The sequence below is a fragment of the Lissotriton helveticus genome, chromosome 1_1 (assembly GCF_964261635.1).
Source record: "Lissotriton helveticus chromosome 1_1, aLisHel1.1, whole genome shotgun sequence".
Lineage (NCBI taxonomy): Eukaryota > Metazoa > Chordata > Amphibia > Caudata > Salamandridae > Lissotriton > Lissotriton helveticus.
This window is the reverse complement of record NC_136057.1, coordinates 1,865,788,655-1,865,860,743: the sequence shown is the minus strand read 5'-3', so window position 1 is coordinate 1,865,860,743 and position 72,089 is coordinate 1,865,788,655. Positions and strand designations below refer to the sequence as shown.

General features: G+C 44.6%; 7 non-coding genes across 7 annotated transcripts; all 7 read left to right on the top strand.

Annotated features, from left to right (window-relative positions):
* The first annotated feature begins 19,474 nt into the window (after positions 1-19,474).
* On the top strand, positions 19,475-19,589 carry LOC144780324 (U5 spliceosomal RNA). Its single transcript, XR_013600737.1, has one exon. It is a non-coding gene; the product is annotated as a U5 spliceosomal RNA (small nuclear RNA).
* Positions 19,590-28,089: 8,500 nt separating this feature from the next.
* LOC144780291 (U5 spliceosomal RNA) lies at positions 28,090-28,204 on the top strand. Its single transcript, XR_013600734.1, has one exon. It is a non-coding gene; the product is annotated as a U5 spliceosomal RNA (small nuclear RNA).
* An 8,344-nt stretch (positions 28,205-36,548) lies between these two features.
* Positions 36,549-36,663, top strand: LOC144780191 (U5 spliceosomal RNA). The gene has a single exon (XR_013600726.1). It is a non-coding gene; the product is annotated as a U5 spliceosomal RNA (small nuclear RNA).
* An 8,356-nt stretch (positions 36,664-45,019) lies between these two features.
* Positions 45,020-45,134, top strand: LOC144780169 (U5 spliceosomal RNA). Its single transcript, XR_013600724.1, has one exon. It is a non-coding gene; the product is annotated as a U5 spliceosomal RNA (small nuclear RNA).
* Positions 45,135-53,629: 8,495 nt separating this feature from the next.
* On the top strand, positions 53,630-53,744 carry LOC144780247 (U5 spliceosomal RNA). Its single transcript, XR_013600730.1, has one exon. It is a non-coding gene; the product is annotated as a U5 spliceosomal RNA (small nuclear RNA).
* Positions 53,745-62,777: 9,033 nt separating this feature from the next.
* On the top strand, positions 62,778-62,892 carry LOC144780258 (U5 spliceosomal RNA). Its single transcript, XR_013600731.1, has one exon. It is a non-coding gene; the product is annotated as a U5 spliceosomal RNA (small nuclear RNA).
* An 8,979-nt stretch (positions 62,893-71,871) lies between these two features.
* On the top strand, positions 71,872-71,986 carry LOC144780346 (U5 spliceosomal RNA). The gene has a single exon (XR_013600739.1). It is a non-coding gene; the product is annotated as a U5 spliceosomal RNA (small nuclear RNA).
* Positions 71,987-72,089: the final 103 nt, after the last annotated feature.

The following is a 72,089-nucleotide window of genomic DNA, read 5'->3' as shown; positions in this document are numbered from 1 at the left end:
AGGAAATAGGTGCACAAAGATATACCATAGTTTTTGGCCACTTTTGTGATGTAAAGAGGGCATAAAATCTTAGTAAACATACCTCTCAGTTTAAGAATCACTGTCCACTCCATTATCACGGGTGGAGCATTTTATTTCTTTAAGCTGAACTATCTATATATAAAACTTTACTTTCTCAAGAGCTTCACTGTGCAAATTTCAGCCAAATCCATATTGACAAGCACAACTTATCGTCTAATACAACTCTGTGGATAAGATGACAATCTACTCATATTTGCCTGATAAAGTCTAGGATTGACACCTGTGCGTTCGGTGCAGTCACAATAACCTCTTCTGTACAAAATCTTCAGATTACCATGTGGTTTGTCAGACCCCCTCCCTCTTAAATATAGGGCTGCTTCAGCCTTCACGGGGAAATGCTGGTTTTAGGCATGCTTCATTTTCACAATAGGAGTTGGGATCCTAAAATCCACCAGCTTCAGATGCTGACAAAAGGACATCTAGTCCCACAGAAATAGAGTCTGTGAAAGTATGAGTCTTATGTGGCATCTATAACCTTAGCTTTAGGATGCCCCATTCCCTCAAAGTACCAAAGTAAACTGAACAAGCAATAAAATGCTTTTGAGCCTTCTACACAAGGTACTCTGGATTCCGGGTTCCCTACTTGGAACACAACATGTACTCAATCCGTTAAACAATCTTTCACGCTTACTTGTAGAATGAGTCAAAATCATAATGAATATCTCTTCAATTAATGTTGTTCTAAGGGGGATCCTGGTGATTCATCAGTAGTGATCACCAGGACCACTTTTCACCTTAACTGTATTGCATCATTATTTAGATCACAATTCAGGAAACTGTGACCCCTCACATGGCATTGACACCAGAAAGATCCTGGGGAGGTTTCTGATGGGAACTGAATGTTGCCTGCATGGTTAAAGGGTGTGTTTCTCTGCCCCGAGTGAATGACTGCATGTATCTGGTACTCTAATTTGGCATTTGTTTGGCCCTGGCATCACATTAATCTAGTGTGCGTGCAGAGGCCTAGGCCTGTCTCTGATATAGGAAGGTCTTGGACTTGTCCTATGACCTGGAGGTGTGCACCACACGTGTCCTCATTTGGTACCAGGCAACCTATTTAATATATATCACAATAATTATTTAGAAATCAAATAATAATGCACAACATGCGCTACTCTTAAGCACACAGACAAAGCATTCAAAAAATAGGTTGCCTGCCCCGGCCCTGTCCTGATGAAGACCCCGAAGCAAGGGTACAACTAAATCCTGCGATATTTAGAGGGTCGAAACGTCGACAACCGTCCTTTTTCCGTCAACTTCACCCCAGTCTTGATACACATTGTTGTGTTATGTGGAGTATGATTTTGATTAAGTGATGCTTTGAACCCAATGTTGGTCTATATTCTATTTGACACATGAATTGCCGTTGTGCCATTTGTTTGTTTTTACAGTCACTATTCCCTATCCACACCATCCTCACCTTATCACTTCCCTTTTCCCTTGGGGCACTGCATAGTTTATGAATGCTTATACAATGACATGATATTTAATATATCCCTACATTGTGATTAAATACAGTGCAGGCTCATCTCTTGTCTACTGTCGTAAAAATAATTTGTATGTTTATTAATTGTTTGCTACTTTGATGGGACCCCCTACTCTCAGTACTGCCACTACCCAGGTCCCAGTGACTCATTTTGGGTGAACCCTGTTGCCATACTCTTACTCTGCTATGCCAGCAGGAAGCCTACTCTTAGGTTTGAGTCAGGAGATGTGCCTCTTAGCAGGCATTCTCGCACACCTACAGTGAAATTGTCTCCACGCCTTGCCTGCTCTGATTGAATACATATGCACGTTGCTCAATTAGCAGATTGATAAATATTAACACTCAAGTGCTTCACGAAAACGGACCGACTCATGAGCTGTGTCACGCTTCTTTCTTTTCAAGCCAGATTGCACGGAGTTGGCTTGCTGCCCCATGAGTACCAGTACTCTCTTTGAGACAAGAAAAAGTTCCGGTACTCAGAGGCAGAACATTTAGAAGTGCCGGTACTCAGTACCGGTGACTATCGGCCCATTTAAAGCACTGGTCAGAGAGCATTTACTAACTTGTTTTATTTGGGAAACGCCAGTGATATAATTATTTTTGGTGTCAGTGAGCGGAGCGCCGGGGGCTAATTTGTTTAATAATGCTGCCGGCTGTCAGTGACACGTGTGCCTCAGTGGCGTAGTGCTACTGATGAAGCAAAGCTTCGCATATTTTGCGGCTTGCCGAAGTCAAGAACCTCGTTTATGTGTAATAAGGTAACAAAACGTATGTTTTACTAACATTTATTTTGTTTAGGCAAAAGTTCCCGAAGCTTGCCTATGTGTATTTCTAATGAATTTAATCCGTGTCCTCTAATATGGCCGCCGCTTGTATTTTAGTTACTGCGCATGCGTCAGCCACACTCACGTGTCCTGACGCGTCTGCAGAAGTGGAGGGAAAGTTATGCGCATGCGTAATTCATAGCTGTGCTTATCATGTGGTACTGCTCGTGCCACTGCTCTTGTGCCCGTATCAATGTAGCTAACATTTAGATGCAATAAGTTTATTTCTTGATGATGAGTTAAAAGTACAAACCCTGTGATGTGTTTTCATAATGACATTATTATGTATTAATTTGTTTTCGCTTACTTTTCATGTACCGCGGGAAATGGGGGTCTGAGTGAGAGGAGAGCCATATTGGAGGTCCCTTCTGCGCCTGTGCGACATTCGGCAGCACGAGGGACCTTGACAGATGGAACACCGCCAGTTGGCAGTGATGGGCAAGATGCTCCTGAGAAAGTCACCTCTGCCCTGCGAGAACAGCGAATGTGGCTTATTATATGATACAATGTAAATGTATTGCTGCTTGTCGTGTAGTCTCTCATGGGAACCCCTAGCTCAATAGGCGGTACCAGAAAATGTTAATGTGGCATACAAATAGACTGTTTTGATTGGTGTGTTACCCAAATCCTACCTTAGGACCAATCCAAATTGAGGGATTTTGACACTTTGCAACATTGGGGGGTGGTACACTGTCCCAAACTGTATATCTACCCTGGGTTCACCTAGTGAACCGTCCGACTTGTCTGGTTTAGCTGACCTGTCACTGACCCAACGCACTCAATAGGTGACTGAAGATACAGAGCGCTGCGAAGCACTCTGTCCGAATTTGACCATAGACTGAGGTTCTACTGAACCTTAAGTGCTGGCGAAGCACTTTGCTGGGAGTTCGCTGACCCAATCGGGGTCTTGATCGATAGCTGCAGAGCGGGTGGAGCGCAGGCGTTGCTTCCGAACTGTGGGTTCCGGTCCTGTCCTGAAGAGGGTCCTGTCCTGAGGGTTTGCTGTCCTGTCCTGAGGGTCCTGTCCTGATTCCTATTCCGAGGGTATCCTGTCCTGTCCTGGGTGTTCATTCTGCACCTGCTGTCCTTTGAGGGTTATCCTTCCTTGAGGGTTTCCTGTCCTTAACTGACCCGTGGCCAGGGTTTGGTTTCCACACCTTTCTAGGTAAATATTGCTCTGAACCTCTTGAAATTCTTGCACCTTCTGAATTTCTAACTTTTGCTTTAATAAAGTTCAACATTGCATATGTGATATTTTCCATGCCTTTCTGCAACTATTGAAAGTCATTTATATTTCCATAAGTTTATTCCTATGTCTTCTCATTTGTTAGAAATTATATTTTGCATAGCAGTGTGTCATTTCCTGATATGGTCTAGAACTTCGTTGCCTAGATTGTTCAAAGGCCCCTTCACCTTAAGTGAAGCGTGTTATTCATTATAAGCTCTCCTATAGTCACCCACACTTAGGGTATCCCTGTTTAGATAATACTGACTTGCATAGTATCTTTTCTCGTTACATTTTATTAGTACCTTGATGATTACTCTGTCATTATTTCTTTATGCATATATAATTTACGTTATCTTGGTTATTGATTGCCTTGTTTTATTGTACCTCATGCAAGAAAATAATGAACTTTAGATAAACATTTTAAAACTTCCAGTTGTCCGTGGTCATTTAAACAGTATTTGAATGTTATTGGTTGGATTTGTATTTTGCTGCCTTTCCTTTACAGCTAGCTCCCTGATTCATTGTGGTCATTAGGCACCCGCATCGGTGGATGGTAAGTCGGGTGCACCGAAAATTGGTAGCAGGGAACACACACACATCAACCTGGTAGAGCTCGTGAAGTCACCCGATCGATGTATATGGTGATTTGAAAAGTATATGGGCCCTGAAGCCGGAAACGGCGAAAACTATTGGTCGGGTGGCCTCGCGCGCTCTATCAGTTTTCTGGTAGCTAGAGGATTGTTAGGGACTAGTTGAGAGTAAGGCAGGGATTAGTTGGACTAGTTGAGTCGGAAGCTGCTATTATATTGATGCTGCTAGAAGAGCGGCTGTTCTAAGAGACCTGATCATTCTCTTGTGAATACGCTGCTGAAACTCATGAATTTTTGCATTTTTATTATTCTTGTTCTTATATTGTTATATGTACTAATCCATGCATTTGTCAATCGTTTAGTTATATGTTGTCCGAACTCCCCGGGGAATTGAAAGGGCAAGTGGTGAATAGAATCCATTGTCCTGAGGTCACAGGTTCGAGGAAAGTTAGGTGCAGGTTAGGATAACCGGGAAGCACTAACTAGGGTTTTCTGAATACATGTGTGAATAAATGACAGTAACGGGGTTCATTGGCAAAATTCCCATAGTGGCGTAACCTAGTAAGGGTCACATCGGAAGAGTAGCAGGTTCCTCGGAGCTAGCGTGAAAGCAGAGGGGTCCGCTGAGAAACCTTAAACTCGGAATATATCCCGGAAAGAAGTGGATGAGTTTGGGGGAATAACAGGTTCACCGATGCTAGAGTGAAGGGTAGGCGGAAGAGATCTGCCCGCAGCGAGTGAAAAGTAAATGGAAGTAGTTTACTTGCAGTAAAACAATTCTTTCTCTGTCTAGACACTTGAACACTGTGGCGAATGTGTATTTGTTGTAAAATAACCAAGCACTGAGCACTTTAAAAGAAAGAAAGTTTCCGTTACCTTGTGAAGGGAGGGAGTCAGTCGCGAAGCGCCTCTGACGTCACTCTGTGCCGCGCTGGGATTGGTAGAAGCAGCGGGCGGGTAGCGGAGCTGGAATTGTAAAGGAGGGGTGAGCGCCGGAGCGTGGGAACTGTCTCACGAAGGGGCCGCGCACCCATTGGCGGAGCTTATTTAGTGTCGCGCACCCATTGGTTGCACGAATTTCTGAAGCGCGTTCTGATTGGAGGTAGTTTGTAAACAAAGTTTAGCGCAGAAGTCGTATGTGGCACTCGCAGACTACAGGAACTCGACCTGATCCAAGGCACCTAGGGTTTGAAAGGGATCAGTGGAAGACTAATAGATACGATATTATGTACGGAACTAAGAGAAAAATGTCCCTTGTAAGTAAGGTGAAAAATTATTTCAAAACGGACAAACCGATAAAATCTAGAGAAGGTGTTCTTGTCCCAGCACCCAATACTCCTGCCTCATTCATGATGTTTGACCGAGGGTACAATACCTGTGTGTGGTTGGAGAATTGGGTGAAGTACACAAAAGATGACGGAGTATTGGCTTTTCCGTTAGATGGTACTTTCAATGGTAGGATCTTATTTAATTTAAGAACCCGAATGAATGAACTGCATCCCAGACCGAGACTAACGCAGTATGAGGCATTAGAGGAATGGGAGATTGAGGCTTTTGAAAGAGAAAGACCCCGAATGGACAAGGGTTTGACCAAGTGGTACCCCAGGCAGAAACAGGAATCCAGGGATAAAAGGATGAAACAGTGGAGGCAGAGCATGATTGTTGAGGGTCTGTTTCCCATGATGCCGGCATGTCATAACATTGGAGCGGGTGAGAAAAGTACTGAAAAATGTAAGCATTGGGGGGCCCTGGGGGATTCAGATGATGAACTAATAGATGACATCTGTACCAGAAGTCCGCCACCTTACAATGAGGGAACCCGACCTTCCAGTGTAGGAGATGTTCCCCGACGCCACTTCCTAAAGGAAGAAGACAGGTCCCGGGGACTGGGAGGGGGTGGTCAAGTATTGCCCTATCCTGAAAAACCCGAACCGACGGAAACAAGGGATATATATCCCAAAGTGCCCGCAAGCCAGGAAGAAAAATATTCACGTACGAAAATCTTTTTTCCCAGACCCTTGTATGAAAGCGAAGAGAAACCATCGAATTCAGGACTGCCTTTTGTTCAACCTCCATATGGGGAAGAGCGCAGGTCCTTTAATACTGGAACTTTATTCCCGAAACCTAATTATGGGGGAGGACCAAGTGAAACGCATCCTACTGCCCCGAGTTTTACTCCTCCGTTGACCCCACAGATATTACATGACACAACTTTAAGAAGGGTACTAGTGGAAAAGGAGCAAGAGGCTCTAGCTAGACAAAGGACAGAAATAATTCAGAAAATTTCCCAGTTAAATACCAGTCCTGAGGCATTGACTATTCCCGTAACTAATGGACCGGTGGTCCCGTTATACGGAAATGGTCAGGGAAATCCGATTACTCCAGTTATGACCCCAGTCATGGCAACCCCGAGACAGGAACCGATCATCATAGATGATCAGTCCAGTGAGTGCGAGTCTGAAGTTGCGTTCTTGGAATTGCCAAACAAACAGACTGGAAAGGGAATACAGCAGAGGCATAACCCTTTTAATACAAAGGAAATTAAATTAGAGACAGCAACAGGTACTAGGAATGTCTCTCTGGTAACTCCGGATGAAATTGAGAGTTGGAGTCGTGAATTAGAGAAGCAGACTCCGCAAACAAAACCTTTAGACCTCTACAAGCTGAGGGTCGAAATAGAAGAATTAATGGCAGGAAATGTGGGGTTGGATCGATTGAATACCTACTCTGAAGAAGAATTGTCGTTCATATGTAAAAGCTTTACAAGGAACACCAGAGTGCTCCACGAAAAACTGACCGAAACAGCAGTTAGTATGGGGGTAGATATCTCAAAATCCAAGCCCTTACAGAAACCGTACAGAGCAGACTTCTCAGACAAAGATATAGAACACCTGAATGTGGCAGGGAAGAAGTTGCAGATTAAAGAATTAATGGGGGTACTGCAGAAATGGGGAGATGTGGAAAGATGGAGAAGCAGGTGGGCGAAAAAGAGAGAAGAGGTTCGCTCCCGACAAGTGACTCCTGAGTTTGCTTTAAGGGAGGTAGAAAAACCTGAGCAGTTATGCCCCATGCGCGAAGTTCCAGGAGGGAAATATGTGCATGTCCCCTGGTCTAGGCAGGATATTGTGTCCTTCACGAATGATTTTCCAAAATTACGAGAGAAGCCAGTTGACTGGTACAGGCAGGTGGAAAGGTTCGTGAAGGTACAGAAATGTCTGTGGAAAGACCTGGATGGGTTTTTCGACATTGTGGTTCCAGTAGATTTATGGACCCAGTGTAAAATAAACATAGACTGGCCGAGTGAGGAGTACCCCAGAAACAAGGAAACTGGAGAGCCATCAAAGGATGTCATGCGAAAATATGAGCAGGTAATTCAGCATTTGAAAGAAAAGGTGCCCGCAAAGGAAACTGATTGGACAAAAATAGATAGAACAACACAGGAAAGGGACGAGACAGTGCACTCCTTCTATGAGAGGTTATTGCAGGTATTTAAAACATACAGCGGTATTGATAACATCGACCTGAAGGATATGACGCACTTTATTTACAGGTTTGTAAATGGTTTAAGACCTGAAATTTGTCAGTGGATAAAAGATAATAAAATCTGTTGGCATACTAAGAAAATGGATGAGGTCCTGCGGTACGCTAAGTACTGCGAGGACGAGATGGCAGAGAAGAAAAAGGCCCTTAAGGAAAAGGTGATGTGGGCTCAGGTGAAGCTCGCAGAACAGCAGGAAAAACAATTGAGTAACATGGTTAAAAATGCTGAGAACAAAGGTCCTGGGGGAGGGGGTGGAGGAAAGCCCCGGCCCAAATTTAGCAGGGAAGAGGCTATGAAGAAATTTCCCTGCCATCAGTGCGGCGAAATTGGACACTGGCGAAACGAGTGTCCTCAATTAGTCGATGTTAATGAAAAAACTCCTGATTTAACTCCACAGACGCAGAAAGAAAGACCAAGAAAGACTCAACCCCAGGTAAAAACAGTTCAGGTGCCTCGAGCACCCAAGCAGGTATACAGGGGAAGACAGGCAGAAGATGAAGAGATAGAGGTTTGGGAAAGCGGGGAGAACAGAAATACAGCAACTTCGCAGTATCTGCTGAATGATACCTTCCTTTGTAATGATCAGGACTGACGGGGCCTGAGAGGGGAGGACGAGGAGTGCGTACTTGGCGCTTCCTTGTCGGTAGACCAGTCTGGACCATATATTGAAGGAAAGGTTGACGGAAATGATGTCACCTTTCTGTTGGACACTGGCGCTACCCGTTCTACTGTAAGAACAGTGGACGTTCCAAACCTACCCCTCTCGGGAGAAAATATCCAAGTAGTGGGTGTATCTAATCAATTGATTAGTACTCCTGTTACCGAACCAATGGAGATTTCAATTGGAAATTTTAAACAGATGCATAGATTTGTCGTCTGTGACACCAGTCCAGTGAATCTACTGGGTCGTGATTTGCTGTGCAAAATGAACTGTACCATCTTTTGCACACCAAAAGGTGTTGAAATACAGACCCCAGATGAAGATGGCATTTATAAATTATTGTTACTTAGACCTGACTCAGAAATTAAAAGATTGACCCTGCAGGACTTGCCCCAAGAACTCCAGGAAGCCGTAAAGCCAGAGGTGTGGGATTTTACTGGAAAAGATGTGGGGTTGATGAAAGATGTGGACCCCATACAAATAGCCATCAAGGACAACGCAGTATATCCTAACACTAGGCCTTACCGAATGAATGCCGAAGTGAAAGCAGGTGTCACTCTGGAAATACAAAAATTATTAGAAGGAAACATCATACAGGAAGTGATGAGCAGCCCATGCAACTCACCGATTATGGGCATCAAAAAGCCTAGTGGCAAGTATAGGGTAGTGCAGGACCTGAGAAAGGTTAACAAAATTGTAGTTCCTTGCTGCCCTATTGTCCCGAACCCTGCAGTGATATTGTACCAGATTCCTTGGGATGCTGAATGGTTCACTGTGATTGATTTATGTCATGCATTCTTTTCGATACCCCTGCACCCCGACAGCAAATTTCTTTTCTCATTTGCCTTCGAGGGTCACGTGTATTGTTGGAACCGGGTCCCTCAAGGGTATACAGAGAGCCCCTCTATCTTTAATCAGATCTTGAAAAAATGTCTAGAGACTTTGATCTTACCTGGGAACTCTGTGTTAGTGCAGTACATAGACGACCTTCTACTGGCGTCTAAAAGTCACAGGGACTGTGTAGTTGACACCATTGCCCTCCTAAATCATCTGTGTGAGAAAGGGCATAAAGTGGCCCCTGACAAACTACAGTTCTGTGCGAAATCAGTGAAATATCTAGGGCACCAGATAGAAAAGGGTGTCAGAAAAGTCACATCAGAAAGAGTGAGAATAATTCAAAAGATGCAGTTGCCCCGTACTCAAAAAGATGTCAGAATGTTCCTGGGGGTATTAGGGTACTGCAGACAGTGGATTCTGGGATTTGCAGCCTTAGCCAGGCCCTTGATAAAAATGACCACGAGAGGAATGCCAGATGTTGTAGAGTGGGACGATGAAAGTCTAATGGCTTTCACAAGACTGAAAAACTGTCTGTGTACAGCCCCTGCGTTGGGAATGCCAGATTATTCCAAAGAGTTTACCCTTTTCTGTGACACTCGCGATAATTGCGCATTGTCAGTCCTGACTCAAGAACATGGCACGACCAGAAGGCCTGTGGCTTATTTCTCTGCCACTTTGGACCCAGTAGCTGCTGGGTTACCAGGCTGTCTGAAAGCAGTAGCTGCTACCTGTGCAAGTTTGGAACAGAGTGAGTCCATTGTCATGGGACATCCTGTGACCGTGTATGTTTCACATGGAGTGGTAATTCTATTGACCAGAACTAAAACACAGTATCTCACCCATAGTCGGCTGACTAAATACGAGAGGATTCTTGTGGGTGCAGCAAATGTAAGCATTGTTAGGTGCGGTATTCTGAACCCTGCCACCTTACTCCCCGACCCCTTGGAAATAGAAGGTGGGGATGATGATGAACATGATTGTATTGACCTGACAGAGTTCAGTACTAAGCCACGCCCAGACATAAAAGAAGTACCATTGCCTGAGCATGATAAAGAACGATTTGTGGATGGTTCCTGTCTAAGACATGAACTAGGAGGCTTGAGTGCTGCTTATGCAGTAGTGTCTTTCACCAAAATTGAAGAAGCAGGTTACCTATATAACATCAAGTCTGCACAAGTAGCCGAATTGATAGCCATGATAAAGGCTTGCAAAATTGGGAAGGACTTACGCATAACAGTGTATACTGACAGTCAGTACTGTTATGGAGTTGTGCATGACTTTGGCCAATTATGGCTACAAAGGGAATTCATGACTTCCTCAGGTACTCCCATTCGGAATGCAAAGGTTGTTCATGACCTTTTAGAGGCCATCCAGTTGCCCAAAGAACTGGCAGTGGTAAAATGTGCTGCTCATCAAAGGAGCATGGACAAAGTATCACTGGGAAACGATTATGCTGATCGAGTGGCCCAATGGTGTGCCAAAGATCGGTATATTGTAAATCCAAAACGAGGGGGGCCAGGAACCAGCTGCCAGCTTCAGGTGTTTGAAGAAGTGCCTACGTGGGATGAAGTGAGAGAGTGGCAGGAATCGGCTCCTTGGCAAGAAAGAGAGAAATGGAAGGAGGATGGGTGTAGACCGAGACGTGTGGATGGTGTGATTTTGGGCCCCACTGGTATGCCTGTGTTACCCCGACACTTGCTTGGCACAATGGCAAGATTAATACATGAAGGATCACACATTGGTAGGGATGCCATGATTCTGGTATTTCAACAGACTTGGTACAGTAAAAAGTTCAGGAAGGTAGCAGAGTCCCTCTGCCAGAGGTGCCTGTCATGTCAACAGATGAACCCAGGCAAGAGGACAATGGTTGAACTGAGCAGGATTGGGAGATCAGGGGGTCCCTTTGTAAGGATACAGATTGATTTCATCACCATGCCCCGTTGTGAAGGGAAACGATATGTCCTTGTCATTGTTTGCGTATTTTCAAAATGGGTAGAAGCTTACCCTACTCCTCAAAGTGACGCACTGACAGTAGCGAAGTGTTTACTAAAAGAACTGATACCTAGATTCGGAATACCATACATTATTGAATCAGATAAGGGTGGACATTTCCAGAATGAAATACTGGCTGAACTGTGTAAGGCCTTTGGAATAAGGCAGAAACTCCATTGTGCATACCACCCAGAGGCTTCTGGAATAGTGGAACAAGTAAATGGAACTATCAAAAACAGACTAGCAAAGCTGACAGATGCTACTGGCATGACCTGGGTGAAGGCCCTGCCCCTGGTCCTGATGGGACTGAGAAGTGTTCCTGACCGCAAGACAGGCCTAAGTCCCCATGAAATCATTATGGGAAGAGTGATGAGGCAAGCATGGGTGCCAGGAAGCAAACTGTTGAGTATTACTGATGATTTGGTGCTTGAATACTGCAGAAGATTGGGTGACCAAGTGCGTTCTATCTCTCGCCAGATTGGAGACGACGGCATCCTCAATCCAACGACTCCTCTCCACAGCTTGGTTCCAGGAGACTGGGTCAAAATAAAGAAGCACACTCGATCAAGCTGTCTGGCACCAAGGTGGGGAAAGAAACGCCAAGTAATCCTGGTAACAACCACTGCAGTGAAAGTCGCAGGTGTTCCACAGTGGATCCACGCTGGACACACCCAGAAGGTATTACCAGACAAAGGATTTGAAGAAGAAGGTCAACCAGCGGAGGACCCTGAAGGAGCCAGACCAGAAGCAGCTGACAACGAGCAGCCCAGCACCAGTCAGGTTGCAGGAACAGCAGACGTTGGCGCAGGAGTAGTTGACTACGAACTGCCAAGAAACCAGCCTGTGGAAGAGGTCCAGGAAACTGAGCCAGGAGTAGCTGAAGACGAGCTGCCAAGCATATGGCCAGAAGAATGGATACCGATGATTGATCTGACCGAAGATCCTATCAGAACAAGAGAACGACTTAGTGAAGGTAGAGAGTGGACTAGTCAGGAAAAGCAAGGCACAGGCGAAGAACCTCAGCCGCTTGAGATTCACATCAAAACTGAGGAAGGAGAAGGTCAGACAGGGACAGAGCAGGTATTCGATACACCACCGCTAACACCTGATGCAGATAAGGGAGAGACTAGAAATAGAGTGATAGTTCAAGCAGAAGAAAATCAAGAGATCGAAGTGCTTGAACAGGATCAGAGAGGGTTAAAAGAACGGGTTCAGGAAACAGAAACAGAAACAGAGACAATCGAAAGCCAAAAACAAAATATTCCTGAACAAGGCCAGATTAGCAACCAGGCAGAAGAATTTGATGCTAGCCCTGGAACTAGCCAGATAAGGGAAATAGGAGAAGAAAGTGGAGAAGAATTACCACCAGATAAAGAGAACAAGAGAATAAGAAAAGAAAGTGAAGTCCAAGTACCGACTAAGAGACTAAAGAAAAGAAACAACCTTGAGCCTAGGTTTGTAAAAAGATTGAGACTTAGGATAAAGACAGTGGAAGAAAAACGTGCAGAAGCAAGAAGAAGTGCTCGGATAGCAGAGCAAGAAGAAGACTCTTCCAAAAGAAGGAGTGAACGAATAAAAAGACAAAACAAAAAGTACAAGTCTCCTGAATGGACACTGGTTTTGGAGGAGCTTGAAGATCTTGATATAACTGACGTGAGCGACGGAGAACCCGTCCCAGAGTACTCAGCTGAAGAGGAAGACGAACCACCGTGAATTTGCACAAAGTAAGCTAATTGTGTAAAGCCAAAAAGAGGGGTTCGAGAGACTCCTTCTGAGCCAAAATGTCTGATTCAACAGTGAATGGTAGACCTAGTTGCAGCCGTTTTAAGACGTGTTGCAAGGTGTGTATATGTAGTGTAGTAGTATTGATAGTTATCTGGATAGGATTAACAATTTTCATTCCCTTTGCTGTAAGTAAAGATACTAACATTGTCCCTACTGAAGTTGTAAATACTGACAATGAGGAGCTAACAACACAGAGTGTAGCACGACATGAGAGAGCTTTGAGACAAACAAAACAGAACTTAGAAGCATCAGATGAGGGAAGACTACATTATCATGGAGTTAAGAACAAGACACACTTAAACGTTTTCGCAAACTTATTAATACACTATGTAGAGACTATGGAAATTGAAGATTGCTATGTCTGCATGAAGCTACCTACTTCGGTGGCTGAGGGCGTGACATACCATCATCTGCCATTGACATATGGAATCTCCTGTAGCATTTTAGCTAGTTTATTCTATAAAAGAGGACCGTTACAGTACTATTACTCTAACAATGACGTGATCTTTTCTGAACTTCCTATACGAGGGAACTTGAATCCTGTACATACCAAAAGTGACACCATAAGATATATGGGAGACTACTTTCTGACTATAGGTAACATTGACATAGCAGACGCACACAGAGATAACTTGACTTGTTCTTTGCGTGAGCAGGAAAAGATGTTCCTGAACATGGCAGAGAAAAGGAGAATTAAAATTCAGAAGAAGGCTAATGACGAAAGTCAGAAAAAGCCAAAGTGGGCAGAGAACATGGAAGGCACCTCATCTGGTGGAGCGGGTCCTGCTCTGTTGCTGGATTTTGAAAAGAAAGGCAAGCTATGTCTTCACCGCGAGAAGACTAGCTATTATAATAATGTTTTCATTGGTTCCAGTGAATGCGAACATAATTACAAGGTAATTGGAGGTTGGGGTTTCAAAAATGGGTCAGAGCCTGTGTTTCCTGGAATGTATTATATTTGTGGGGACAAGGCTTATTTCAAATTGCCGGATCACTGGTATGGAAGCTGCTACTTTGGCATTGTCTTCCCGAAAATATACCATGTGAATGGAAAAGCTGGAAGCAATGAAGATACTAATGGCTTAGTGCGTAGTAAAAGAGAAAGTATAGGTGAAATTATGGGTAGTATTTTCAGTGCACTGATACCTGGAGTGGGAGTGGTTCTGAACACTCACAGAATTTGCAAATTGTCTACTATAGTAGATGTGCTGTCTACTGAAACAGCTCATGGATTTCTGCTGGTCAATACCGAAATGGTTGCGATCAGATCAATGGTTTTACAAAATCGACTTGCTCTTGACACCTTATTAGCGAAAGAGGGCGGAGTCTGCCGGATGTTGAAGGCGCAACATTGTTGCACTTATATTCCGGATAAAAGTGTACAGATCAAAAGATATGTGAAAAACATTACTAATTTGACAAAGGAACTCAAACCACTCGAGGTTGATAGTGCCTGGAAGAGACTGGTAGATGGTCTCTCAAATGTAGGTCATTGGCTTGCTAGCATAGGTAAAAGCTTATTATTCAAAATTCTGATGCCAATTGGTATTATAGGTCTTATTATACTTTCCATTTTCTTATGCTGTAAATACCGCAAGCGCACCAAAAAGCACGAGGTAAATGCAAGAGGAGTGAAACGAAGTGTGGATGAGATTGAATTAGAGGAAGTGAATGATCAGATATACAAAAAGGTGAAGACTTCTCACCCTGCTAAAACTGAGAAAGAAAAGTTAGAACGGTTGCTGGAAGAAATAGAACTTTATAAAGTATGAAAGAAAGTTGGCATCTGGTTCCATTATAATTTGTGATGATAGTAAATATCATCAAAGAGGGGATTGATGAAGCAAAGCTTCGCATATTTTGCGGCTTGCCGAAGTCAAGAACCTCGTTTATGTGTAATAAGGTAACAAAACGTATGTTTTACTAACATTTATTTTGTTTAGGCAAAAGTTCCCGAAGCTTGCCTATGTGTATTTCTAATGAATTTAATCCGTGTCCTCTAATATGGCCGCCGCTTGTATTTTAGTTACTGCGCATGCGTCAGCCACACTCACGTGTCCTGACGCGTCTGCAGAAGTGGAGGGAAAGTTATGCGCATGCGTAATTCATAGCTGTGCTTATCATGTGGTACTGCTCGTGCCACTGCTCTTGTGCCCGTATCAATGTAGCTAACATTTAGATGCAATAAGTTTATTTCTTGATGATGAGTTAAAAGTACAAACCCTGTGATGTGTTTTCATAATGACATTATTATGTATTAATTTGTTTTCGCTTACTTTTCATGTACCGCGGGAAATGGGGGTCTGAGTGAGAGGAGAGCCATATTGGAGGTCCCTTCTGCGCCTGTGCGACATTCGGCAGCACGAGGGACCTTGACAGATGGAATACCGCCAGTTGGCAGTGATGGGCAAGATGCTCCTGAGAAAGTCACCTCTGCCCTGCGAGAACAGCGAATGTGGCTTATTATATGATACAATGTAAATGTATTGCTGCTTGTCGTGTAGTCTCTCATGGGAACCCCTAGCTCAATAGGCGGTACCAGAAAATGTTAATGTGGCATACAAATAGACTGTTTTGATTGGTGTGTTACCCAAATCCTACCTTAGGACCAATCCAAATTGAGGGATTTTGACACTTTGCAACATTGGGGGGTGGTACACTGTCCCAAACTGTATATCTACCCTGGGTTCACCTAGTGAACCGTCCGACTTGTCTGGTTTAGCTGACCTGTCACTGACCCAACGCACTCAATAGGTGACTGAAGATACAGAGCGCTGCGAAGCACTCTGTCCGAATTTGACCATAGACTGAGGTTCTACTGAACCTTAAGTGCTGGCGAAGCACTTTGCTGGGAGTTCGCTGACCCAATCGGGGTCTTGATCGATAGCTGCAGAGCGGGTGGAGCGCAGGCGTTGCTTCCGAACTGTGGGTTCCGGTCCTGTCCTGAAGAGGGTCCTGTCCTGAGGGTTTGCTGTCCTGTCCTGAGGGTCCTGTCCTGATTCCTATTCCGAGGGTATCCTGTCCTGTCCTGGGTGTTCATTCTGCACCTGCTGTCCTTTGAGGGTTATCCTTCCTTGAGGGTTTCCTGTCCTTAACTGACCCGTGGCCAGGGTTTGGTTTCCACACCTTTCTAGGTAAATATTGCTCTGAACCTCTTGAAATTCTTGCACCTTCTGAATTTCTAACTTTTGCTTTAATAAAGTTCAACATTGCATATGTGATATTTTCCATGCCTTTCTGCAACTATTGAAAGTCATTTATATTTCCATAAGTTTATTCCTATGTCTTCTCATTTGTTAGAAATTATATTTTGCATAGCAGTGTGTCATTTCCTGATATGGTCTAGAACTTCGTTGCCTAGATTGTTCAAAGGCCCCTTCACCTTAAGTGAAGCGTGTTATTCATTATAAGCTCTCCTATAGTCACCCACACTTAGGGTATCCCTGTTTAGATAATACTGACTTGCATAGTATCTTTTCTCGTTACATTTTATTAGTACCTTGATGATTACTCTGTCATTATTTCTTTATGCATATATAATTTACGTTATCTTGGTTATTGATTGCCTTGTTTTATTGTACCTCATGCAAGAAAATAACGAACTTTAGATAAACATTTTAAAACTTCCAGTTGTCCGTGGTCATTTAAACAGTATTTGAATGTTATTGGTTGGATTTGTATTTTGCTGCCTTTCCTTTACAGCTAGCTCCCTGATTCATTGTGGTCATTAGGCACCCGCATCGGTGATTGGTAAGTCGGGTGCACCGAAAATTGGTAGCAGGGAACACACACACATCAACCTGGTAGAGCTCGTGAAGTCACCCGATCGATGTATATGGTGATTTGAAAAGTATATGGGCCCTGAAGCCGGAAACGGCGAAAACTATTGGTCGGGTGGCCTCGCGCGCTCTATCACTACTTCTTGCCAAATCAGAAGCCTGTGTGTGGCATAGTCCACGAGTCAGCACTCTTAATTTTAAATTTAGGCAGCTCATCTCTTAATTTTACATTTAGGCCTCTCATCTCTCATGTGCTCTCTGTGCCTTCAGCCTGGGTGTCCCCTTAGGGGTGTGAGAGGCACAGTAAGGCAGAGAGAGCGCCTCAGAACCCAAGGAGGGCTAGAGTTCCTGGTTGGCAGTGGTGTGTTTAAGAGGCAGAGCAGCGCACACATTCACACATGTAGCATGACCCTACATGAGTTCTATGTGTGTCTGTAGCCTCGGTGTGCCCTTAGGAGTGTGAGAGGCATTATAGGGCAGGGGAGCGCCTCACAACTCAGGAAGGGCTGGAGATGCCAGGGGTCAGTGCCATGACGTGCTTAGGAGCAGAACCCCTCGCACATTTACACCAAAAGCACGAGCTGCACCTGCTCTCTGTGCCTGCAGCCTGGGTGTCCTCTTAGGAGTGTGAAAGGAATGATAGGGCGGATGGCGCGCCCCAGAACTCAGGGAGGGCTAGAACTCCTGGGGGTCAGTGGCATGAGGTGCTTGGAAGCAGATCGCCTCACACATTCCCATCTAAGTGCCCTGCCATTTCTGGTGATTTGCTGCAGTTTTAAAGTCTTCTTGGACTTGGGTGTAATTTCTGATATTTATATGTTTGCTCATCTCCGTTGCCTGATTTTGATCGTGAGAAAGTGTCACTCATAGTCATTTAAATGTCACTCATAATTGCAGTGAAATGATAAAAATGTCACACATAGCAACCTGAAACCTTGGCAGCTATGCTAGAGCAGTGCAGCTATGGCGTGTGCTTGCTGCAAACACTGGCAACACAAAAAAATAAGCATTTAAAACATCAAAATGCCAGTGACGTTGTGGTGCAAAGGGCTGGTACCTAGGGCCACCAAAGATACGATTCTGCGGGAGCGCAGTTTCCTGCACAATTATAGGTTTGCCTCCTTTGCCACATAAACGCATCTTCTGCTGCAAATGTAGGTTCTAGCTGAAACCGGTCACAAGCTAATGAAGCAATACCATCACAAAATGCATCGCTTATGCTGCTTAATGTGCCTTGTTGTGCTCCATAATTCAGTCAACCCTGCAACATCATGTGTTCCTTTCCTGTTGCATAATTCAAGTGGTCTTGGATGTACCATATTGCACCAACATCACTACGGGATTAATGGGGAGCATTGTCCGTACCAAATGTAGTGTAACTGCGTGACGTGCACTGCCATACTTAAGTAAATACATTCGCGAATATATAAACTAAGGGGCATACAACACAACAGATCCCCATCACAGATGACGTCCAAGCCCAAGTTTTAACATTCACTATGCTACGGGCACTATGTACAGCAGCCCCACGTGCACTACTTGCAAAGAAAAGCACTCTCCTTCTGCACAACATACCCTCCATTGCCTATGCAGCACTCCTCTCGCCTCCAACAACGGAAATCCCCCTACACATGAATCTGGTCCCACTTCTTGCAGCCAGCGAGACTTCTCCTGCCTTACATCCAAGAAGCCCATAAAACACACAAAGACCGTAGCCTGTTCCAGAATGCTTTAGCCTCTTACACATATACCAAGTCCCTTCCTTGCATCCAACAAACATACGTTCTCCTTTTATTTGCCTGGGCGCATATAATGCAGACTGGGTATGGGGACATACTGTACAAAATTGTATTTTCAATAGCATTTAGAGATTATACATTTCTGAGTTTAGGAAGGATTCTGCCCAGAAGTCGGTGAAATTAAAGTAGTCAGAGATAGATACTAAAGACTGGGCAGGGTAGGGGGAATTCTTGACACCAGCAGGGGATAGAGAACCCTAAATAGAACATGGCAGTGCTGGAGTACCAAGAAAGTGAACAATATTAACATGGGTGGCGTTCACGTATTTCACAGATAAGCTTAAGTCGGCGGAGAACCGCAAAAGAAAGGATGTTGGGAAAACATATGCTAAAACTACCTATCTCAAGAGCAACACCTTCCTTCCACCCAGCAAACCAATCCCAACATGCTCAAGGCTCCCAATCTACAAAGCACCTGCGAGACCAAAACTTACAACACCCGCAGCATTCTTATACAGTGCCTGCTCCTTTCACCAGGTTGCACCTTAAGCACTCGCCTCCTTAACACCCACAATGTTCCTGTAATCACACCTCACACAAGCCTGCGCGAGGCTCCCAACGCTGCACTGCTCAGAATGAGAAGCGTAAAACGAGCGACGCGAAGGCTTGAGCTGGGAGACTCGAGTGTTGCAGCCTTTCCTGTCACGTGACCGACGACGAAATTTGCATACCCATAATGGCGTGTCATCAGTCTGTCTCGCTTTTGTTTCGATTGTCTCAAAAAGTGTTTTGACAATGTATCGGATTACAAGGTTTCTCACGAGTTGGTTATATTTTGAAGGGGTATCAATGATGGATTTAGTAGAGTAAATCACCCTGACATTCTGTGGATAGCTGTTTCTGGGGCCCATGGTGAGGCTGTGACCTACTCATACTCTGGTTTCTTTTCAAACTGAATAAATCTTTCGCCTTTTACTAAAGATTTCCGTGGAGAGGAACATTAAAGAGTTTCACTCAATTTTTGAAAGCCCTGCTGCTGCAGGGTTACCCTTACTTGGTTAAATGAATAACATTTACATAAAATGTCTCTTACTATGCATGAGAAAATCTACGTAAACTGACTCTTACTTTGCGTGGGTTGAAGCTGTTCTATTTGTGCTGTCCTACCTCAACGCAGATCGGGCAACGACTTTAACTGACGCGCTTAATTTACAGTCTTCTCATTTGACATATAACAAGAACCCATACGACGCAAACATCGCTCTATCATCTGAAAGGCTTCACTTCTATATACAAGCAGCGCTACAGAACACCAGATAAAGAAGGATCAATTGGTAAAGAAAACACATAACTGTTTTCAATCTGGAGTTTATTTCAATATCAGTCTCATGATTATTGAGATTTGATTGAAATCGCCTCTGTGATTCAAATTCTAAAGGGGCATTAAAATATATACGTGATCAGGAACTGCATAGTTCGAAACGTGTATAATCACCCAAGAAGAGTGCGGCGTATTTGTTCAATCTTTGCTGTGACAAATTACTGCGAGGCTGTCCTTACCTCGCCGCCGGCACCAGCTGTTTGTTGCTCCTCCAGTGAAGGACGTTTTGCAGAATTCATATATATATATGTATGTAAAACGTATATTTAAATCATGCCATGAACGCATACGGCGTAAACATCGCTCTATGAAAGGCTTCACTTCTATACACAAGCAGCGCTACAGAACACCAGATAAAGAAGGATCAATTGGTAAATAAAACACATAACTGTTTTCAATCTGGGGTTTATTTCAAGATCAGTCTCATGATTATTGAGATTTGATTGAAATCGCCTCTGTGATTCAAATTGTAAAGGGGCATTAAAATATATATGTGTATATATATATATATATATATATATATATATATATATATATATATATATATATATATAAATATAAATATATATATATATATGGGACAGCCCGGCTTCAGAATGCCAACACGTAAACAGAGGCATTCACGAATGCTGTTCCCATGCGTTGCATGCACGAGTTCTGTATACCTCATTAAAGCTTCCCCTCTTTGCTTTGCCAGCGCTGGGGATAAAAAGCAGCTAAAAAGAAATGTTTTTTACACTCCTAAACTAACTCCTGCTCACCCCCTTGGTAGCTTGGCACGAGCAGACAGGCTTAATTCAGAGGCAGTGTGTAAAGCATTTGTGACCACATACAGTAACCCAGTGACAACACCACAGATGGACACCACACAGTTGTATATTAAAACGAAGTATTCTTTATATACACAAGACCACAAACGACAAAAATCCACAATAGTATACCTAAAAATGGTAGGGTTAGCTTAGTTCAGTTCAGTTCTTAAGATGCAACACTTTGCGTCAATGTACCTTACGATGCGTTGCGCTTCCACAACAAGCAATGTTGCAGCGATGGAAATGCGCCAAAGTTCCGGTGCGAAAGAAATAAAGATGACGCTCTCTCCTTGATGCGACACGCATCCCGGTGATGCGGCGGCATCTGCTGCGGCGTCGATCCTCTTCTCTGGCGATGCGAGATGCTGTCCTCGATGCGAGCCGCGACAGGCCCTGCAATACGCTTCCCAGTGATGTGGCGGTGTCAAGTCAAGTCAAGTCAGAGAATTTGTATAGCGCACTACATACCCAGAGGGTCTCAAGGCGCTTGAGGGGGGGTGGGGAATTACTTGTCGAATATCCACGTTTTAAGTGGTGTCTGCTGCGACATCGATCCTCTCTCCTGGCGATGCGAGTTGCTTCCACAACGATGCGAGCCTCGACAGGCCATGCGACACTCTTCTCCGAGATGCGGCGGCGTCTTCTGTGACATCAATCCACTTTTCCTGCGATGAGCCGCGACAGGCCCTGCGACACGCTTCTCGGAGATGCGGCGGCGTCTGCTGCAACGTCGATCCTCTTCAACGGCGATGCGCGGTCCCTCGTGATGTGAAGCGGCAGCTCGACAACACGCTTCGTGTTCTTGAGTCGCGCTTTCAGCTCCTTGCGACACACAAGTCCTCAAAAAAGTCCAGCACCGCTGCAGGCACTTCAGGAAGACTCTTGGGCAGCTGATTGGTGAAGTCTGTTGTCCCCGAGACTTCAGCAGGAGGCAAGCTCTGTTCCAAGCCTTTGGAGATCCTTCACAAGTTGAAAGTAAAGCACACAAAGTTCTTTCTCCTTTCTTTGGCAGTCAGGCAACCACTGCAGGCCAATCCCCCAAGCAGCACTTCAGCTAAGGGATAGTCTCTCCTCAGTTTCTTCAGGTTCCTCTCCTCAGCAAAGGTTTCTTCTTGTATACCAAAAGTGATCTAATTTCTTGGGATCAGGGTCCCAATATTTATACCCCAAAAACATTTGTCCTCTGAAGGCAGAAAGGCCTTTGCCCAGTCAAAACCAGTTGTGAAGCACTCTGTTTACAAGTCTCCTTCTTTCCTTTCACAGTGCAGGGTAGAAACATCAGACGCCCCACAGAAGGTGAAGCCAGCATTGTGGAGGGAAAGCACAGCCCTGGAGCACTTTGTTGACAAGATTCCTTCTCTTCATTCACTGTGCAGGGCAGAGACATCAGCCGCACCACAGGAGGTGGAGCCAGCATTGTGGAAGGCAGGCACAGTCCTATTCAGGTCCCAGGTGCAGCTCCTCCCATCCATCTAGATGCAGATCTCTCTATTCACCACTGGGCTGACTCATTCTCCCTCCTGCAATCCCCCAGCCCTGTCACTCAAACTCCAGACAAGAAATACACAACCTAGCAGAGGCAGGCTTTGGACAGTTAGACAAGAAAATACCTACTTTCTAAAAGTGGTATTTTCAAACAAAGAATGTTAAAACCAACTTCACTAAAATATGTATTTTATCATTCTGAGTTCAGGCATACTAAACTCGAATGTCTACCATGTTCCCTGAGCGAGTAAGATTATAAGAATTTAATAATCTAACTGCCCATTCTGGCCTATGGAGAACAGGTAGCCTTGCAATAGTGGAAAACGAAAAGGGCTGTAATTCACTATTAGGACATGCCACACACACCAGGGCATGTCCTACCTTATAAGGGTCTTGTGGGTGGCACAACCAGTGCTGCAAGCCAATGGTGCCAGGTCTAACCGTTATAATCTGAAAAAAAGCTGTACTTTTACTTACAAGTGCTTGCTCTCTGCCATTATCAGTACCAATTTTGTCTGGCTTCACCATAACACAGTCAGGGTCAGCTTAACTACTTAGTCGTGCAGTGCAGTGCAGCAGACTCAAATGCTGCACGGTGCGAGAAGGAGAGAGTAGGAGAAAGCCACATTTACAGAAATATGGCACTCCCCTCTACTGTTGTGGACCATAGACATCTTTGCACCATACTGCAAAGGTGTCTCCGTGAGTCTAACATACGTTTTGTACTGGAAGGATATCCTTCCAGTACAAAATACAATGCTTAGACTAACTTTAAACCTTTTCTCACGTTGTATGTGGGCCAGTGCAGCACACATGCAAAGTTGGAAAAGAAAGGAGAAATAAAAGCATTTCTCCTTCACAGCGCCTGTCTCAAATGGGCGCTATTATCTGACGCTATACCTTGTCTATATTTTTAAGTAAATAGGATTTAGCATCGGAAACCTTGGGTGGTTGCATGGGAACACCCATGCACCACCCATGGGATGCCCCCTTGGCACCACGTACTGCAAAGCAGCGCTATGCGCTGCTTTGCGGTGCTTCCAAGTAATTTTCCAACGTAAAACAGATTTTACGCTGGAAAGGAAATAGGTGCACAAAGATATACCATAGTTTTTGGCCACTTTTGTGATGTAAAGAGGGCATAAAATCTTAGTAAACATACCTCTCAGTTTAAGAATCACTGTCCACTCCATTATCACGGGTGGAGCATTTTATTTCTTTAAGCTGAACTATCTATATATAAAACTTTACTTTCTCAAGAGCTTCACTGTGCAAATTTCAGCCAAATCCATATTGACAAGCACAACTTATCGTCTAATACAACTCTGTGGATAAGATGACAATCTACTCATATTTGCCTGATAAAGTCTAGGATTGACACCTGTGCGTTCGGTGCAGTCACAATAACCTCTTCTGTACAAAATCTTCAGATTACCATGTGGTTTGTCAGACCCCCTCCCTCTTAAATATAGGGCTGCTTCAGCCTTCACGGGGAAATGCTGGTTTTAGGCATGCTTCATTTTCACAATAGGAGTTGGGATCCTAAAATCCACCAGCTTCAGATGCTGACAAAAGGACATCTAGTCCCACAGAAATAGAGTCTGTGAAAGTATGAGTCTTATGTGGCATCTATAACCTTAGCTTTAGGATGCCCCATTCCCTCAAAGTACCAAAGTAAACTGAACAAGCAATAAAATGCTTTTGAGCCTTCTACACAAGGTACTCTGGATTCCGGGTTCCCTACTTGGAACACAACATGTACTCAATCCGTTAAACAATCTTTCACGCTTACTTGTAGAATGAGTCAAAATCATAATGAATATCTCTTCAATTAATGTTGTTCTAAGGGGGATCCTGGTGATTCATCAGTAGTGATCACCAGGACCACTTTTCACCTTAACTGTATTGCATCATTATTTAGATCACAATTCAGGAAACTGTGACCCCTCACATGGCATTGACACCAGAAAGATCCTGGGGAGGTTTCTGATGGGAACTGAATGTTGCCTGCATGGTTAAAGGGTGTGTTTCTCTGCCCCGAGTGAATGACTGCATGTATCTGGTACTCTAATTTGGCATTTGTTTGGCCCTGGCATCACATTAATCTAGTGTGCGTGCAGAGGCCTAGGCCTGTCTCTGATATAGGAAGGTCTTGGACTTGTCCTATGACCTGGAGGTGTGCACCACACGTGTCCTCATTTGGTACCAGGCAACCTATTTAATATATATCACAATAATTATTTAGAAATCAAATAATAATGCACAACATGCGCTACTCTTAAGCACACAGACAAAGCATACAAAAAATAGGTTGCCTGCCCCGGCCCTGTCCTGATGAAGACCCCGAAGCAAGGGTACAACTAAATCCTGCGATATTTAGAGGGTCGAAACGTCGACAACCGTCCTTTTCCCGTCAACTTCACCCCAGTCTTGATACACATTGTTGTGTTATGTGGAGTATGATTTTGATTAAGTGATGCTTTGAACCCAATGTTGGTCTATATTCTATTTGACACATGAATTGCCGTTGTGCCATTTGTTTGTTTTTACAGTCACTATTCCCTATCCACACCATCCTCACCTTATCACTTCCCTTTTCCCTTGGGGCACTGCATAGTTTATGAATGCTTATACAATGACATGATATTTAATATATCCCTACATTGTGATTAAATACAGTGCAGGCTCATCTCTTGTCTACTGTCGTAAAAATAATTTGTATGTTTATTAATTGTTTGCTTCTTTGATGGGACCCCCTACTCTCAGTACTGCCACTACCCAGGTCCCAGTGACTCATTTTGGGTGAACCCTGTTGCCATACTCTTACTCTGCTATGCCAGCAGGAAGCCTACTCTTAGGTTTGAGTCAGGAGATGTGCCTCTTAGCAGGCATTCTCGCACACCTACAGTGAAATTGTCTCCACGCCTTGCCTGCTCTGATTGAATACATATGCACGTTGCTCAATTAGCAGATTGATAAATATTAACACTCGAGTGCTTCACGAAAACGGACCGACTCATGAGCTGTGTCACGCTTCTTTCTTTTCAAGCCAGATTGCACGGAGTTGGCTTGCTGCCCCATGAGTACCAGTACTCTCTTTGAGACAAGAAAAAGTTCCGGTACTCAGAGGCAGAACATTTAGAAGTGCCGGTACTCAGTACCGGTGACTATCGGCCCATTTAAAGCACTGGTCAGAGAGCATTTACTAACTTGTTTTATTTGGGAAACGCCAGTGATATAATTATTTTTGGTGTCAGTGAGCGGAGCGCCGGGGGCTAATTTGTTTAATAATGCTGCCGGCTGTCAGTGACACGTGTGCCTCAGTGGCGTAGTGCTACTTCTTGCCAAATCAGAAGCCTGTGTGTGGCATAGTCCACGAGTCAGCACTCTTAATTTTAAATTTAGGCAGCTCATCTCTTAATTTTACATTTAGGCCTCTCATCTCTCATGTGCTCTCTGTGCCTTCAGCCTGGGTGTCCCCTTAGGGGTGTGAGAGGCACAGTAAGGCAGAGAGAGCGCCTCAGAACCCAAGGAGGGCTAGAGTTCCTGGTTGGCAGTGGTGTGTTTAAGAGGCAGAGCAGCGCACACATTCACACATGTAGCATGACCCTACATGAGTTCTATGTGTGTCTGTAGCCTCGGTGTGCCCTTAGGAGTGTGAGAGGCATTATAGGGCAGGGGAGCGCCTCACAACTCAGGAAGGGCTGGAGATGCCAGGGGTCAGTGCCATGACGTGCTTAGAAGCAGAACCCCTCGCACATTTACACCAAAAGCACGAGCTGCACCTGCTCTCTGTGCCTGCAGCCTGGGTGTCCTCTTAGGAGTGTGAAAGGAATGATAGGGCGGATGGCGCGCCCCAGAACTCATGGAGGGCTAGAACTCCTGGGGGTCAGTGGCATGAGGTGCTTGGAAGCAGATCGCCTCACACATTCCCATCTAAGTGCCCTGCCATTTCTGGTGATTTGCTGCAGTTTTAAAGTCTTCTTGGACTTGGGTGTAATTTCTGATATTTATATGTTTGCTCATCTCCGTTGCCTGATTTTGATCGTGAGAAAGTGTCACTCATAGTCATTTAAATGTCACTCATAATTGCAGTGAAATTATAAAAATGTCACACATAGCAACCTGAAACCTTGGCAGCTATGCTAGAGCAGTGCAGCTATGGCGTGTGCTTGCTGCAAACACTGGCAACACAAAAAAATAAGCATTTAAAACATCAAAATGCCAGTGACGTTGTGGTGCAAAGGGCTGGTACCTAGGGCCACCAAAGATACGATTCTGCGGGAGCGCAGTTTCCTGCACAATTATAGGTTTGCCTCCTTTGCCACATAAACGCATCTTCTGCTGCAAATGTAGGTTCTAGCTGAAACCGGTCACAAGCTAATGAAGCAATACCATCACAAAATGCATCGCTTATGCTGCTTAATGTGCCTTGTTGTGCTCCATAATTCAGTCAACCCTGCAACATCATGTGTTCCTTTCCTGTTGCATAATTCAAGTGGTCTTGGATGTACCATATTGCACCAACATCACTACGGGATTAATGGGGAGCATTGTCCGTACCAAATGTAGTGTAACTGCGTGACGTGCACTGCCATACTTAAGTAAATACATTCGCGAATATATAAACTAAGGGGCATACAACACAACAGATCCCCATCACAGATGACGTCCAAGCCCAAGTTTTAACATTCACTATGCTACGGGCACTATGTACAGCAGCCCCACGTGCACTACTTGCAAAGAAAAGCACTCTCCTTCTGCACAACATACCCTCCATTGCCTATGCAGCACTCCTCTCGCCTCCAACAACGGAAATCCCCCTACACATGAATCTGGTCCCACTTCTTGCAGCCAGCGAGACTTCTCCTGCCTTACATCCAAGAAGCCCATAAAACACACAAAGACCGTAGCCTGTTCCAGAATGCTTTAGCCTCTTACACATATACCAAGTCCCTTCCTTGCATCCAACAAACATACGTTCTCCTTTTATTTGCCTGGGCGCATATAATGCAGACTGGGTATGGGGACATACTGTACAAAATTGTATTTTCAATAGCATTTAGAGATTATACGTTTCTGAGTTTAGGAAGGATTCTGCCCAGAAGTCGGTGAAATTAAAGTAGTCAGAGATAGATACTAAAGACTGGGCAGGGTAGGGGGAATTCTTGACACCAGCAGGGGATAGAGAACCCTAAATAGAACATGGCAGTGCTGGAGTACCAAGAAAGTGAACAATATTAACATGGGTGGCGTTCACGTATTTCACAGATAAGCTTAAGTCGGCGGAGAACCGCAAAAGAAAGGATGTTGGGAAAACATATGCTAAAACTACCTATCTCAAGAGCAACACCTTCCTTCCACCCAGCAAACCAATCCCAACATGCTCAAGGCTCCCAATCTACAAAGCACCTGCGAGACCAAAACTTACAACATCCGCAGCATTCTTATACAGTGCCTGCTCCTTTCACCAGGTTGCACCTTAAGCACTCGCCTCCTTAACACCCACAATGTTCCTGTAATCACACCTCACACAAGCCTGCGCGAGGCTCCCAACGCTGCACTGCTCAGAATGAGAAGCGTAAAACGAGCGACGCGAAGGCTTGAGCTGGGAGACTCGAGTGTTGCAGCCTTTCCTGTCACGTGACCGACGACGAAATTTGCATACCCATAATGCCGTGTCATCAGTCTGTCTCGCTTTTGTTTCGATTGTCTCAAAAAGTGTTTTGACAATGTATCGGATTACAAGGTTTCTCACGAGTTGGTTATATTTTGAAGGGGTATCAATGATGGATTTAGTAGAGTAAATCACCCTGACATTCTGTGGATAGCTGTTTCTGGGGCCCATGGTGAGGCTGTGACCTACTCATACTCTGGTTTCTCTTCAAACCGAATAAATCTTTCGCCTTTTACTAAAGATTTCCGTGGAGAGGAACATTAAAGAGTTTCACTCAATTTTTGAAAGCCCTACTGCTGCAGGGTTACCCTTACTTGGTTAAAAGAACAACATTTACATAAAATGTCACTTACTATGCATGAGAAAATCTATGTAAATTGACTCTTACTGTGCGTGGGTTGAAGCTGTTCTATTTGTGCTGTCCTACCTCAACGCAGATCGGGCAACGACTTTAACTGACGCGCTTAATTTACAGTCTTCTCATTTGACATATAACAAGAACCCATACGACGCAAACATCGCTCTATCATCTGAAAGGCTTCACTTCTATATACAAGCAGCGCTACAGAACACCAGATAAAGAAGGATCAATTGGTAAAGAAAACACATAACTGTTTTCAATCTGGAGTTTATTTCAATATCAGTCTCATGATTATTGAGATTTGATTGAAATCGCCTCTGTGATTCAAATTCTAAAGGGGCATTAAAATATATACGTGATCAGGAACTGCATAGTTCGAAACGTGTATAATCACCCAAGAAGAGTGCGGCGTATTTGTTCAATCTTTGCTGTGACAAATTACTGCGAGGCTGTCCTTACCTCGCCGCCGGCACCAGCTGTTTGTTGCTCCTCCAGTGAAGGACGTTTTGCAGAATTCATATATATATGTATGTAAAACGTATATTTAAATCATGCCATGAACGCATACGACGTAAACATCGCTCTATGAAAGGCTTCACTTCTATACACAAGCAGCGCTACAGAACACCAGATAAAGAAGGATCAATTGGTAAATAAAACACATAACTGTTTTCAATCTGGGGTTTATTTCAAGATCAGTCTCATGATTATTGAGATTTGATTGAAATCGCCTCTGTGATTCAAATTGTAAAGGGGCATTAAAATATATATGTGTATATATATATATATATATATATATATATATATATATATATATATATATATATATGGGACAGCCCGGCTTCAGAATGCCAACACGTAAACAGAGGCATTCACGAATGCTGTTCCCATGCGTTGCATGCACGAGTTCTGTATACCTCATTAAAGCTTCCCCTCTTTGCTTTGCCAGCGCTGGGGATAAAAAGCAGCTAAAAAGAAATGCTTTTTACACTCCTAAACTAACTCCTGCTCACCCCCTTTGTAGCTTGGCACGAGCAGACAGGCTTAATTCAGAGGCAGTGTGTAAAGCATTTGTGACCACATACAGTAACCCAGTGACAACACCACAGATGGACACCACACAGTTGTATATTAAAACGAAGTATTCTTTATATACACAAGACCACAAACGACAAAAATCCACAATAGTATACCTAAAAATGGTAGGGTTAGCTTAGTTCAGTTCAGTTCTTAAGATGCAACACTTTGCGTCAATGTACCTTACGATGCGTTGCGCTTCCACAACAAGCAATGTTGCAGCGATGGAAATGCGCCAAAGTTCCGGTGCGAAAGAAATAAAGATGACGCTCTCTCCTTGATGCGACACGCATCCCGGTGATGCGGCGTCGATCCTCTTCTCTGGCGATGCGAGATGCTGTCCTCGATGCGAGCCGCGACAGGCCCTGCAATACGCTTCCCAGTGATGTGGCGGTGTCTGCTGCGACGTCGATCCTCTCTCCTGGCGATGCGAGTTGCTTCCACAACGATGCGAGCCTCGACAGGCCATGCGACACTCTTCTCCGAGATGCGGCGGCGTCTTCTGTGACATCAATCCACTTTTCCTGCGATGACCCGCGACAGGCCCTGCGACACGCTTCTCGGAGATGCGGCGGCGTCTGCTGCAACGTCGATCCTCTTCAACGGCGATGCGCGGTCCCTCGTGATGTGAAGCGGCAGCTCGACAACACGCTTCGTGTTCTTGAGTCACGCTTTCAGCTCCTTGCGACACACAAGTCCTCAAAAAAGTCCAGCACCGCTGCAGGCACTTCAGGAAGACTCTTGGGCAGCTGATTGGTGAAGTCTGTTGTCCCCGAGACTTCAGCAGGAGGCAAGCTCTGTTCCAAGCCTTTGGAGATCCTTCACAAGTTGAAAGTAAAGCACACAAAGTTCTTTCTCCTTTCTTTGGCAGTCAGGCAACCACTGCAGGCCAATCCCCCAAGCAGCACTTCAGCTAAGGGATAGTCTCTCCTCAGTTTCTTCAGGTTCCTCTCCTCAGCAAAGGTTTCTTCTTGTACACCAAAAGTGATCTAATTTCTTGGGATCAGGGTCCCAATATTTATACCCCAAAAACATTTGTCCTCTGAAGGCAGAAAGGCCTTTGCCCAGTCAAAACCAGTTGTGAAGCACTCTGTTTACAAGTCTCCTTCTTTCCTTTCACAGTGCAGGGTAGAAACATCAGACGCCCCACAGAAGGTGAAGCCAGCATTGTGGAGGGAAAGCACAGCCCTGGAGCACTTTGTTGACAAGATTCCTTCTCTTCATTCACTGTGCAGGGCAGAGACATCAGCCGCACCACAGGAGGTGGAGCCAGCATTGTGGAAGGCAGGCACAGTCCTATTCAGGTCCCAGGTGCAGCTCCTCCCATCCATCTAGATGCAGATCTCTCTATTCACCACTGGGCTGACTCATTCTCCCTCCTGCAATCCCCCAGCCCTGTCACTCAAACTCCAGACAAGAAATACACAACCTAGCAGAGGCAGGCTTTGGACAGTTAGACAAGAAAATACCTACTTTCTAAAAGTGGTATTTTCAAACAAAGAATGTTAAAACCAACTTCACTAAAATATGTATTTTATCATTCTGAGTTCAGGCATACTAAACTCGAATGTCTACCATGTTCCCTGAGCGAGTAAGATTATAAGAATTTAATAATCTAACTGCCCATTCTGGCCTATGGAGAACAGGTAGCCTTGCAATAGTGGAAAACGAAAAGGGATGTAATTCACTATTAGGACATGCCACACACACCAGGGCATGTCCTACCTTATAAGGGTCTTGTGGGTGGCACAACCAGTGCTGCAAGCCAATGGTGCCAGGTCTAACCGTTATAATCTGAAAAAAAGCTGTACTTTTACTTACAAGTGCTTGCTCTCTGCCATTATCAGTACCAATTTTGGCTGGCTTCACCATAACACAGTCAGGGTCAGCTTAACTACTTAGTCGTGCAGTGCAGTGCAGCAGACTCAAATGCTGCACGGTGCGAGAAGGAGAGAGTAGGAGAAAGCCACATTTACAGAAATATGGCACTCCCCTCTACTGTTGTGGACCATAGACATCTTTGCACCATACTGCAAAGGTGTCTCCGTGAGTCTAACATACGTTTTGTACTGGAAGGATATCCTTCCAGTACAAAATACAATGCTTAGACTAACTTTAAACCTTTTCTCACGTTGTATGTGGGCCAGTGCAGCACACATGCAAAGTTGGAAAAGAAAGGAGAAATAAAAGCATTTCTCCTTCACAGCGCCTGTCTCAAATGGGCGCTATTATCTGACGCTATACCTTGTCTATATTTTTAAGTAAATAGGATTTAGCATAGGAAACCTTGGGTGGTTGCATGGGAACACCCATGCACCACCCATGGGATGCCCCCTTGGCACCACGTACTGCAAAGCAGCGCTATGCGCTGCTTTGCGGTGCTTCCAAGTAATTTTCCAACGTAAAACAGATTTTACGCTGGAAAGGAAATAGGTGCACAAAGATATACCATAGTTTTTGGCCACTTTTGTGATGTAAACAGGGCATAAAATCTTAGTAAACATACCTCTCAGTTTAAGAATCACTGTCCACTCCATTATCACGGGTGGAGCATTTTATTTCTTTAAGCTGAACTATCTATATATAAAACTTTACTTTCTCAAGAGCTTCACTGTGCAAATTTCAGCCAAATCCATATTGACAAGCACAACTTATCGTCTAATACAACTCTGTGGATAAGATGACAATCTACTCATATTTGCCTGATAAAGTCTAGGATTGACACCTGTGCGTTCGGTGCAGTCACAATAACCTCTTCTGTACAAAATCTTCAGATTACCATGTGGTTTGTCAGACCCCCTCCCTCTTAAATATAGGGCTGCTTCAGCCTTCACGGGGAAATGCTGGTTTTAGGCATGCTTCATTTTCACAATAGGAGTTGGGATCCTAAAATCCACCAGCTTCAGATGCTGACAAAAGGACATCTAGTCCCACAGAAATAGAGTCTGTGAAAGTATGAGTCTTATGTGGCATCTATAACCTTAGCTTTAGGATGCCCCATTCCCTCAAAGTACCAAAGTAAACTGAACAAGCAATAAAATGCTTTTGAGCCTTCTACACAAGGTACTCTGGATTCCGGGTTCCCTACTTGGAACACAACATGTACTCAATCCGTTAAACAATCTTTCACGCTTACTTGTAGAATGAGTCAAAATCATAATGAATATCTCTTCAATTAATGTTGTTCTAAGGGGGATCCTGGTGATTCATCAGTAGTGATCACCAGGACCACTTTTCACCTTAACTGTATTGCATCATTATTTAGATCACAATTCAGGAAACTGTGACCCCTCACATGGCATTGACACCAGAAAGATCCTGGGGAGGTTTCTGATGGGAACTGAATGTTGCCTGCATGGTTAAAGGGTGTGTTTCTCTGCCCCGAGTGAATGACTGCATGTATCTGGTACTCTAATTTGGCATTTGTTTGGCCCTGGCATCACATTAATCTAGTGTGCGTGCAGAGGCCTAGGCCTGTCTCTGATATAGGAAGGTCTTGGACTTGTCCTATGACCTGGAGGTGTGCACCACACGTGTCCTCATTTGGTACCAGGCAACCTATTTAATATATATCACAATAATTATTTAGAAATCAAATAATAATGCACAACATGCGCTACTCTTAAGCACACAGACAAAGTATACAAAAAATAGGTTGCCTGCCCCGGCCCTGTCCTGATGAAGACCCCGAAGCAAGGGTACAACTAAATCCTGCGATATTTAGAGGGTCGAAACGTCGACAACCGTCCTTTTTCCGTCAACTTCACCCCAGTCTTGATACACATTGTTGTGTTATGTGGAGTATGATTTTGATTAAGTGATGCTTTGAACCCAATGTTGGTCTATATTCTATTTGACACATGAATTGCCGTTGTGCCATTTGTTTGTTTTTACAGTCACTATTCCCTATCCACACCATCCTCACCTTATCACTTCCCTTTTCCCTTGGGGCACTGCATAGTTTATGAATGCTTATACAATGACATGATATTTAATATATCCCTACATTGTGATTAAATACAGTGCAGGCTCATCTCTTGTCTACTGTCGTAAAAATAATTTGTATGTTTATTAATTGTTTGCTTCTTTGATGGGACCCCCTACTCTCAGTACTGCCACTACCCAGGTCCCAGTGACTCATTTTGGGTGAACCCTGTTGCCATACTCTTACTCTGCTATGCCAGCAGGAAGCCTACTCTTAGGTTTGAGTCAGGAGATGTGCCTCTTAGCAGGCATTCTCGCACACCTACAGTGAAATTGTCTCCACGCCTTGCCTGCTCTGATTGAATACATATGCACGTTGCTCAATTAGCAGATTGATAAATATTAACACTCGAGTGCTTCACGAAAACGGACCGACTCATGAGCTGTGTCACGCTTCTTTCTTTTCAAGCCAGATTGCACGGAGTTGGCTTGCTGCCCCATGAGTACCAGTACTCTCTTTGAGACAAGAAAAAGTTCCGGTACTCAGAGGCAGAACATTTAGAAGTGCCGGTACTCAGTACCGGTGACTATCGGCCCATTTAAAGCACTGGTCAGAGAGCATTTACTAACTTGTTTTATTTGGGAAACGCCAGTGATATAATTATTTTTGGTGTCAGTGAGCGGAGCGCCGGGGGCTAATTTGTTTAATAATGCTGCCGGCTGTCAGTGACACGTGTGCCTCAGTGGCGTAGTGCTACTTCTTGCCAAATCAGAAGCCTGTGTGTGGCATAGTCCACGAGTCAGCACTCTTAATTTTAAATTTAGGCAGCTCATCTCTTAATTTTACATTTAGGCCTCTCATCTCTCATGTGCTCTCTGTGCCTTCAGCCTGGGTGTCCCCTTAGGGGTGTGAGAGGCACAGTAAGGCAGAGAGAGCGCCTCAGAACCCAAGGAGGGCTAGAGTTCCTGGTTGGCAGTGGTGTGTTTAAGAGGCAGAGCAGCGCACACATTCACACATGTAGCATGACCCTACATGAGTTCTATGTGTGTCTGTAGCCTCGGTGTGCCCTTAGGAGTGTGAGAGGCATTATAGGGCAGGGGAGCGCCTCACAACTCAGGAAGGGCTGGAGATGCCAGGGGTCAGTGCCATGACGTGCTTAGAAGCAGAACCCCTCGCACATTTACACCAAAAGCACGAGCTGCACCTGCTCTCTGTGCCTGCAGCCTGGGTGTCCTCTTAGGAGTGTGAAAGGAATGATAGGGCGGATGGCGCGCCCCAGAACTCATGGAGGGCTAGAACTCCTGGGGGTCAGTGGCATGAGGTGCTTGGAAGCAGATCGCCTCACACATTCCCATCTAAGTGCCCTGCCATTTCTGGTGATTTGCTGCAGTTTTAAAGTCTTCTTGGACTTGGGTGTAATTTCTGATATTTATATGTTTGCTCATCTCCGTTGCCTGATTTTGATCGTGAGAAAGTGTCACTCATAGTCATTTAAATGTCACTCATAATTGCAGTGAAATGATAAAAATGTCACACATAGCAACCTGAAACCTTGGCAGCTATGCTAGAGCAGTGCAGCTATGGCGTGTGCTTGCTGCAAACACTGGCAACACAAAAAAATAAGCATTTAAAACATCAAAATGCCAGTGACGTTGTGGTGCAAAGGGCTGGTACCTAGGGCCACCAAAGATACGATTCTGCGGGAGCGCAGTTTCCTGCACAATTATAGGTTTGCCTCCTTTGCCACATAAACGCATCTTCTGCTGCAAATGTAGGTTCTAGCTGAAACCGGTCACAAGCTAATGAAGCAATACCATCACAAAATGCATCGCTTATGCTGCTTAATGTGCCTTGTTGTGCTCCATAATTCAGTCAACCCTGCAACATCATGTGTTCCTTTCCTGTTGCATAATTCAAGTGGTCTTGGATGTACCATATTGCACCAACATCACTACGGGATTAATGGGGAGCATTGTCCGTACCAAATGTAGTGTAACTGCGTGACGTGCACTGCCATACTTAAGTAAATACATTCGCGAATATATAAACTAAGGGGCATACAACACAACAGATCCCCATCACAGATGACGTCCAAGCCCAAGTTTTAACATTCACTATGCTACGGGCACTATGTACAGCAGCCCCACGTGCACTACTTGCAAAGAAAAGCACTCTCCTTCTGCACAACATACCCTCCATTGCCTATGCAGCACTCCTCTCGCCTCCAACAACGGAAATCCCCCTACACATGAATCTGGTCCCACTTCTTGCAGCCAGCGAGACTTCTCCTGCCTTACATCCAAGAAGCCCATAAAACACACAAAGACCGTAGCCTGTTCCAGAATGCTTTAGCCTCTTACACATATACCAAGTCCCTTCCTTGCATCCAACAAACATACGTTCTCCTTTTATTTGCCTGGGCGCATATAATGCAGACTGGGTATGGGGACATACTGTACAAAATTGTATTTTCAATAGCATTTAGAGATTATACGTTTCTGAGTTTAGGAAGGATTCTGCCCAGAAGTCGGTGAAATTAAAGTAGTCAGAGATAGATACTAAAGACTGGGCAGGGTAGGGGGAATTCTTGACACCAGCAGGGGATAGAGAACCCTAAATAGAACATGGCAGTGCTGGAGTACCAAGAAAGTGAACAATATTAACATGGGTGGCGTTCACGTATTTCACAGATAAGCTTAAGTCGGCGGAGAACCGCAAAAGAAAGGATGTTGGGAAAACATATGCTAAAACTACCTATCTCAAGAGCAACACCTTCCTTCCACCCAGCAAACCAATCCCAACATGCTCAAGGCTCCCAATCTACAAAGCACCTGCGAGACCAAAACTTACAACATCCGCAGCATTCTTATACAGTGCCTGCTCCTTTCACCAGGTTGCACCTTAAGCACTCGCCTCCTTAACACCCACAATGTTCCTGTAATCACACCTCACACAAGCCTGCGCGAGGCTCCCAACGCTGCACTGCTCAGAATGAGAAGCGTAAAACGAGCGACGCGAAGGCTTGAGCTGGGAGACTCGAGTGTTGCAGCCTTTCCTGTCACGTGACCGACGACGAAATTTGCATACCCATAATGCCGTGTCATCAGTCTGTCTCGCTTTTGTTTCGATTGTCTCAAAAAGTGTTTTGACAATGTATCGGATTACAAGGTTTCTCACGAGTTGGTTATATTTTGAAGGGGTATCAATGATGGATTTAGTAGAGTAAATCACCCTGACATTCTGTGGATAGCTGTTTCTGGGGCCCATGGTGAGGCTGTGACCTACTCATACTCTGGTTTCTCTTCAAACCGAATAAATCTTTTGCCTTTTACTAAAGATTTCCGTGGAGAGGAACATTAAAGAGTTTCACTCAATTTTTGAAAGCCCTGCTGCTGCAGGGTTACCCTTACTTGGTTAAAAGAATAACATTTACATAAAATGTCTCTTACTATGCATGAGAAAATCTACGTAAACTGACTCTTACTGTGCGTGGGTTGAAGCTGTTCTATTTGTGCTGTCCTACCTCAACGCAGATCGGGCAACGACTTTAATTGACGCGCTTAATTTACAGTCTTCTCATTTGACATATAACAAGAACCCATACGACGCAAACATCGCTCTATCATCTGAAAGGCTTCACTTCTATATACAAGCAGCGCTACAGAACACCAGATAAAGAAGGATCAATTGGTAAAGAAAACACATAACTGTTTTCAATCTGGAGTTTATTTCAATATCAGTCTCATGATTATTGAGATTTGATTGAAATCGCCTCTGTGATTCAAATTCTAAAGGGGCATTAAAATATATACGTGATCAGGAACTGCATAGTTCGAAACGTGTATAATCACCCAAGAAGAGTGCGGCGTATTTGTTCAATCTTTGCTGTGACAAATTACTGCGAGGCTGTCCTTACCTCGCCGCCGGCACCAGCTGTTTGTTGCTCCTCCAGTGAAGGACGTTTTGCAGAATTCATATATATATATGTATGTAAAACGTATATTTAAATCATGCCATGAACGCATACGACGTAAACATCGCTCTATGAAAGGCTTCACTTCTATACACAAGCAGCGCTACAGAACACCAGATAAAGAAGGATCAATTGGTAAATAAAACACATAACTGTTTTCAATCTGGGGTTTATTTCAAGATCAGTCTCATGATTATTGAGATTTGATTGAAATCGCCTCTGTGATTCAAATTGTAAAGGGGCATTAAAATATATATGTGTATATATATATATATATATATATATATATATATATATATATATATAAATATATATATATATATATGGGACAGCCCGGCTTCAGAATGCCAACACGTAAACAGAGGCATTCACGAATGCTGTTCCCATGCGTTGCATGCACGAGTTCTGTATACCTCATTAAAGCTTCCCCTCTTTGCTTTGCCAGCGCTGGGGATAAAAAGCAGCTAAAAAGAAATGCTTTTTACACTCCTAAACTAACTCCTGCTCACCCCCTTGGTAGCTTGGCACGAGCAGACAGGCTTAATTCAGAGGCAGTGTGTAAAGCATTTGTGACCACATACAGTAACCCAGTGACAACACCACAGATGGACACCACACAGTTGTATATTAAAACGAAGTATTCTTTATATACACAAGACCACAAACGACAAAAATCCACAATAGTATACCTAAAAATGGTAGGGTTAGCTTAGTTCAGTTCAGTTCTTAAGATGCAACACTTTGCGTCAATGTACCTTACGATGCGTTGCGCTTCCACAACAAGCAATGTTGCAGCGATGGAAATGCGCCAAAGTTCCGGTGCGAAAGAAATAAAGATGACGCTCTCTCCTTGATGCGACACGCATCCCGGTGATGCGGCGTCGATCCTCTTCTCTGGCGATGCGAGATGCTGTCCTCGATGCGAGCCGCGACAGGCCCTGCAATACGCTTCCCAGTGATGTGGCGGTGTCTGCTGCGACGTCGATCCTCTCTCCTGGCGATGCGAGTTGCTTCCACAACGATGCGAGCCTCGACAGGCCATGCGACACTCTTCTCCGAGATGCGGCGGCGTCTTCTGTGACATCAATCCACTTTTCCTGCGATGACCCGCGACAGGCCCTGCGACACGCTTCTCGGAGATGCGGCGGCGTCTGCTGCAACGTCGATCCTCTTCAACGGCGATGCGCGGTCCCTCGTGATGTGAAGCGGCAGCTCGACAACACGCTTCGTGTTCTTGAGTCACGCTTTCAGCTCCTTGCGACACACAAGTCCTCAAAAAAGTCCAGCACCGCTGCAGGCACTTCAGGAAGACTCTTGGGCAGCTGATTGGTGAAGTCTGTTGTCCCCGAGACTTCAGCAGGAGGCAAGCTCTGTTCCAAGCCTTTGGAGATCCTTCACAAGTTGAAAGTAAAGCACACAAAGTTCTTTCTCCTTTCTTTGGCAGTCAGGCAACCACTGCAGGCCAATCCCCCAAGCAGCACTTCAGCTAAGGGATAGTCTCTCCTCAGTTTCTTCAGGTTCCTCTCCTCAGCAAAGGTTTCTTCTTGTACACCAAAAGTGATCTAATTTCTTGGGATCAGGGTCCCAATATTTATACCCCAAAAACATTTGTCCTCTGAAGGCAGAAAGGCCTTTGCCCAGTCAAAACCAGTTGTGAAGCACTCTGTTTACAAGTCTCCTTCTTTCCTTTCACAGTGCAGGGTAGAAACATCAGACGCCCCACAGAAGGTGAAGCCAGCATTGTGGAGGGAAAGCACAGCCCTGGAGCACTTTGTTGACAAGATTCCTTCTCTTCATTCACTGTGCAGGGCAGAGACATCAGCCGCACCACAGGAGGTGGAGCCAGCATTGTGGAAGGCAGGCACAGTCCTATTCAGGTCCCAGGTGCAGCTCCTCCCATCCATCTAGATGCAGATCTCTCTATTCACCACTGGGCTGACTCATTCTCCCTCCTGCAATCCCCCAGCCCTGTCACTCAAACTCCAGACAAGAAATACACAACCTAGCAGAGGCAGGCTTTGGACAGTTAGACAAGAAAATACCTACTTTCTAAAAGTGGTATTTTCAAACAAAGAATGTTAAAACCAACTTCACTAAAATATGTATTTTATCATTCTGAGTTCAGGCATACTAAACTCGAATGTCTACCATGTTCCCTGAGCGAGTAAGATTATAAGAATTTAATAATCTAACTGCCCATTCTGGCCTATGGAGAACAGGTAGCCTTGCAATAGTGGAAAACGAAAAGGGCTGTAATTCACTATTAGGACATGCCACACACACCAGGGCATGTCCTACCTTATAAGGGTCTTGTGGGTGGCACAACCAGTGCTGCAAGCCAATGGTGCCAGGTCTAACCGTTATAATCTGAAAAAAAGCTGTACTTTTACTTACAAGTGCTTGCTCTCTGCCATTATCAGTACCAATTTTGGCTGGCTTCACCATAACACAGTCAGGGTCAGCTTAACTACTTAGTCGTGCAGTGCAGTGCAGCAGACTCAAATGCTGCACGGTGCGAGAAGGAGAGAGTAGGAGAAAGCCACATTTACAGAAATATGGCACTCCCCTCTACTGTTGTGGACCATAGACATCTTTGCACCATACTGCAAAGGTGTCTCCGTGAGTCTAACATACGTTTTGTACTGGAAGGATATCCTTCCAGTACAAAATACAATGCTTAGACTAACTTTAAACCTTTTCTCACGTTGTATGTGGGCCAGTGCAGCACACATGCAAAGTTGGAAAAGAAAGGAGAAATAAAAGCATTTCTCCTTCACAGCGCCTGTCTCAAATGGGCGCTATTATCTGACGCTATACCTTGTCTATATTTTTAAGTAAATAGGATTTAGCATAGGAAACCTTGGGTGGTTGCATGGGAACACCCATGCACCACCCATGGGATGCCCCCTTGGCACCACGTACTGCAAAGCAGCGCTATGCGCTGCTTTGCGGTGCTTCCAAGTAATTTTCCAACGTAAAACAGATTTTACGCTGGAAAGGAAATAGGTGCACAAAGATATACCATAGTTTTTGGCCACTTTTGTGATGTAAACAGGGCATAAAATCTTAGTAAACATACCTCTCAGTTTAAGAATCACTGTCCACTCCATTATCACGGGTGGAGCATTTTATTTCTTTAAGCTGAACTATCTATATATAAAACTTTACTTTCTCAAGAGCTTCACTGTGCAAATTTCAGCCAAATCCATATTGACAAGCACAACTTATCGTCTAATACAACTCTGTGGATAAGATGACAATCTACTCATATTTGCCTGATAAAGTCTAGGATTGACACCTGTGCGTTCGGTGCAGTCACAATAACCTCTTCTGTACAAAATCTTCAGATTACCATGTGGTTTGTCAGACCCCCTCCCTCTTAAATATAGGGCTGCTTCAGCCTTCACGGGGAAATGCTGGTTTTAGGCATGCTTCATTTTCACAATAGGAGTTGGGATCCTAAAATCCACCAGCTTCAGATGCTGACAAAAGGACATCTAGTCCCACAGAAATAGAGTCTGTGAAAGTATGAGTCTTATGTGGCATCTATAACCTTAGCTTTAGGATGCCCCATTCCCTCAAAGTACCAAAGTAAACTGAACAAGCAATAAAATGCTTTTGAGCCTTCTACACAAGGTACTCTGGATTCCGGGTTCCCTACTTGGAACACAACATGTACTCAATCCGTTAAACAATCTTTCACGCTTACTTGTAGAATGAGTCAAAATCATAATGAATATCTCTTCAATTAATGTTGTTCTAAGGGGGATCCTGGTGATTCATCAGTAGTGATCACCAGGACCACTTTTCACCTTAACTGTATTGCATCATTATTTAGATCACAATTCAGGAAACTGTGACCCCTCACATGGCATTGACACCAGAAAGATCCTGGGGAGGTTTCTGATGGGAACTGAATGTTGCCTGCATGGTTAAAGGGTGTGTTTCTCTGCCCCGAGTGAATGACTGCATGTATCTGGTACTCTAATTTGGCATTTGTTTGGCCCTGGCATCACATTAATCTAGTGTGCGTGCAGAGGCCTAGGCCTGTCTCTGATATAGGAAGGTCTTGGACTTGTCCTATGACCTGGAGGTGTGCACCACACGTGTCCTCATTTGGTACCAGGCAACCTATTTAATATATATCACAATAATTATTTAGAAATCAAATAATAATGCACAACATGCGCTACTCTTAAGCACACAGACAAAGTATACAAAAAATAGGTTGCCTGCCCCGGCCCTGTCCTGATGAAGACCCCGAAGCAAGGGTACAACTAAATCCTGCGATATTTAGAGGGTCGAAACGTCGACAACCGTCCTTTTTCCGTCAACTTCACCCCAGTCTTGATACACATTGTTGTGTTATGTGGAGTATGATTTTGATTAAGTGATGCTTTGAACCCAATGTTGGTCTATATTCTATTTGACACATGAATTGCCGTTGTGCCATTTGTTTGTTTTTACAGTCACTATTCCCTATCCACACCATCCTCACCTTATCACTTCCCTTTTCCCTTGGGGCACTGCATAGTTTATGAATGCTTATACAATGACATGATATTTAATATATCCCTACATTGTGATTAAATACAGTGCAGGCTCATCTCTTGTCTACTGTCGTAAAAATAATTTGTATGTTTATTAATTGTTTGCTTCTTTGATGGGACCCCCTACTCTCAGTACTGCCACTACCCAGGTCCCAGTGACTCATTTTGGGTGAACCCTGTTGCCATACTCTTACTCTGCTATGCCAGCAGGAAGCCTACTCTTAGGTTTGAGTCAGGAGATGTGCCTCTTAGCAGGCATTCTCGCACACCTACAGTGAAATTGTCTCCACGCCTTGCCTGCTCTGATTGAATACATATGCACGTTGCTCAATTAGCAGATTGATAAATATTAACACTCGAGTGCTTCACGAAAACGGACCGACTCATGAGCTGTGTCACGCTTCTTTCTTTTCAAGCCAGATTGCACGGAGTTGGCTTGCTGCCCCATGAGTACCAGTACTCTCTTTGAGACAAGAAAAAGTTCCGGTACTCAGAGGCAGAACATTTAGAAGTGCCGGTACTCAGTACCGGTGACTATCGGCCCATTTAAAGCACTGGTCAGAGAGCATTTACTAACTTGTTTTATTTGGGAAACGCCAGTGATATAATTATTTTTGGTGTCAGTGAGCGGAGCGCCGGGGGCTAATTTGTTTAATAATGCTGCCGGCTGTCAGTGACACGTGTGCCTCAGTGGCGTAGTGCTACTTCTTGCCAAATCAGAAGCCTGTGTGTGGCATAGTCCACGAGTCAGCACTCTTAATTTTAAATTTAGGCAGCTCATCTCTTAATTTTACATTTAGGCCTCTCATCTCTCATGTGCTCTCTGTGCCTTCAGCCTGGGTGTCCCCTTAGGGGTGTGAGAGGCACAGTAAGGCAGAGAGAGCGCCTCAGAACCCAAGGAGGGCTAGAGTTCCTGGTTGGCAGTGGTGTGTTTAAGAGGCAGAGCAGCGCACACATTCACACATGTAGCATGACCCTACATGAGTTCTATGTGTGTCTGTAGCCTCGGTGTGCCCTTAGGAGTGTGAGAGGCATTATAGGGCAGGGGAGCGCCTCACAACTCAGGAAGGGCTGGAGATGCCAGGGGTCAGTGCCATGACGTGCTTAGAAGCAGAACCCCTCGCACATTTACACCAAAAGCACGAGCTGCACCTGCTCTCTGTGCCTGCAGCCTGGGTGTCCTCTTAGGAGTGTGAAAGGAATGATAGGGCGGATGGCGCGCCCCAGAACTCATGGAGGGCTAGAACTCCTGGGGGTCAGTGGCATGAGGTGCTTGGAAGCAGATCGCCTCACACATTCCCATCTAAGTGCCCTGCCATTTCTGGTGATTTGCTGCAGTTTTAAAGTCTTCTTGGACTTGGGTGTAATTTCTGATATTTATATGTTTGCTCATCTCCGTTGCCTGATTTTGATCGTGAGAAAGTGTCACTCATAGTCATTTAAATGTCACTCATAATTGCAGTGAAATGATAAAAATGTCACACATAGCAACCTGAAACCTTGGCAGCTATGCTAGAGCAGTGCAGCTATGGCGTGTGCTTGCTGCAAACACTGGCAACACAAAAAAATAAGCATTTAAAACATCAAAATGCCAGTGACGTTGTGGTGCAAAGGGCTGGTACCTAGGGCCACCAAAGATACGATTCTGCGGGAGCGCAGTTTCCTGCACAATTATAGGTTTGCCTCCTTTGCCACATAAACGCATCTTCTGCTGCAAATGTAGGTTCTAGCTGAAACCGGTCACAAGCTAATGAAGCAATACCATCACAAAATGCATCGCTTATGCTGCTTAATGTGCCTTGTTGTGCTCCATAATTCAGTCAACCCTGCAACATCATGTGTTCCTTTCCTGTTGCATAATTCAAGTGGTCTTGGATGTACCATATTGCACCAACATCACTACGGGATTAATGGGGAGCATTGTCCGTACCAAATGTAGTGTAACTGCGTGACGTGCACTGCCATACTTAAGTAAATACATTCGCGAATATATAAACTAAGGGGCATACAACACAACAGATCCCCATCACAGATGACGTCCAAGCCCAAGTTTTAACATTCACTATGCTACGGGCACTATGTACAGCAGCCCCACGTGCACTACTTGCAAAGAAAAGCACTCTCCTTCTGCACAACATACCCTCCATTGCCTATGCAGCACTCCTCTCGCCTCCAACAACGGAAATCCCCCTACACATGAATCTGGTCCCACTTCTTGCAGCCAGCGAGACTTCTCCTGCCTTACATCCAAGAAGCCCATAAAACACACAAAGACCGTAGCCTGTTCCAGAATGCTTTAGCCTCTTACACATATACCAAGTCCCTTCCTTGCATCCAACAAACATACGTTCTCCTTTTATTTGCCTGGGCGCATATAATGCAGACTGGGTATGGGGACATACTGTACAAAATTGTATTTTCAATAGCATTTAGAGATTATACGTTTCTGAGTTTAGGAAGGATTCTGCCCAGAAGTCGGTGAAATTAAAGTAGTCAGAGATAGATACTAAAGACTGGGCAGGGTAGGGGGAATTCTTGACACCAGCAGGGGATAGAGAACCCTAAATAGAACATGGCAGTGCTGGAGTACCAAGAAAGTGAACAATATTAACATGGGTGGCGTTCACGTATTTCACAGATAAGCTTAAGTCGGCGGAGAACCGCAAAAGAAAGGATGTTGGGAAAACATATGCTAAAACTACCTATCTCAAGAGCAACACCTTCCTTCCACCCAGCAAACCAATCCCAACATGCTCAAGGCTCCCAATCTACAAAGCACCTGCGAGACCAAAACTTACAACATCCGCAGCATTCTTATACAGTGCCTGCTCCTTTCACCAGGTTGCACCTTAAGCACTCGCCTCCTTAACACCCACAATGTTCCTGTAATCACACCTCACACAAGCCTGCGCGAGGCTCCCAACGCTGCACTGCTCAGAATGAGAAGCGTAAAACGAGCGACGCGAAGGCTTGAGCTGGGAGACTCGAGTGTTGCAGCCTTTCCTGTCACGTGACCGACGACGAAATTTGCATACCCATAATGCCGTGTCATCAGTCTGTCTCGCTTTTGTTTCGATTGTCTCAAAAAGTGTTTTGACAATGTATCGGATTACAAGGTTTCTCACGAGTTGGTTATATTTTGAAGGGGTATCAATGATGGATTTAGTAGAGTAAATCACCCTGACATTCTGTGGATAGCTGTTTCTGGGGCCCATGGTGAGGCTGTGACCTACTCATACTCTGGTTTCTCTTCAAACCGAATAAATCTTTCGCCTTTTACTAAAGATTTCCGTGGAGAGGAACATTAAAGAGTTTCACTCAATTTTTGAAAGCCCTGCTGCTGCAGGGTTACCCTTACTTGGTTAAAAGAATAACATTTACATAAAATGTCTCTTACTATGCATGAGAAAATCTACGTAAACTGACTCTTACTGTGCGTGGGTTGAAGCTGTTCTATTTGTGCTGTCCTACCTCAACGCAGATCGGGCAACGACTTTAATTGACGCGCTTAATTTACAGTCTTCTCATTTGACATATAACAAGAACCCATACGACGCAAACATCGCTCTATCATCTGAAAGGCTTCACTTCTATATACAAGCAGCGCTACAGAACACCAGATAAAGAAGGATCAATTGGTAAAGAAAACACATAACTGTTTTCAATCTGGAGTTTATTTCAATATCAGTCTCATGATTATTGAGATTTGATTGAAATCGCCTCTGTGATTCAAATTCTAAAGGGGCATTAAAATATATACGTGATCAGGAACTGCATAGTTCGAAACGTGTATAATCACCCAAGAAGAGTGCGGCGTATTTGTTCAATCTTTGCTGTGACAAATTACTGCGAGGCTGTCCTTACCTCGCCGCCGGCACCAGCTGTTTGTTGCTCCTCCAGTGAAGGACGTTTTGCAGAATTCATATATATATATGTATGTAAAACGTATATTTAAATCATGCCATGAACGCATACGACGTAAACATCGCTCTATGAAAGGCTTCACTTCTATACACAAGCAGCGCTACAGAACACCAGATAAAGAAGGATCAATTGGTAAATAAAACACATAACTGTTTTCAATCTGGGGTTTATTTCAAGATCAGTCTCATGATTATTGAGATTTGATTGAAATCGCCTCTGTGATTCAAATTGTAAAGGGGCATTAAAATATATATGTGTATATATATATATATATATATATATATATATATATATATATATATATATATATATATAATATATATATATATATATGGGACAGCCCGGCTTCAGAATGCCAACACGTAAACAGAGGCATTCACGAATGCTGTTCCCATGCGTTGCATGCACGAGTTCTGTATACCTCATTAAAGCTTCCCCTCTTTGCTTTGCCAGCGCTGGGGATAAAAAGCAGCTAAAAAGAAATGCTTTTTACACTCCTAAACTAACTCCTGCTCACCCCCTTGGTAGCTTGGCACGAGCAGACAGGCTTAATTCAGAGGCAGTGTGTAAAGCATTTGTGACCACATACAGTAACCCAGTGACAACACCACAGATGGACACCACACAGTTGTATATTAAAACGAAGTATTCTTTATATACACAAGACCACAAACGACAAAAATCCACAATAGTATACCTAAAAATGGTAGGGTTAGCTTAGTTCAGTTCAGTTCTTAAGATGCAACACTTTGCGTCAATGTACCTTACGATGCGTTGCGCTTCCACAACAAGCAATGTTGCAGCGATGGAAATGCGCCAAAGTTCCGGTGCGAAAGAAATAAAGATGACGCTCTCTCCTTGATGCGACACGCATCCCGGTGATGCGGCGGCATCTGCTGCGGCGTCGATCCTCTTCTCTGGCGATGCGAGATGCTGTCCTCGATGCGAGCCGCGACAGGCCCTGCAATACGCTTCCCAGTGATGTGGCGGTGTCAAGTCAAGTCAAGTCAGAGAATTTGTATAGCGCACTACATACCCAGAGGGTCTCAAGGCGCTTGAGGGGGGGTGGGGAATTACTTGTCGAATATCCACGTTTTAAGTGGTGTCTGCTGCGACGTCGATCCTCTCTCCTGGCGATGCGAGTTGCTTCCACAACGATGCGAGCCTCGACAGGCCATGCGACACTCTTCTCCGAGATGCGGCGGCGTCTTCTGTGACATCAATCCACTTTTCCAGCGATGACCCGCGACAGGCCCTGCGACACGCTTCTCGGAGATGCGGCGGCGTCTGCTGCAACGTCGATCCTCTTCAACGGCGATGCGCGGTCCCTCGTGATGTGAAGCGGCAGCTCGACAACACGCTTCGTGTTCTTGAGTCGCGCTTTCAGCTCCTTGCGACACACAAGTCCTCAAAAAAGTCCAGCACCGCTGCAGGCACTTCAGGAAGACTCTTGGGCAGCTGATTGGTGAAGTCTGTTGTCCCCGAGACTTCAGCAGGAGGCAAGCTCTGTTCCAAGCCTTTGGAGATCCTTCACAAGTTGAAAGTAAAGCACACAAAGTTCTTTCTCCTTTCTTTGGCAGTCAGGCAACCACTGCAGGCCAATCCCCCAAGCAGCACTTCAGCTAAGGGATAGTCTCTCCTCAGTTTCTTCAGGTTCCTCTCCTCAGCAAAGGTTTCTTCTTGTATACCAAAAGTGATCTAATTTCTTGGGATCAGGGTCCCAATATTTATACCCCAAAAACATTTGTCCTCTGAAGGCAGAAAGGCCTTTGCCCAGTCAAAACCAGTTGTGAAGCACTCTGTTTACAAGTCTCCTTCTTTCCTTTCACAGTGCAGGGTAGAAACATCAGACGCCCCACAGAAGGTGAAGCCAGCATTGTGGAGGGAAAGCACAGCCCTGGAGCACTTTGTTGACAAGATTCCTTCTCTTCATTCACTGTGCAGGGCAGAGACATCAGCCGCACCACAGGAGGTGGAGCCAGCATTGTGGAAGGCAGGCACAGTCCTATTCAGGTCCCAGGTGCAGCTCCTCCCATCCATCTAGATGCAGATCTCTCTATTCACCACTGGGCTGACTCATTCTCCCTCCTGCAATCCCCCAGCCCTGTCACTCAAACTCCAGACAAGAAATACACAACCTAGCAGAGGCAGGCTTTGGACAGTTAGACAAGAAAATACCTACTTTCTATAAGTGGTATTTTCAAACAAAGAATGTTAAAACCAACTTCACTAAAATATGTATTTTATCATTCTGAGTTCAGGCATACTAAACTCGAATGTCTACCATGTTCCCTGAGCGAGTAAGATTATAAGAATTTAATAATCTAACTGCCCATTCTGGCCTATGGAGAACAGGTAGCCTTGCAATAGTGGAAAACGAAAAGGGCTGTAATTCACTATTAGGACATGCCACACACACCAGGGCATGTCCTACCTTATAAGGGTCTTGTGGGTGGCACAACCAGTGCTGCAAGCCAATGGTGCCAGGTCTAACCGTTATAATCTGAAAAAAAGCTGTACTTTTACTTACAAGTGCTTGCTCTCTGCCATTATCAGTACCAATTTTGGCTGGCTTCACCATAACACAGTCAGGGTCAGCTTAACTACTTAGTCGTGCAGTGCAGTGCAGCAGACTCAAATGCTGCACGGTGCGAGAAGGAGAGAGTAGGAGAAAGCCACATTTACAGAAATATGGCACTCCCCTCTACTGTTGTGGACCATAGACATCTTTGCACCATACTGCAAAGGTGTCTCCGTGAGTCTAACATACGTTTTGTACTGGAAGGATATCCTTCCAGTACAAAATACAATGCTTAGACTAACTTTAAACCTTTTCTCACGTTGTATGTGGGCCAGTGCAGCACACATGCAAAGTTGGAAAAGAAAGGAGAAATAAAAGCATTTCTCCTTCACAGCGCCTGTCTCAAATGGGCGCTATTATCTGACGCTATACCTTGTCTATATTTTTAAGTAAATAGGATTTAGCATAGGAAACCTTGGGTGGTTGCATGGGAACACCCATGCACCACCCATGGGATGCCCCCTTGGCACCACGTACTGCAAAGCAGCGCTATGCGCTGCTTTGCGGTGCTTCCAAGTAATTTTCCAACGTAAAACAGATTTTACGCTGGAAAGGAAATAGGTGCACAAAGATATACCATAGTTTTTGGCCACTTTTGTGATGTAAACAGGGCATAAAATCTTAGTAAACATACCTCTCAGTTTAAGAATCACTGTCCACTCCATTATCACGGGTGGAGCATTTTATTTCTTTAAGCTGAACTATCTATATATAAAACTTTACTTTCTCAAGAGCTTCACTGTGCAAATTTCAGCCAAATCCATATTGACAAGCACAACTTATCGTCTAATACAACTCTGTGGATAAGATGACAATCTACTCATATTTGCCTGATAAAGTCTAGGATTGACACCTGTGCGTTCGGTGCAGTCACAATAACCTCTTCTGTACAAAATCTTCAGATTACCATGTGGTTTGTCAGACCCCCTCCCTCTTAAATATAGGGCTGCTTCAGCCTTCACGGGGAAATGCTGGTTTTAGGCATGCTTCATTTTCACAATAGGAGTTGGGATCCTAAAATCCACCAGCTTCAGATGCTGACAAAAGGACATCTAGTCCCACAGAAATAGAGTCTGTGAAAGTATGAGTCTTATGTGGCATCTATAACCTTAGCTTTAGGATGCCCCATTCCCTCAAAGTACCAAAGTAAACTGAACAAGCAATAAAATGCTTTTGAGCCTTCTACACAAGGTACTCTGGATTCCGGGTTCCCTACTTGGAACACAACATGTACTCAATCCGTTAAACAATCTTTCACGCTTACTTGTAGAATGAGTCAAAATCATAATGAATATCTCTTCAATTAATGTTGTTCTAAGGGGGATCCTGGTGATTCATCAGTAGTGATCACCAGGACCACTTTTCACCTTAACTGTATTGCATCATTATTTAGATCACAATTCAGGAAACTGTGACCCCTCACATGGCATTGACACCAGAAAGATCCTGGGGAGGTTTCTGATGGGAACTGAATGTTGCCTGCATGGTTAAAGGGTGTGTTTCTCTGCCCCGAGTGAATGACTGCATGTATCTGGTACTCTAATTTGGCATTTGTTTGGCCCTGGCATCACATTAATCTAGTGTGCGTGCAGAGGCCTAGGCCTGTCTCTGATATAGGAAGGTCTTGGACTTGTCCTATGACCTGGAGGTGTGCACCACACGTGTCCTCATTTGGTACCAGGCAACCTATTTAATATATATCACAATAATTATTTAGAAATCAAATAATAATGCACAACATGCGCTACTCTTAAGCACACAGACAAAGCATACAAAAAATAGGTTGCCTGCCCCGGCCCTGTCCTGATGAAGACCCCGAAGCAAGGGTACAACTAAATCCTGCGATATTTAGAGGGTCGAAACGTTGACAACCGTCCTTTTTCCGTCAACTTCACCCCAGTCTTGATACACATTGTTGTGTTATGTGGAGTATGATTTTGATTAAGTGATGCTTTGAACCCAATGTTGGTCTATATTCTATTTGACACATGAATTGCCGTTGTGCCATTTGTTTGTTTTTACAGTCACTATTCCCTATCCACACCATCCTCACCTTATCACTTCCCTTTTCCCTTGGGGCACTGCATAGTTTATGAATGCTTATACAATGACATGATATTTAATATATCCCTACATTGTGATTAAATACAGTGCAGGCTCATCTCTTGTCTACTGTCGTAAAAATAATTTGTATGTTTATTAATTGTTTGCTACTTTGATGGGACCCCCTACTCTCAGTACTGCCACTACCCAGGTCCCAGTGACTCATTTTGGGTGAACCCTGTTGCCATACTCTTACTCTGCTATGCCAGCAGGAAGCCTACTCTTAGGTTTGAGTCAGGAGATGTGCCTCTTAGCAGGCATTCTCGCACACCTACAGTGAAATTGTCTCCACGCCTTGCCTGCTCTGATTGAATACATATGCACGTTGCTCAATTAGCAGATTGATAAATATTAACACTCGAGTGCTTCACGAAAACGGACCGACTCATGAGCTGTGTCACGCTTCTTTCTTTTCAAGCCAGATTGCACGGAGTTGGCTTGCTGCCCCATGAGTACCAGTACTCTCTTTGAGACAAGAAAAAGTTCCGGTACTCAGAGGCAGAACATTTAGAAGTGCCGGTACTCAGTACCGGTGACTATCGGCCCATTTAAAGCACTGGTCAGAGAGCATTTACTAACTTGTTTTATTTGGGAAACGCCAGTGATATAATTATTTTTGGTGTCAGTGAGCGGAGCGCCGGGGGCTAATTTGTTTAATAATGCTGCCGGCTGTCAGTGACACGTGTGCCTCAGTGGCGTAGTGCTACTTCTTGCCAAATCAGAAGCCTGTGTGTGGCATAGTCCACGAGTCAGCACTCTTAATTTTAAATTTAGGCAGCTCATCTCTTAATTTTACATTTAGGCCTCTCATCTCTCATGTGCTCTCTGTGCCTTCAGCCTGGGTGTCCCCTTAGGGGTGTGAGAGGCACAGTAAGGCAGAGAGAGCGCCTCAGAACCCAAGGAGGGCTAGAGTTCCTGGTTGGCAGTGGTGTGTTTAAGAGGCAGAGCAGCGCACACATTCACACATGTAGCATGACCCTACATGAGTTCTATGTGTGTCTGTAGCCTCGGTGTGCCCTTAGGAGTGTGAGAGGCATTATAGGGCAGGGGAGCGCCTCACAACTCAGGAAGGGCTGGAGATGCCAGGGGTCAGTGCCATGACGTGCTTAGAAGCAGAACCCCTCGCACATTTACACCAAAAGCACGAGCTGCACCTGCTCTCTGTGCCTGCAGCCTGGGTGTCCTCTTAGGAGTGTGAAAGGAATGATAGGGCGGATGGCGCGCCCCAGAACTCAGGGAGGGCTAGAACTCCTGGGGGTCAGTGGCATGAGGTGCTTGGAAGCAGATCGCCTCACACATTCCCATCTAAGTGCCCTGCCATTTCTGGTGATTTGCTGCAGTTTTAAAGTCTTCTTGGACTTGGGTGTAATTTCTGATATTTATATGTTTGCTCATCTCCGTTGCCTGATTTTGATCGTGAGAAAGTGTCACTCATAGTCATTTAAATGTCACTCATAATTGCAGTGAAATGATAAAAATGTCACACATAGCAACCTGAAACCTTGGCAGCTATGCTAGAGCAGTGCAGCTATGGCGTGTGCTTGCTGCAAACACTGGCAACACAAAAAAATAAGCATTTAAAACATCAAAATGCCAGTGACGTTGTGGTGCAAAGGGCTGGTACCTAGGGCCACCAAAGATACGATTCTGCGGGAGCGCAGTTTCCTGCACAATTATAGGTTTGCCTCCTTTGCCACATAAACGCATCTTCTGCTGCAAATGTAGGTTCTAGCTGAAACCGGTCACAAGCTAATGAAGCAATACCATCACAAAATGCATCGCTTATGCTGCTTAATGTGCCTTGTTGTGCTCCATAATTCAGTCAACCCTGCAACATCATGTGTTCCTTTCCTGTTGCATAATTCAAGTGGTCTTGGATGTACCATATTGCACCAACATCACTACGGGATTAATGGGGAGCATTGTCCGTACCAAATGTAGTGTAACTGCGTGACGTGCACTGCCATACTTAAGTAAATACATTCGCGAATATATAAACTAAGGGGCATACAACACAACAGATCCCCATCACAGATGACGTCCAAGCCCAAGTTTTAACATTCACTATGCTACGGGCACTATGTACAGCAGCCCCACGTGCACTACTTGCAAAGAAAAGCACTCTCCTTCTGCACAACATACCCTCCATTGCCTATGCAGCACTCCTCTCGCCTCCAACAACGGAAATCCCCCTACACATGAATCTGGTCCCACTTCTTGCAGCCAGCGAGACTTCTCCTGCCTTACATCCAAGAAGCCCATAAAACACACAAAGACCGTAGCCTGTTCCAGAATGCTTTAGCCTCTTACACATATACCAAGTCCCTTCCTTGCATCCAACAAACATACGTTCTCCTTTTATTTGCCTGGGCGCATATAATGCAGACTGGGTATGGGGACATACTGTACAAAATTGTATTTTCAATAGCATTTAGAGATTATACGTTTCTGAGTTTAGGAAGGATTCTGCCCAGAAGTCGGTGAAATTAAAGTAGTCAGAGATAGATACTCAAGACTGGGCAGGGTAGGGGGAATTCTTGACACCAGCAGGGGATAGAGAACCCTAAATAGAACATGGCAGTGCTGGAGTACCAAGAAAGTGAACAATATTAACATGGGTGGCGTTCACGTATTTCACAGATAAGCTTAAGTCGGCGGAGAACCGCAAAAGAAAGGATGTTGGGAAAACATATGCTAAAACTACCTATCTCAAGAGCAACACCTTCCTTCCACCCAGCAAACCAATCCCAACATGCTCAAGGCTCCCAATCTACAAAGCACCTGCGAGACCAAAACTTACAACACCCGCAGCATTCTTATACAGTGCCTGCTCCTTTCACCAGGTTGCACCTTAAGCACTCGCCTCCTTAACACCCACAATGTTCCTGTAATCACACCTCACACAAGCCTGCGCGAGGCTCCCAACGCTGCACTGCTCAGAATGAGAAGCGTAAAACGAGCGACGCGAAGGCTTGAGCTGGGAGACTCGAGTGTTGCAGCCTTTCCTGTCACGTGACCGACGACGAAATTTGCATACCCATAATGCCGTGTCATCAGTCTGTCTCGCTTTTGTTTCGATTGTCTCAAAAAGTGTTTTGACAATGTATCGGATTACAAGGTTTCTCACGAGTTGGTTATATTTTGAAGGGGTATCAATGATGGATTTAGTAGAGTAAATCACCCTGACATTCTGTGCATAGCTGTTTCTGGGGCCCATGGTGAGGCTGTGACCTATTCACACTCTGGTTTCTCTTCAAACCGAATAAATCTTTCGCCTTTTACTAAAGATTTCCGTGGAGAGGAACATTAAAGAGTTTCACTCAATTTTTGAAAGCCCTGCTGCTGCAGGGTTACCCTTACTTGGTTAAAAGAATAACATTTACTTAAAATGTCTCTTGCTATGCATGAGAAAATCTACGTAAACTGACTCTTACTGTGCGTGGGTTGAAGCTGTTCTATTTGTGCTGTCCTACCTCAACGCAGATCGGGCAACGACTTTAACTGACGCGCTTAATTTACAGTCTTCTCATTTGACATATAACAAGAACCCATACGACGCAAACATCGCTCTATCATCTGAAAGGCTTCACTTCTATATACAAGCAGCGCTACAGAACACCAGATAAAGAAGGATCAATTGGTAAAGAAAACACATAACTGTTTTCAATCTGGAGTTTATTTCAATATCAGTCTCATGATTATTGAGATTTGATTGAAATCGCCTCTGTGATTCAAATTCTAAAGGGGCATTAAAATATATACGTGATCAGGAACTGCATAGTTCGAAACGTGTATAATCACCCAAGAAGAGTGCGGCGTATTTGTTCAATCTTTGCTGTGACAAATTACTGCGAGGCTGTCCTTACCTCGCCGCCGGCACCAGCTGTTTGTTGCTCCTCCAGTGAAGGACGTTTTGCAGAATTCATATATATATCTATGTAAAACGTATATTTAAATCATGCCATGAACGCATACGACGTAAACATCGCTCTATGAAAGGCTTCACTTCTATACACAAGCAGCGCTACAGAACACCAGATAAAGAAGGATCAATTGGTAAATAAAACACATAACTGTTTTCAATCTGGGGTTTATTTCAAGATCAGTCTCATGATTATTGAGATTTGATGGAAATCGCCTCTGTGATTCAAATTGTAAAGGGGCATTAAAATATATATGTGTATATATATATATATATATATATATATATATATATATATATATATATATATATATAATATATATATATATATGGGACAGCCCGGCTTCAGAATGCCAACACGTAAACAGAGGCATTCACGAATGCTGTTCCCATGCGTTGCATGCACGAGTTCTGTATACCTCATTAAAGCTTCCCCTCTTTGCTTTGCCAGCGCTGGGGATAAAAAGCAGCTAAAAAGAAATGCTTTTTACACTCCTAAACTAACTCCTGCTCACCCCCTTGGTAGCTTGGCACGAGCAGACAGGCTTAATTCAGAGGCAGTGTGTAAAGCATTTGTGACCACATACAGTAACCCAGTGACAACACCACAGATGGACACCACACAGTTGTATATTAAAACGAAGTATTCTTTATATACACAAGACCACAAACGACAAAAATCCACAATAGTATACCTAAAAATGGTAGGGTTAGCTTAGTTCAGTTCAGTTCTTAAGATGCAACACTTTGCGTCAATGTACCTTACGATGCGTTGCGCTTCCACAACAAGCAATGTTGCAGCGATGGAAATGCGCCAAAGTTCCGGTGCGAAAGAAATAAAGATGACGCTCTCTCCTTGATGCGACACGCATCCCGGTGATGCGGCGGCATCTGCTGCGGCGTCGATCCTCTTCTCTGGCGATGCGAGATGCTGTCCTCGATGCGAGCCGCGACAGGCCCTGCAATACGCTTCCCAGTGATGTGGCGGTGTCAAGTCAAGTCAAGTCAGAGAATTTGTATAGCGCACTACATACCCAGAGGGTCTCAAGGCGCTTGAGGGGGGGTGGGGAATTACTTGTCGAATATCCACGTTTTAATTGGTGTCTGCTGCGACGTCGATCCTCTCTCCTGGCGATGCGAGTTGCTTCCACAACGATGCGAGCCTCGACAGGCCATGCGACACTCTTCTCCGAGATGCGGCGGCGTCTTCTGTGACATCAATCCACTTTTCCTGCGATGACCCGCGACAGGCCCTGCGACACGCTTCTCGGAGATGCGGCGGCGTCTGCTGCAACGTCGATCCTCTTCAACGGCGATGCGCGGTCCCTCGTGATGTGAAGCGGCAGCTCGACAACACGCTTCGTGTTCTTGAGTCGCGCTTTCAGCTCCTTGCGACACACAAGTCCTCAAAAAAGTCCAGCACCGCTGCAGGCACTTCAGGAAGACTCTTGGGCAGCTGATTGGTGAAGTCTGTTGTCCCCGAGACTTCAGCAGGAGGCAAGCTCTGTTCCAAGCCTTTGGAGATCCTTCACAAGTTGAAAGTAAAGCACACAAAGTTCTTTCTCCTTTCTTTGGCAGTCAGGCAACCACTGCAGGCCAATCCCCCAAGCAGCACTTCAGCTAAGGGATAGTCTCTCCTCAGTTTCTTCAGGTTCCTCTCCTCAGCAAAGGTTTCTTCTTGTATACCAAAAGTGATCTAATTTCTTGGGATCAGGGTCCCAATATTTATACCCCAAAAACATTTGTCCTCTGAAGGCAGAAAGGCCTTTGCCCAGTCAAAACCAGTTGTGAAGCACTCTGTTTACAAGTCTCCTTCTTTCCTTTCACAGTGCAGGGTAGAAACATCAGACGCCCCACAGAAGGTGAAGCCAGCATTGTGGAGGGAAAGCACAGCCCTGGAGCACTTTGTTGACAAGATTCCTTCTCTTCATTCACTGTGCAGGGCAGAGACATCAGCCGCACCACAGGAGGTGGAGCCAGCATTGTGGAAGGCAGGCACAGTCCTATTCAGGTCCCAGGTGCAGCTCCTCCCATCCATCTAGATGCAGATCTCTCTATTCACCACTGGGCTGACTCATTCTCCCTCCTGCAATCCCCCAGCCCTGTCACTCAAACTCCAGACAAGAAATACACAACCTAGCAGAGGCAGGCTTTGGACAGTTAGACAAGAAAATACCTACTTTCTATAAGTGGTATTTTCAAACAAAGAATGTTAAAACCAACTTCACTAAAATATGTATTTTATCATTCTGAGTTCAGGCATACTAAACTCGAATGTCTACCATGTTCCCTGAGCGAGTAAGATTATAAGAATTTAATAATCTAACTGCCCATTCTGGCCTATGGAGAACAGGTAGCCTTGCAATAGTGGAAAACGAAAAGGGCTGTAATTCACTATTAGGACATGCCACACACACCAGGGCATGTCCTACCTTATAAGGGTCTTGTGGGTGGCACAACCAGTGCTGCAAGCCAATGGTGCCAGGTCTAACCGTTATAATCTGAAAAAAAGCTGTACTTTTACTTACAAGTGCTTGCTCTCTGCCATTATCAGTACCAATTTTGGCTGGCTTCACCATAACACAGTCAGGGTCAGCTTAACTACTTAGTCGTGCAGTGCAGTGCAGCAGACTCAAATGCTGCACGGTGCGAGAAGGAGAGAGTAGGAGAAAGCCACATTTACAGAAATATGGCACTCCCCTCTACTGTTGTGGACCATAGACATCTTTGCACCATACTGCAAAGGTGTCTCCGTGAGTCTAACATACGTTTTGTACTGGAAGGATATCCTTCCAGTACAAAATACAATGCTTAGACTAACTTTAAACCTTTTCTCACGTTGTATGTGGGCCAGTGCAGCACACATGCAAAGTTGGAAAAGAAAGGAGAAATAAAAGCATTTCTCCTTCACAGCGCCTGTCTCAAATGGGCGCTATTATCTGACGCTATACCTTGTCTATATTTTTAAGTAAATAGGATTTAGCATAGGAAACCTTGGGTGGTTGCATGGGAACACCCATGCACCACCCATGGGATGCCCCCTTGGCACCACGTACTGCAAAGCAGCGCTATGCGCTGCTTTGCGGTGCTTCCAAGTAATTTTCCAACGTAAAACAGATTTTACGCTGGAAAGGAAATAGGTGCACAAAGATATACCATAGTTTTTGGCCACTTTTGTGATGTAAACAGGGCATAAAATCTTAGTAAACATACCTCTCAGTTTAAGAATCACTGTCCACTCCATTATCACGGGTGGAGCATTTTATTTCTTTAAGCTGAACTATCTATATATAAAACTTTACTTTCTCAAGAGCTTCACTGTGCAAATTTCAGCCAAATCCATATTGACAAGCACAACTTATCGTCTAATACAACTCTGTGGATAAGATGACAATCTACTCATATTTGCCTGATAAAGTCTAGGATTGACACCTGTGCGTTTGGTGCAGTCACAATAACCTCTTCTGTACAAAATCTTCAGATTACCATGTGGTTTGTCAGACCCCCTCCCTCTTAAATATAGGGCTGCTTCAGCCTTCACGGGGAAATGCTGGTTTTAGGCATGCTTCATTTTCACAATAGGAGTTGGGATCCTAAAATCCACCAGCTTCAGATGCTGACAAAAGGACATCTAGTCCCACAGAAATAGAGTCTGTGAAAGTATGAGTCTTATGTGGCATCTATAACCTTAGCTTTAGGATGCCCCATTCCCTCAAAGTACCAAAGTAAACTGAACAAGCAATAAAATGCTTTTGAGCCTTCTACACAAGGTACTCTGGATTCCGGGTTCCCTACTTGGAACACAACATGTACTCAATCCGTTAAACAATCTTTCACGCTTACTTGTAGAATGAGTCAAAATCATAATGAATATCTCTTCAATTAATGTTGTTCTAAGGGGGATCCTGGTGATTCATCAGTAGTGATCACCAGGACCACTTTTCACCTTAACTGTATTGCATCATTATTTAGATCACAATTCAGGAAACTGTGACCCCTCACATGGCATTGACACCAGAAAGATCCTGGGGAGGTTTCTGATGGGAACTGAATGTTGCCTGCATGGTTAAAGGGTGTGTTTCTCTGCCCCGAGTGAATGACTGCATGTATCTGGTACTCTAATTTGGCATTTGTTTGGCCCTGGCATCACATTAATCTAGTGTGCGTGCAGAGGCCTAGGCCTGTCTCTGATATAGGAAGGTCTTGGACTTGTCCTATGACCTGGAGGTGTGCACCACACGTGTCCTCATTTGGTACCAGGCAACCTATTTAATATATATCACAATAATTATTTAGAAATCAAATAATAATGCACAACATGCGCTACTCTTAAGCACACAGACAAAGCATACAAAAAATAGGTTGCCTGCCCCGGCCCTGTCCTGATGAAGACCCCGAAGCAAGGGTACAACTAAATCCTGCGATATTTAGAGGGTCGAAACGTCGACAACCGTCCTTTTTCCGTCAACTTCACCCCAGTCTTGATACACATTGTTGTGTTATGTGGAGTATGATTTTGATTAAGTGATGCTTTGAACCCAATGTTGGTCTATATTCTATTTGACACATGAATTGCCGTTGTGCCATTTGTTTGTTTTTACAGTCACTATTCCCTATCCACACCATCCTCACCTTATCACTTCCCTTTTCCCTTGGGGCACTGCATAGTTTATGAATGCTTATACAATGACATGATATTTAATATATCCCTACATTGTGATTAAATACAGTGCAGGCTCATCTCTTGTCTACTGTCGTAAAAATAATTTGTATGTTTATTAATTGTTTGCTACTTTGATGGGACCCCCTACTCTCAGTACTGCCACTACCCAGGTCCCAGTGACTCATTTTGGGTGAACCCTGTTGCCATACTCTTACTCTGCTATGCCAGCAGGAAGCCTACTCTTAGGTTTGAGTCAGGAGATGTGCCTCTTAGCAGGCATTCTCGCACACCTACAGTGAAATTGTCTCCACGCCTTGCCTGCTCTGATTGAATACATATGCACGTTGCTCAATTAGCAGATTGATAAATATTAACACTCGAGTGCTTCACGAAAACGGACCGACTCATGAGCTGTGTCACGCTTCTTTCTTTTCAAGCCAGATTGCACGGAGTTGGCTTGCTGCCCCATGAGTACCAGTACTCTCTTTGAGACAAGAAAAAGTTCCGGTACTCAGAGGCAGAACATTTAGAAGTGCCGGTACTCAGTACCGGTGACTATCGGCCCATTTAAAGCACTGGTCAGAGAGCATTTACTAACTTGTTTTATTTGGGAAACGCCAGTGATATAATTATTTTTGGTGTCAGTGAGCGGAGCGCCGGGGGCTAATTTGTTTAATAATGCTGCCGGCTGTCAGTGACACGTGTGCCTCAGTGGCGTAGTGCTACTTCTTGCCAAATCAGAAGCCTGTGTGTGGCATAGTCCACGAGTCAGCACTCTTAATTTTAAATTTAGGCAGCTCATCTCTTAATTTTACATTTAGGCCTCTCATCTCTCATGTGCTCTCTGTGCCTTCAGCCTGGGTGTCCCCTTAGGGGTGTGAGAGGCACAGTAAGGCAGAGAGAGCGCCTCAGAACCCAAGGAGGGCTAGAGTTCCTGGTTGGCAGTGGTGTGTTTAAGAGGCAGAGCAGTGCACACATTCACACATGTAGCATGACCCTACATGAGTTCTATGTGTGTCTGTAGCCTCGGTGTGCCCTTAGGAGTGTGAGAGGCATTATAGGGCAGGGGAGCGCCTCACAACTCAGGAAGGACTGGAGATGCCAGGGGTCAGTGCCATGACGTGCTTAGAAGCAGAACCCCTCGCACATTTACACCAAAAGCACGAGCTGCACCTGCTCTCTGTGCCTGCAGCCTGGGTGTCCTCTTAGGAGTGTGAAAGGAATGATAGGGCGGATGGCGCGCCCCAGAACTCATGGAGGGCTAGAACTCCTGGGGGTCAGTGGCATGAGGTGCTTGGAAGCAGATCGCCTCACACATTCCCATCTAAGTGCCCTGCCATTTCTGGTGATTTGCTGCAGTTTTAAAGTCTTCTTGGACTTGGGTGTAATTTCTGATATTTATATGTTTGCTCATCTCCGTTGCCTGATTTTGATCGTGAGAAAGTGTCACTCATAGTCATTTAAATGTCACTCATAATTGCAGTGAAATGATAAAAATGTCACACATAGCAACCTGAAACCTTGGCAGCTATGCTAGAGCAGTGCAGCTATGGCGTGTGCTTGCTGCAAACACTGGCAACACAAAAAAATAAGCATTTAAAACATCAAAATGCCAGTGACGTTGTGGTGCAAAGGGCTGGTACCTAGGGCCACCAAAGATACGATTCTGCGGGAGCGCAGTTTCCTGCACAATTATAGGTTTGCCTCCTTTGCCACATAAACGCATCTTCTGCTGCAAATGTAGGTTCTAGCTGAAACCGGTCACAAGCTAATGAAGCAATACCATCACAAAATGCATCACTTATGCTGCTTAATGTGCCTTGTTGTGCTCCATAATTCAGTCAACCCTGCCACGTCATGTGTTCCTTTCCTGTTGCATAATTCAAGTGGTCTTGGATGTACCATATTGCACCAACATCACTACGGGATTAATGGGGAGCATTGTCCGTACCAAATGTAGTGTAACTGCGTGACGTGCACTGCCATACTTAAGTAAATACATTCGCGAATATATAAACTAAGGGGCATACAACACAACAGATCCCCATCACAGATGACGTCCAAGCCCAAGTTTTAACATTCACTATGCTACGGGCACTATGTACAGCAGCCCCACGTGCACTACTTGCAAAGAAAAGCACTCTCCTTCTGCACAACATACCCTCCATTGCCTATGCAGCACTCCTCTCGCCTCCAACAACGGAAATCCCCCTACACATGAATCTGGTCCCACTTCTTGCAGCCAGCGAGACTTCTCCTGCCTTACATCCAAGAAGCCCATAAAACACACAAAGACCGTAGCCTGTTCCAGAATGCTTTAGCCTCTTACACATATACCAAGGGGCATATTACCAACGTTAAGCGATATTTATCGCTAACGATGCTTAGCAACGAATTTTTTAACGCTAAGCATCGTCAGAAATTATCGCAGATAAACCTTGCTATTATCAAGGTTTATCGCAAATGCGATAAAAAACGGCCGCAATGCATGAATATCGCTGAAAAGTCAGCGATATTCATGCATTATCGAGCTAATGCTCTTAGCCATGTTATCCACCTCCCATTGGATAACATGGCTAAGAACTGCTCAGGGCAGGTGTTAGTTTTTGGAGATATTCGCGCTTAGCGCGAATATCTCCAAAAGTTGGTAATAGGAGATAGCGATGTTAGCGACTGTTTCCAGTCGCTAACATCTTGGCACGCCCACTTTGCATGTCATTAGTGATAAATATCACTGACATGCAAAGTGGGGCCCAAGATGGTCGCTATCTCCTACTAGCTGTCGCTAACTGGTGTTAGCGACAGCTAGGTAATAGGGAGATAATTTTATCTCCTCTTTCTTGGCTTTTAAAGCCAAAAAAGCGGAGATAAACCCCCTTGATAATATGCCCCAAGTGCCTTCCTTGCATCCAACAAACATACGTTCTCCTGGCGCATATAATGCAGACTGGGTATGGGGACATACTGTACAAAATTGTATTGTCAATAGCATTTAGAGATTATAAGTTTCTGAGTTTAGGAAGGATTCTGCCCAGAAGTCGGTGAAATTAAAGTAGTCAGAGATAGATACTAAAGACTGGGCAGGGTAGGGGGAATTCTTGACACCAGCAGGGGATAGAGAGAACCCTAAATAGAACATGGCAGTGCTGGAGTACCAAGAAAGTGAACAATATTAACATGGGTGGCGTTCACGTATTTCACAGATAAGCTTAAGTCGGCCGAGAACCGCAAAAGAAAGGGTGTTGGGAAAACATATGGTAAAACTACCTATCTCAAGAACAACACCTTCCTTCCACCCAGCAAACCAATCCCAACATGCTCAAGGCTCCCAATCTACAAAGCACCTGCGAGACCAAAACTTACAACACCCGCAGCATTCTTATACAGTTCCTGCTCCTTTTACCAGGTCGCACTTTAAGCACTCGCCTCCTTAACACCCACAATGTTCCTGTAATCACACCTCACACAAGCCTGCGCGAGGCTCCCAACGCTGCACTGCTCAGAATGAGAAGCGTAAAACGAGCGACGCGAAGGCTTGAGCTGGGAGACTCGAGTGTTGCAGCCTTTCCTGTCACGTGACCGACGACGAAATTTGCATACCCATGATGCCGTGTCACCAGTCTGTCCCGCTTTTGTTTCGATTGTCTCAAAAAGTGTTTTGACAATGTACTGGATTACAAGGTTTCTCACGAGTTGGTTATATTTTGAAGGGGTATCAATGATGGATTTAGTAGAGTAAATCGCCCTGACATTCTGTGGATAGCTGTTTCTGGGGTCCATGGTGAGGCTGTGAAATACTCATACTCTGGTTTCTCTTCAGACCGAATAAATCTTTCGCCTTTTACTAAAGATTTCCGTGGAGAGGAACATTAAAGAGTTTCACTCAATTTTTGAAAGCCCTGCTGCTGCAGGGTTACCCTTACTTGGTTAAAAGAAGAAAATTTACATAAAATTTCTCTTACTATGCGTGAGAAAATCTACGTAAACTGACTCTTACTGTGCGTGGGTTGAAGCTGTTCTATTTGTGCTGTCCTACCTCAACGCAGATCGGGCAACGACTTTAACTGACGAGCTTAATTTACAGTTTTCTCATTTGACATATAACAAGAACCCATACGACGCAAACATCGCTCTATCATCTGAAAGGCTTCACTTCTATATACAAGCAGCGCTACAGAACACCAGATAAAGAAGGATCAATTGGTAAAGAAAACACATAACTGTTTTCAATCTGGAGTTTATTTCAATACCAGTCTCATGATTATTGAGATTTGATTGAAATCGCCTCTGTGATTTAAATTCTAAAGGGGCATTAAAATATATATGTGATCAGGAACTGCATAGTTCGAAACGTGTAGGTGAAAGGAAGAACAACAGGTCAGTAAACCGTGTTTAATCACCCAAGAAGAGTGCGGCGTATTTGTTCAATCTTTGCTGTGACAAATTACTGCGAGGCTGTCCTCACCTCGCCGCCGGCACCAGCTGTTTGTTGCTCCTCCAGTGAAGGACGTTTTGCTGAATTCATATATATATGTATGTAAAACGTATATTCAAATCATGCCATGAACGCATACGACGTAAACATCGCTCTATGAAAGGCTTCACTTCTATACACAAGCAGCGCTACAGAACACCAGATAAAGAAGGATCAATTGGTAAATAAAACACATTACTGTTTTCAATCTGGGGTTTATTTCAAGATCAGTCTCATGATTATTGAGATTTGATTGAAATCGCCTCTGTGATTCAAATTGTAAAGGGGCATTAAAATATATATGTGTATATATATATATATATATATATATGGGACAGCCCGGCTTCAGAATGCCAACACGTAAACAGAGGCATTCACGAATGCTGTTCCTATGCGTTGCATGCACGAGTTCTGTATACCTCATTAAAGCTTCCCCTCTTTGCTTTGCCAGCGCTGGGGATAAAAAGCAGCTAAAAAGAAATGCTTTTTACACTCCTAAACTAACTCCTGCTCACCCCCTTGGTAGCTTGGCACGAGCAGACAGGCTTAATTCAGAGGCAGTGTGTAAAGCATTTGTGACCACATACAGTAACCCAGTGACAACACCACAGATGGACACCACACAGTTGTATATTAAAACGAAGTATTCTTTATATACACAAGACCACAAACGACAAAAATCCACAATAGTATACCTAAAAATGGTAGGGTTAGCTTAGTTCAGTTCAGTTCTTAAGATGCAACACTTTGCGTCAATGTACCTTACGATGCGTTGCGCTTCCACAACAAGCAATGTTGCAGCGATGGAAATGCGCCAAAGTTCCGGTGCGAAAGAAATAAAGATGACGCTCTCTCCTTGATGCGACACGCATCCCGGTGATGCGGCGACATCTGCTGCGGCGTCGATCCTCTTCTCTGGCGATGCGAGATGCTGTCCTCGATGCGAGCCGCGACAGGCCCTGCAATACGCTTCCCAGTGATGTGGAGGTGTCTGCTGCGACGTCGATCCTCTCTCCTGGCGATGCGAGTTGCTTCCACAACGATGCGAGCCTCGACAGGCCATGCGACACTCTTCTCCGAGATGCGGCGGCGTCTTCTGTGACATCAATCCACTTTTCCTGCGATGAGCCGCGACAGGCCCTGCGACACGCTTCTCGGAGATGCGGCGGCGTCTGATGCGACGTCGATCCTCTACTCCTACGACACGCTTCCCGGTGATGCGGCGGCGTCTGCTGCAACGTCGATCCTCTTCAACGGCGATGCGCGGTCCCTCGTGATGTGAAGCGGCAGCTCGGCAACACGCTTCGTGTTCTTGAGTCGCGCTTTCAGCTCCTTGCGACACACAAGTCCTCAAAAAAGTCCAGCACCGCTGCAGGCACTTCAGGAAGACTCTTGGGGAGCTGATGGGTGAAGTCTGTTGTCCCCGAGACTTCAGCAGGAGGCAAGCTCTGTTCCAAGCCTTTGGAGATCCTTCACAAGTTGAAAGTAAAGCACACAAAGTTCTTTCTCCTTTCTTTGGCAGTCAGGCAACCACTGCAGGCCAATCCCCCAAGCAGCATTTCAGCTTAGGGATAGTCTCTCCTCAGTTTCTTCAGGTTCCTCTCCTCAGCAAAGGTTTCTTCTTGTAGACCAAAAGTGATCTAATTTCTTGGGATCAGGGTCCCAATATTTATACCCCAAAAACATTTGTCCTCTGAAGGCAGAAAGGCCTTTGCCCAGTCAAAACCAGTTGTGAAGCACTCTGTTTACAAGTCTCCTTCTTTCCTTTCACAGTGCAGGGCAGAAACATCAGACGCCCCACAGAAGGTGAAGCCAGCATTGTGGAGGGAAAGCACAGCCCTGGAGCACTTTGTTGACAAGATTCCTTCTCTTCATTCACTGTGCAGGGCAGAGACATCAGCCGCACCACAGGAGGTGGAGCCAGCATTGTGGAAGGCAGGCACAGTCCTATTCAGGTCCCAGGTGCAACTCCTCCCATCCATCTAGATGCAGATCTCTCTATTCACCACTGGGCTGACTCATTCTCCTTCCTGGAATCCCCCAGCCCTGTCACTCAAACTCCAGACAAGGAATACACAACCTAGCACAGGCAGGCTTTGGACAGTTAGACAAGAAAATACCTACTTTCTAAAAGTGGTATTTTCAAACAAAGAATGTTAAAACCAACTTCACTAAAATATGTATTTTATCATTCTGAGTTCAGGCATACTAAACTCGAATGTCTACCATGTTCCCTGAGCTAGTAAGATTATAAGAATTTAATAATCTAACTGCCCATTCTCGCCTATGGAGAACAGGTAGCCTTGCAATAGTGGAAAACGAAAAGGGCTGTAATTCACTATTAGGACATGCCACACACACCAGGGCATGTCCTACCTTATAAGGGTCTTGTGGGTGGCACAACCAGTGCTGCAAGCCAATGGTGCCAGGTCTAACCGTTATAATCTGAAAAAAAGCTGTACTTTTACTTACAAGTGCTTGCTCTCTGCCATTATCAGTACCAATTTTGGCTGGCTTCACCATAACACAGTCAGGGTCAGCTTAACTACTTAGTCATGCAGTGCAGTGCAGCAGACTCAAATGCTGCACGGTGCGAGAAGGAGAGAGTAGGAGAAAGCCACATTTACAGAAATATGGCACTCCCCTCTACTGTTGTGGACCATAGACATCTTTGCACCATACTGCAAAGGTGTCTCCGTGAGTCTAACATACGTTTTGTACTGGAAGGATATCCTTCCAGTACAAAATACAATGCTTAGACTAACTTTAAACCTTTTCTCACGTTGTATGTGGGCCAGTGCAGCACACATGCAAAGTTGGAAAAGAAAGGAGAAATAAAAGCATTTCTCCTTCACAGCGCCTGTCTCAAATGGGCGCTATTATCTGACGCTATACCTTGTCTATATTTTTAAGAAAATAGGATTTAGCATAGAAAACCTTGGGTGGTTGCATGGGAACGCCCATGCACCACCCATGGGAAGCCCCCTTGGCGCCACGTAATGCAAAGCAGCGCTATGCGCTGCTTTGCGGTGCTTCCAAGTAATTTTCCAACGTAAAACAGATTTTACCCTGGAAAGGAAATAGGTGCACAAAGATATACCATAGTTTTGGGCCACTTTTGTGATGTAAACAGGGCATAAAATCTTAGTAAACATACCTCTCAGTTTAAGAATCACTGTCCACTCCATTATCACGGGTGGAGCATTTTATTTCTTTAAGCTGAACTATCTATATATAAAACTTTACTTTCTCAAGAGCTTCACTGTGCAAATTTCAGCCAAATCCATATTGACAAGCACAACTTATCGTCTAATACAACTCTGTGGATAAGATGACAATCTACTCATATTTGCCTGATAAAGTCTAGGATTGACACCTGTGCGTTCGGTGCAGTCACAATAACCTCTTCTGTACAAAATCTTCAGATTACCATGTGGTTTGTCAGACCCCCTCCCTCTTAAATATAGGGCTGCTTCAGCCTTCACGGGGAAATGCTGGTTTTAGGCATGCTTCATTTTCACAATAGGAGTTGGGATCCTAAAATCCCACAGCTTTAGATGCTGACAAAAGGACATCTAGTCCCACAGAAATAGAGTCTGTGAAAGTATGAGTCTTATGTGGCATCTATAACCTTAGCTTTAGGATGCCCCATTCCCTCAAAGTACCAAAGTAAACTGAACAAGCAATAAAATGCTTTTGAGCCTTCTACACGAGGTACTCTGGATTCCGGGTTCCCTACTTGGAACACAACATGTACTCAATCCGTTAAACAATCTTTCACGCTTACTTGTAGAATGAGTCAAAATCATAATGAATATCTCTTCAATTAATGTTGTTCTAAGGGGGATCCTGGTGATTCATCAGTAGTGATCACCAGGACCACTTTTCACCTTAACTGTATTGCATCATTATTTAGATCACAATTCAGGAAACTGTGACCCCTCACATGGCATTGACACCAGAAAGATCCTGGGGAGGTTTCTGATGGGAACTGAATGTTGCCTGCATGGTTAAAGGGTGTGTTTCTCTGCCCCGAGTGAATGACTGCATGTATCTGGTACTCTAATTTGGCATTTGTTTGGCCCTGGCATCACATTAATCTAGTGTGCGTGCAGAGGCCGAGGCCTGTCTCTGATATAGGAAGGTCTTGGACTTGTCCTATGACCTGGAGGTGTGCACCACACGTGTCCTCATTTGGTACCAGGCAACCTATTTAATATATATCACAATAATTATTTAGAAATCAAATAATAATGCACAACATGCGCTACTCTTAAGCACACAGATAAAGCATACAAAAAAATAGGTTGCCTGCCCCTGCCCTGTCCTGATGAAGACCTCGAAGCAAGGGTACAACTAAATCCTGCGATATTTAGAGGGTCGAAACGTCGACAACCGTCCTTTTTCCGTCAACTTCACCCCAGTCTTGATACACATTGTTGTGTTATTTGGAGTATGATTTTGATTAAGTGATGCTTTGAACCCAATGTTGGTCTATATTCTATTTGACACATGAATTGCCGTTGTGCCATTTGTTTGTTTTTACAGTCACTATTCCCTATCCACACCATCCTCACCTTATCACTTCCCTTTTCCCTTGGGGCACTGCATAGTTTATGAATGCTTATACAATGACATGATATTTAATATATCCCTACATTGTGATTAAATACAGTGCAGGCTCATCTCTTGTCTACTGTCGTAAAAATAATTTGTATGTTTATTAATTGTTTGCTTCTTTGATGGGACCCCCTACTCTCAGTACTGCCACTACCCAGGTCCCAGTAACTCATTTTGGGTGAACCCTGTTGCCATACTCTTACTCTGCTATGCCAGCAGGAAGCCTACTCTTAGGTTTGAGTCAGGAGATGTGCCTCTTAGCAGGCATTCTCGCACACCTACAGTGAAATTGTCTCCACGCCTTGCCTGCTCTGATTGAATACATATGCACGTTGCTCAATTAGCAGATTGATAAATATTAACACTCGAGTGCTTCACGAAAACGGACCGACTCATGAGCTGTGTCACGCTTCTTTCTTTTCAAGCCAGATTGCACGGAGTTGGCTTGCTGCCCCATGAGTACCAGTACTCTCTTTGAGACAAGAAAAAGTTCCGGTACTCAGAGGTAGAACATTTAGAAGTGCCGGTACTCAGTACCGGTGACTATCGGCCCATTTAAAGCACTGGTAAGAGAGCATTTACTAACTTGTTTTATTTGGGAAACGCCAGTGATATAATTATTTTTGGTGTCAGTGAGCGGAGCGCCGGGGGCTAATTTGTTTAATAATGCTGCCGGCTGTCAGTGACACGTGTGCCTCAGTGGCGTAGTGCTACTTCTTGCCAAATCAGAAGCCTGTGTGTGGCATAGTCCACGAGTCAGCACTCTTAATTTTAAATTTAGGCAGCTCATCTCTTAATTTTACATTTAGGCCTCTCATCTCTCATGTGCTCTCTGTGCCTTCAGCCTGGGTGTCCCCTTAGGGGTGTGAGAGGCACAGTAAGGCAGAGAGAGCGCCTCAGAACCCAAGGAGGGCTAGAGTTCCTGGTTGGCAGTGGTGTGTTTAAGAGGCAGAGCAGCGCACACATTCACACATGTAGCATGACCCTACATGAGTTCTATGTGTGTCTGTAGCCTCGGTGTGCCCTTAGGAGTGTGAGAGGCATTATAGGGCAGGGGAGCGCCTCACAACTCAGGAAGGGCTGGAGATGCCAGGGGTCAGTGCCATGACGTGCTTAGAAGCAGAACCCCTCGCACAATTACACCAAAAGTACGAGCTGCACCTGCTCTCTGTGCCTGCAGCCTGGGTGTCCTCTTAGGAGTGTGAAAGGAATGATAGGGCGGATGGCGCGCCCCAGAACTCAGGGAGGGCTAGAACTCCTGGGGGTCAGTGGCATGAGGTGCTTGGAAGCAGATCGCCTCACACATTCCCATCTAAGTGTCCTGCCATTTCTGGTGCTTTGCTGCAGTTTTAAAGTCTTCTTGGACTTGGGTGTAATTTCTGATATTTATATGTTTGCTCATCTCCGTTGCCTGATTTTGATCGTGAGAAAGTGTCACTCATAGTCATTTAAATGTCACTCATAATTGCAGTGAAATTATAAAAATGTCACACATAGCAACCTGAAACCTTGGCAGCTATGCTAGAGCAGTGCAGCTATGGCGTGTGCTTGCTGCAAACACTGGCAACACAAAAAAATAAGCATTTAAAACATCAAAATGTCAGTGACGTTGTGGTGCAAAGGGCTGGTACTCAGGGCCACCAAAGATACGATTCTGCGGGAGCGCAGTTTCCTACACAATTATAGGTTTGCCTCCTTTGCCACATAAACGCATCTTCTGCTGCAAATGTAGGTTCTAGCTGAAACCGGTCACAAGCTAATGAAGCAATACCATCACAAAATGCATCGCTTATGCTGCTTAATGTGCCTTGTTGTGCTCCATAATTCAGTCAACCCTGCAACATCATGTGTTCCTTTCCTGTTGCATAATTCAAGTGGTCTTGGATGTACCATATTGCACCAACATCACTACGGGATTAATGGGGAGCATTGTCCGTACCAAATGTAGTGTAACTGCGTGACGTGCACTGCCATACTTAAGTAAATACATTCGCGAATATATAAACTAAGGGGCATACAACACAACAGATCCCCATCACAGATGACGTCCAAGCCCAAGTTTTAACATTCACTATGCTACGGGCACTATGTACAGCAGCCCCACGTGCACTACTTGCAAAGAAAAGCACTCTCCTTCTGCACAACATACCCTCCATTGCCTATGCAGCACTCCTCTCGCCTCCAACAACGGAAATCCCCCTACACATGAATCTGGTCCCACTTCTTGCAGCCAGCGAGATTTCTCCTGCCTTACATCCAAGAAGCCCATAAAACACACAAAGACCGTAGCCTGTTCCAGAATGCTTTAGCCTCTTACACATATACCAAGTCCCTTCCTTGCATCCAACAAACATACGTTCTCCTTTTATTTGCCTGGGCGCATATAATGCAGACTGGGTATGGGGACATACTGTACAAAATTGTATTGTCAATAGCATTTAGAGATTATAAGTTTCTGAGTTTAGGAAGGGTTCTGCCCAGAAGTCGGTGAAATTAAAGTAATCAGAGATAGATACTAAAGACTGGGCAGGGTAGGGGGAATTCTTGACACCAGCAGGGGATAGAGAACCCTAAATAGAACATGGCAGTGCTGGAGTACCAAGAAAGTGAACAATATTAACATGGGTGGCGTTCACGTATTTCACAGATAAGCTTAAGTCGGCCGAGAACCGCAAAAGAAAGGATGTTGGGAAAACATATGCTAAAACTACCTATCTCAAGAGCAACACCTTCCTTCCACCCAGCAAACCAATCCCAACATGCTCAAGGCTCCCAATCTACAAAGCACCTGCGAGACCAAAACTTACAACATCCGCAGCATTCTTATACAGTGCCTGCTCCTTTCACCAGGTTGCACCTTAAGCACTCGCCTCCTTAACACCCACAATGTTCCTGTAATCACACCTCACACAAGCCTGCGCGAGGCTCCCAACGCTGCACTGCTCAGAATGAGGGGGTATATTACCAACAACTAGCGATAATGTTTGTCTCTAACTTGTTTAGAGACAAAAATTATCGCCGCAAATCGGCGATTGTTATCGCAGATAAACCTTGCTATTAGCAAGGTTTATCGCAAATGCGATAAAAAACGGCCGCAATGCATGAATATCGCTGAAAAGTCAGCGATATTAATGCATTACCGAGCTAATGCTCTTAGCCATGTTATCCACCTCCCATTGGATAACATGGCTAAGAACTGCTCAGGGGCAGGTGTTAGCTTTTGGAGATATTCGCGCTTAGCGCGAATATCTCCAAAAGTTGGTAATAGGAGATAGCGATGTTAGCGACTGTTTCCAGTCGCTAACATCTTGGCACGCCCACTTTGCATGTCATTAGTGATAAATATCACTGACATGCAAAGTGGGGCCCATGATGGTCGCTATCTCCTATTAGCTGTCGCTAACTGGTGTTAGCGACAGCTTGGTAATAGGGAGATAATTTTATCTCCGCTTTCTTGGCTTTTAAAGCCAAAAAAGCAGAGATAAAACCCCTTGATAATATACCCCGAGAAGCGTAAAACGAGCGACGCGAAGGCTTGAGCTGGGAGACTCGAGTGTTGCAGCCTTTCCTGTCACGTGACCGACGACGAAATTTGCATACCCATAATGCCGTGTCACCAGTTTGTCCCGCTTTTGTTTCGATTGTCTCAAAAAGTGTTTTGACAATGTATCGGATTACAAGGTTTCTCACGAGTTGGTTATATTTTGAAGGGGTATGAATGATGGATTTAGTAGAGTAAATCACCCTGACATTCTGTGGATAGCTGTTTCTGGGGGCCATGGTGAGGCTGTGGCCTACTCATACTCTGGTTTCTCTTCAAACCCAACAAATCTTTCGCCTTTTACTAAAGATTTCCGTGGAGAGGAACATTAAAGAGTTTCACTCAAATTATGAAAGCCCTGCCGCTGCAGGGTTACCCTTACTTGGTTAACAGAAGAAAATTTACATAAAATGTCTCTTACTATGCGAGAGAAAATCTACGTAAACTGACTCTTACTGTGCGTGGGTTGAAGCTGTT